Source organism: Panulirus ornatus, chromosome 59 (genome assembly GCF_036320965.1).
Source record: "Panulirus ornatus isolate Po-2019 chromosome 59, ASM3632096v1, whole genome shotgun sequence".
Taxonomy (NCBI): domain Eukaryota; kingdom Metazoa; phylum Arthropoda; class Malacostraca; order Decapoda; family Palinuridae; genus Panulirus; species Panulirus ornatus.
Window position 1 is genome coordinate 3,681,533 of NC_092282.1, and position 71,411 is coordinate 3,752,943.

General features: G+C 44.0%; 8 protein-coding genes across 10 annotated transcripts in view; 1 reads left to right on the forward strand and 7 right to left on the reverse strand.

Moving 5' to 3' along the window:
* The window catches only part of LOC139767345 (U-scoloptoxin(01)-Er1a-like), a 1,713-nt gene extending 463 nt beyond the window's left edge, over positions 1–1,250 (reverse strand). Inside the window, exons 1-2 of the mRNA XM_071696668.1 lie at positions 1,126–1,250; positions 1–8 (exon numbers count right to left, since the gene is read on the reverse strand). The exon at positions 1–8 is cut by the window's left edge and continues 463 nt beyond it. The gene's annotated coding sequence lies outside the window, so the exon portion shown is untranslated. The remainder of the gene's footprint in view (positions 9–1,125) is intronic.
* A 6,537-nt stretch (positions 1,251–7,787) lies between these two features.
* On the reverse strand, positions 7,788–17,561 carry LOC139767109 (U-scoloptoxin(01)-Cw1a-like). Of its 2 annotated transcripts, none has more exons than XM_071696094.1 (3): positions 17,404–17,561; positions 9,197–9,413; positions 7,788–8,570 (listed from the first exon to the last, which is right to left on the reverse strand). In XM_071696094.1, exons 2-3 carry the CDS (start codon positions 9,407–9,409, stop codon positions 8,391–8,393), a joined length of 393 nt encoding a protein of 130 aa, XP_071552195.1. In that variant the 5' UTR covers positions 9,410–9,413; positions 17,404–17,561; the 3' UTR covers positions 7,788–8,390. The 2 variants fall into 2 exon arrangements, with proteins under 2 accessions (XP_071552195.1, XP_071552194.1); XM_071696093.1 differs by lacking the exon at positions 17,404–17,561 and adding an exon at positions 16,158–16,180.
* A 17,606-nt stretch (positions 17,562–35,167) lies between these two features.
* On the forward strand, positions 35,168–36,564 carry LOC139767327 (U-scoloptoxin(01)-Cw1a-like). Its single transcript, XM_071696633.1, has 2 exons — positions 35,168–35,206; positions 36,069–36,564. Exon 2 carries the CDS (start codon positions 36,077–36,079, stop codon positions 36,464–36,466), a length of 390 nt encoding a protein of 129 aa, XP_071552734.1. The 5' UTR covers positions 35,168–35,206; positions 36,069–36,076; the 3' UTR covers positions 36,467–36,564.
* Positions 36,565–37,295: 731 nt separating this feature from the next.
* On the reverse strand, positions 37,296–37,832 carry LOC139767328 (U-scoloptoxin(01)-Cw1a-like). Its single transcript, XM_071696634.1, has one exon. The coding sequence runs from the start codon at positions 37,795–37,797 to the stop codon at positions 37,414–37,416; it is 384 nt and encodes a 127-aa protein (XP_071552735.1). The 5' UTR covers positions 37,798–37,832; the 3' UTR covers positions 37,296–37,413.
* A 4,470-nt stretch (positions 37,833–42,302) lies between these two features.
* On the reverse strand, positions 42,303–43,789 carry LOC139767068 (U-scoloptoxin(01)-Er1a-like). Its single transcript, XM_071696033.1, has 2 exons — positions 43,719–43,789; positions 42,303–42,756 (listed from the first exon to the last, which is right to left on the reverse strand). The coding sequence occupies exon 2, from the start codon at positions 42,746–42,748 to the stop codon at positions 42,371–42,373; it is 378 nt and encodes a 125-aa protein (XP_071552134.1). The 5' UTR covers positions 42,749–42,756; positions 43,719–43,789; the 3' UTR covers positions 42,303–42,370.
* Positions 43,790–49,905: 6,116 nt separating this feature from the next.
* Positions 49,906–51,076, reverse strand: LOC139767318 (U-scoloptoxin(01)-Cw1a-like). The gene is made up of 2 exons (XM_071696597.1): positions 50,963–51,076; positions 49,906–50,370 (listed from the first exon to the last, which is right to left on the reverse strand). The coding sequence occupies exon 2, from the start codon at positions 50,360–50,362 to the stop codon at positions 49,985–49,987; it is 378 nt and encodes a 125-aa protein (XP_071552698.1). The 5' UTR covers positions 50,363–50,370; positions 50,963–51,076; the 3' UTR covers positions 49,906–49,984.
* Positions 51,077–57,535: 6,459 nt separating this feature from the next.
* Positions 57,536–58,250, reverse strand: LOC139767154 (U-scoloptoxin(01)-Cw1a-like). Its single transcript, XM_071696184.1, has 2 exons — positions 58,116–58,250; positions 57,536–57,963 (listed from the first exon to the last, which is right to left on the reverse strand). Exon 2 carries the CDS (start codon positions 57,953–57,955, stop codon positions 57,581–57,583), a length of 375 nt encoding a protein of 124 aa, XP_071552285.1. The 5' UTR covers positions 57,956–57,963; positions 58,116–58,250; the 3' UTR covers positions 57,536–57,580.
* A 5,526-nt stretch (positions 58,251–63,776) lies between these two features.
* Positions 63,777–65,231, reverse strand: LOC139767297 (U-scoloptoxin(01)-Cw1a-like). 2 transcript variants are annotated; one of them, XM_071696506.1, is made up of 2 exons: positions 65,085–65,231; positions 63,777–64,290 (listed from the first exon to the last, which is right to left on the reverse strand). In XM_071696506.1, the coding sequence occupies exon 2, from the start codon at positions 64,280–64,282 to the stop codon at positions 63,905–63,907; it is 378 nt and encodes a 125-aa protein (XP_071552607.1). In that variant the 5' UTR covers positions 64,283–64,290; positions 65,085–65,231; the 3' UTR covers positions 63,777–63,904. The 2 variants fall into 2 exon arrangements, with proteins under 2 accessions (XP_071552607.1, XP_071552605.1); XM_071696504.1 differs by having other exon boundaries at positions 65,074–65,128.
* Positions 65,232–71,411: the final 6,180 nt, after the last annotated feature.

Consider the following 71,411-nt stretch of genomic DNA (forward strand, 5'->3'; position numbering starts at 1 on the left):
ACTGTGGGCTGCAGGAAGAGGGATCAAGTACATCAGTGCTATGGTATGACATCAGAAGGCAAAGGTAGTCCAGCAACGTACAACTCCACTGCCTATATATATATATATATATATATATATATATATATATATATATATATATATATATATATATATATACTATACACACACACACACACACACACACACAAGATAACGGAGAAGCTCTTGATTCCAGTCACGAAAAAATTCTGGTATATTCACAAACATATATCCATAATGATGTAAACTTTGTAGAGGAATTTTTCAGACTGCTGACACAGTAGAACACGATGCGTATTCAGAACGACGGTACTCAGCAGACTTTGACGAAGTGGGTTTCGAAAAAGTAAATAACAACACCGGGAGAAAAATAGATAGAGAATCGGAAGCGTTATCAAACTCAATAACTGTCCTGATGTTGGTAATGGTTTCGGATCTACTTTGCCTCTGAAATCAACTCAGCATTCAGATACTATACAGACAGACAGACATTCTCAGGAACGTGCATACATACCTACACTGATCTCAAAACAAACACCGTCCAACAGACGCAGAGGCAAACAAACCCCACGCGAACGATGAAGGACGAAGAGTGCACGTGATCTGGAGGGATCTGGTAATGGCCACCGCTCCCGTATATGCATAAGCGTTTTCACATTCCCCTGACATACAACCTCGTACCTGCATCCCACAGCGCTTACCATAATGTGACATAAACGCAGATTCTTATGTGATTTGAGATGGCTCTAGTGAATCATCAACCGCAAATCAGTCGACAGCATCGTAAATGCAGATGTGTTAACAGCATCTTCTTTTGTACAAGAGACACGAATTACGTTCTTTATTAATATAATCTATCAATAAAAAAAACCTTAGGTAATGATGCTAAAGGAGCAGCGGGAACAAAGTGTTGCTCTGAAACATCGCAAAACTTGGAAAGTTGACTTTGCGCCATAAAAGACGGAATCAAGGAAGGCAGATGATGGAGGGGTTATTGATGGGCTCCATCTTCTTCCTCCTCCATCCTCCATATCTACCCTTCCATCATCGCCTCGACCTCCTCCCTCCCACGCCACACTGTATGGCTGACTTGTTGCTACTCACTTGGGTGGTGTCAGCGGCTGAACTGATGATGTGTGAGCTCTAAACCCGAACTTATATAGCTGCCTCACTGCCCTCCGGGGGAGGGGGTTACTCGTGTACAGAGAAGGCCGGTGTCCTCTATGGGGCCAAGGTGCTCCCGCCCCCTACAAGCTCCTGTTGACGTAACCTTGGGAACCGTCTCTGCCGGGCACCCTTCTCTCGAAATACCTCCTTCCTTCTGCTTAAAGCTTCATGACGGAGGCGACGTGTAACGGATGCATCATGTTACACTGTTTTCCAGGTCATACGAAATTCCTTTGCATATATATATATATATATATATATATATATATATATATGTGTGTGTGTGTGTGTGTGTGTGTGTGTGTGTGTGTGTGTGTGTGTGTGTGTGTGTGTGTGTGTGTGTGTGTGCGTGTGCTGCCACCTTACTTGACAGTTACCAGGAGTCACGGGTGGTAACACCTGTCTCTCTACAGCCAAGGAGTCCTAGCTCTGGTCTCCTTTAAATGGGAGGAAATCTTGAGTTGTTTGTAAGCGGGATAGTCAGCTGGTCTTGGTAATGCTGACTTACAGTATCAGGTGTTTAAAGTAGGATGTAGGTGGTACAGATGGTACAGATGGGCGGCGAGAGACTAAGTGGTTGGGACGATCGACAGTTAGGCGGTGAGGGTGGATGGCAGTAACTGCAGCATACATACAGCTTCTACAATCATGATACAAGTCAGCACTGCACCACGCCATGAACTCTCCTCCAAAACTCCGTTATTGCCTTTCCGTCGACAGGAGGCGTCATCAGTGTACAGAGAGACTGTGTATTTACCAGCACTGGGAGATGAGTAAGCACACAGTATGTCAGCCTGTACCCTACACTGAACACTCCCACCTGCACACAACTCCCCCCCTACTTACACACCAGACTGACTGTTCATTAGAGGATTCATACCACTTCTAACTGACAGTGGTTGACTGTCTCTTCGTCATCTTGATCAACATCGTGAAGGAACAGGAGAGGTTCAGGCGGCAGTTCCTACCACACCATCATTAACTGAGCCTTTCTTCGAGGTCGTGGGGCGACAGACCGAAGATAACATTGATAGAGAAAATAAAAGAATTATATAAATATTGGCAGGAAACACTGTGACTATGACTGCTGAACAAAGTCCGAGAGACGGGAGGGATTATCGCTGTCTCGCTGAGCTAAAAGAAGTCAAAACTTAAAATACTTCCAAGAATCCTCCAACATAGTGTGAAAGAAGCAGTCTCGTCCTGAATGTACGAGAGACGATGTGCAACCTAACAAACAAGTCGCTTCTAAAAACTTTTGGATCAGAAGATAAATTTGAGGGACGACTACTGTACCATAGCACCACCTTGACCCAGCCAGCCCTCAGTGCCACCGCCCCACTGCAAGAGGATGATCATGGAAGGACAGCGGGAGCAATCGTAATCCGAAAGAAAGCATCGCCATCTGGGAGGTAGCTCGCAAAAAACTTGTGCATGATTTCGTATACGAACTGACCCTACCGAAGGAGACCGTCGTTAGCTATTTCACTGATTGGGGAACAACGCTGCTAGCTGAGAAGGAAATTATTTCAACGAGGAAAAGAAATTAATGAATATGAAAGGAAAATACCACTGGTTTATCATCCCAGAATGATATCTCAAAGAAATCTTTTGAAGGAAGTGAGAGATCTACACTGTGAAGCTTACTTTAACAAACTCAGAATCAGTTCATTTTCACCAGCAATCCGGGCATTTCCAGGTTCATTCTTCGACCTGTGACAGAATGCCCCCTGGATCATGGACCGCTCGCGTTGTATCCATATGTTCCCTTTGCTTAAATGTGATTTGTTGGGCTTAAGAATGCCTTAAGCTACGTCTGCCACAGCATGACTCTTCGGGAATCAAATGGGTTACGTTTCTGACTGTCATTGTTGCCTTTCATCTCCGTCAAGCCAAGGAGACGTGGACGCTGTACAAATCCCAAGGATGTTTGACTGGCGGCTCGGGAGATGCGGCGTTCCTCAAGGACCTTGCATGAGTCCTGTTACCATCATACGTCTTATGAACGTTATAGTACATATCATCAGCAGCTTCAGCAAAGAAACATATTTCAGCAACGTTAAAAAGAGAACGAGGCTCATTCTGAGCATCGCAAGCAGTACTAAACAAGAAGTCTATTCACGATAACACTAAATTTCCTAGCATCAGCGGATGCTCTCGGATGAAGGTCTGGAAACTTAATGTTTGAGAATGTTTTGTACCTCCTGAGTTATCTAAAGGTCCCTCAAGATGCTGAAAGAGTAGATCCTGTCATATTACCATGTGAAAAGACTTGTGGTGTCCGGTCATGTAAACTCTGATGGGGTAATACTAATGAGAAGATGAAAAAGATTCGAATATACTGAGGGTTTAGTGCGGACTACATGCAAACACTAGGTTATCCCAGATCCTCTGTTCGCTGGTTATGTGCAAGGCAATCTCAGCCGGTGGATCTTGGGGTTCGATATTGCACCTCGTTGTCTTCTGATTGTCGATCCGTGTTTTCTACGGTCAGATGCTTATTCTTAAGACCAACTTCACCTGCCCTCGTACTCAATACTCTCTCTAGCCTTCCTACCTCACCATGGGCCTTCTTACTTTCCTCCTGAGGAGGAGTCTTCAGTCACGTCGGGCCTCCCATCAATCGACGTCTTAGTCCATCCAAACCCCTGTGGAGTACCTGATGCTCCTGCTTATCCTCCGAGGCGGCGAGTGAGGGCGCGTTCGTGTTTTGCTGGTGATGTGGATGTATCATTCTGTTACTTCGCAGTGACAAACGAGATCAAATGGGTGTGTGTGTGTGTGTGTGTGTGTGTGTGTGTGTGTGTGTGTGTGTGTGTGTGTGTGTGTGTGTGTGTGTGTGTGTGTGTGTGTTGGTAGAAGCAAAAGCTAGAAACCTTGGAGCGTCCCCACCAGTGATAGGGGGATGTTTGGAACGTCTGACACCAAATACATGCTGTTGGTGGGTGGGAGAGAAGAGATCTAGAAGACAGGAGTAGCAAAGAGCCATATGGAGGACACTCGACGAGTGGAGACTAAGACATACCCTTATCAGAGGAGAAAATTTATCGAGAGAAAGGCCAAATTTGATAACGTGAGGAGAAAGATTTGTAAAATAGCAGAGGCAGAACTCTTGCATCTCTACGACCTGTCCAGTTCACATGAGTTTTTCTCTGTTACAGCATGCGACAGTATTTGTGTTTCTGCGTTTTCATGTCAACATTCAGCATAACGACATACATATCTCTAAACTTCCCGTGCCATAGAGACGTCTCGGTCAACACACTCCGGTACGTTGCATCTCTTTAGTCTCAAGCAAAGTTATATTTACATTTTGCCACAATGAACCACAACGAACGAAAATAACAGCAAATAATAATAATGATACTACTACTACTACTACTACTACTACTACTAATAATAATAATAATAATAATAATAATAATAATAATAATACAAAAATGATCATAAAACATCCTAGTAATGATAAAAGAACATAAAATATCTGAAGCGATTTCAAGTTTCTCTCAATAACATTGCCTTAATGACTTGTTGCAGCGATCCAATAACAAACACTTGGTGCTGACACAATTTTCTGCTGGTGTGAATAAATATTCAAGCGTGCAATTACTCACTGTAGGTTTGACGATTCGAAAATCATCGTAATTCACAGAACTTTTCATCAGTTTGATGTACAAACTCAATTCATGAAGTGAATAAAGCGCAGAGTGAAAAATATTCCTAAGCCGCAAGGAAGCTGTGACGCTGGTCTGGTTTCCCTCATACAAATGAGGCAAGTTGTGTATACACACGTGATGATAACAGGACGGTTACCGACCAGAGAATCACAACAATGACTCGCGTCTGGAATACAAAAGCTTTAATCAAGTCTGGCGTAATGCTGACTCTTGAATCCTACTACACTAAGATGTGTGTAACAGGAAGAAGAGAAGAAGAAAAAGACGACGATGACGACGACGACGACGACGACGAAGAAGAAGAAGAAGAAGAAGAAGAAGAAGAAGAAGAAGAAGAAGAAGAAGAAGAAGAGGAAGAAGAAGAAGAAGAAGAAGAAGAAGAAGAAGAAGAAAGAATCTACAAGCATTAGGAGAAAAGTATTCCAGTAAATTCCCTTCGCCAACGAAGCAAATGCAGTTGCGACACAGATTATATAATACTTGTTAAGTGGGTGGGTTAACTCCGAGTCTTGTCAGTGACTGGCGTCTGCCTGATTACGTTCCAAACACTTGAGTTGAGAAAGCAGGGGAGAAGTGTCAAGATTTGAGAGAGAGAGAGAGAGAGAGAGAGAGAGAGAGAGAGAGAGAGAGAGAGAGAGAGAGAGAGAGAGAGAGAGAGAGAGAGTGGAGAGAGGAGTGCTTGTTTCCAATCACAGTCATCTAAACACATATCCAATGTGTGGTCAGGGAAGGTCAGCACAACACAGCCATCCTTCAGCCTCGCTACCACCACCACCACCACCACCAACACAGTAACCTACTCCAGCCTCCTTCACGAAGCCCTGTATCCCCCTGCCTGCGGGCCCCGCAGCTCCTCCGACAGGAGACAGATGACCTCTTGCACAAGTAGAGCACCATGCACCCTGGGGAAAATTTCAACGGAAGAAAGACTCAAATTTGTGTTCTGGTTCAAGTACGATATGGGATGAGTAGTTCTTTCTGGTAGCGGGTCTGCCTCGCCTTCTGCAGGTGATGGCTCCAGGCCCCACTGATGGAGGTGTCAATATACTGCTATTGTGCACTTATTCTAAAATGTAAGTGGGGAAAAATTACTATTTCTCTTTCGAAGTTTGAGTTTGATATATATATATATATATATATATATATATATATATATATATATATATATATATATATATATATATATATATATATAGTAGAATTGTTAAGAATATGTGAACATTACATTCAAGATAAATAGTGATGGCAAAAGCGAAATGGTGTTAAGGAACCGCTTTATCACAGTGTCGAGTCGAAAGACGCTTGCAAGCAAACACAGGGAGTGGTGTGTGTGTGTGTGTGTGTGAGAGAGAGAGAGAGAGAGAGAGAGAGAGAGAGAGAGAGAGAGAGAGAGAGAGAGAGAGAGAGAGAGAGAGAGAGAGAGAGAGAGAGAGTGGAGGGACAGGGGGATTGTCAGTGAAAAAAGAGCGGCATTTGCGGGAATTGCTCTAGGTCAGAGCAAGAAAATTTGGCGGGAGTGAAATACGCACCAGATCTAACAGTTTTATGGGACATGTTCGACGGAAAATGTCTTGTATCCTGGTATTTTCAATACCCAGAATGCTAATCTTCATCGCCAATATGGAAAATTATACGTAAGTCTCAAATGTTCCAAAACTTACATGTTGGAGTTGCTGAGAGAAGTGAAAATTATACCGATATAGATATCATCAATGATATATATATATATATATATATATATATATATATATATATATATATATATATATATATATATATATATATATATATATATGTGTGTGTGTGTGTGTGTGTGTCGCCTGTTAATATCTCTTGTGGAAAGAAAGAGAAACAGAGACGCAGATACCTGCCATAAGTACTGTTGATGGGCACAGACCTGCTACAAGCACTGACGATGGTTACACGTCTGTACAGAAGTACTGCTGTGGCCATCAACAGTAAATGTGGCAGGTGTGTGGCCATCAACAGTAAATGTGGCAGGTGTGTGGCCATCAACAATAAATGTGGCAGGTGTGTGGCCATCAACAATAAATGTGGCAGGTGTGTGGCCATCAACAGTACTTGTGGCAGGTGTGTGGCCATCAACAGTACTTGTGGCAGGTGTGTGGACATCAACAGTAAATGTGGCAGGTGTGTGGCCATCAACAGTGCCTGTGGTGAGGGTGGCCTGCGGAACAACACCGTGAGGGTTGCAGCTTTACGTAGTTCTGACACCACTTTGTAGATGCATTCCTACCTTATCAATAAACATATTGTACATACACGAATAAACAACTGTTTCTTAAAAGGTTTGCATCCTTCTCCGTTGTGAAGTTGTCACGAAATGTACCATGAGACTACGAAGGTCACTGGAGAGAAGGTAGATGAGATGTTTCAGGTCAGAACATCATCATGACGAAAATAAATGTGTTGTAGTGTTGACCTCCTCGCGAGGTTCACCTTCAGCCGTGACCTGACTCGCGGCTCCAGCAAGTCCGGTTGGGTGATACAAGATGCTGAATCAGGGATGTATGCTGGAATCTTACAGGCGTCCTTGGGTTTTGTCTGAACGAGTTGAGGTGCTCTCTCTCTCTCTCTCTTCTCTCTCTCTCTCTCTCTCTCTCTCTCTCTCTCTCTCTCTCTCTCTCTCTCTCAATAATCTATCAGTGTTACTCCACTCTAATGGTAACGCGAACTCAAACACACACACACACACACACACACACACACACACACACACATATGAACTCATGCACATATATACACATACGCAGACAAAGTCGATCATGCTCACTTTGGTCGTAAAATAAAAGTGTACTGGTGTGACTAATTAAGACGAGTACAACGATTCAGTGGGAATTAGAAGTCGTTGTAGTAACGGGAACGACTTATTGTACAGGTACGAGAAAAAAAATAACGACACAGGACATTCATGTTTATTATTATCCTTTCTAGCAACGTTCACTGAATAGTATTACAATAATATGTGCAGAGACAAGCTGGCTGAAGTCTCCCCCGAGCCACACAAAACACACGCATATGAATGGTTCATTTATCGCTGATGTTCGATACGGATGAAGATCCGTCCTGAACACACGCCGCAGAATCTCTCAAGGTGAACACATGTATTGATCTTCCTTTGAAAAGAGACGTGGGTTAACATGCAAACTACAGTTATACGGCAGGGTAAGCCCTCGAACCCATGGTTACAGCTCGGGCCAAATTCATACTTTTCTCTCTTTTGTGTGACTCAAACTAATGTACCTTCATTTCAATTATCAACTACTTTTTGTTTTTACGTAACTCAGAACTGAGGTTCATTTCATCAAGTTTTGAAAATAAAGGAACCATCCTGACAATGATAAATTTCACTAAATCAGTAAGTAAAAACTTGATTATGAGAACTGATAATGATCCCAAGGAGGTCAGGACCTTCCAAGATATGTATAGATTACTTCTGTTTTACCGGTGACAATACACAACAGGATCTGAGCCAACGGATGGAAGAACACTAAAGGTGAAGTTCTAGTAGTCGGGAAAGGCTGGGGCTTCGGGGATTTTAAAGAAGTCGATATTGGAGATGTCATAGATCTCCTCAGCCAGTTCGCAGGGGTAGGCGTCCTCGGGGTAGGCGCAGGTGAGCGTCTCCTGGTTAAATACCGTCAGGTTACCGCACAGGAACGAGAAGTGAGCAGTCTCCAGCACCTGCAGAGGACCAAGAAGTGAGCAGTCTCGAACTTCGAAGAAAGTCAAGGGTTAGCAGTCTCGAACTCCTGAAAATCAAGAAGTGGCGGTCTCGAACTCCTGATGAATACCATGGGTTAGCAGTCTCGAACACCTGAAGAAAACCATGAGGAGGAAGCCTCTTACAGCAGCCAATCTCGCCTTCGTCTCACGGCAGGAGTGAAACTTGGGTGAGACAAACACGGGGAAACGAAAATTTTTAGCATGCATCGTACTCCACAGTGCTCACCTGGTGACGAGGCCAAAAGTCTTCTTAAACTGATGAGGGGGAAAAAAAACAACAACTTGTTCTCATTACACATGTCACTGTACGACTGAGGAAGTTCTCTCCCACTCCGGGTGTCCAAGAAGCATCACTGGTCGCTGGGATCCATCCTTAGCGTGACCTCAGCGAAATGACAGGCACACGGTGACCTTCCCTCCTGTTGTATTACGCTCGTCTCACACCCTCTACCCCTCCCCAAGTCCCCCACCGCTTTCCTGGACGAGCGTAATGCACGCGATCAGATGGTTAGGTCGTTGATGACAGAGCCTACACACACACACACACACACACACACACACACACACACACACACAATACGTACCACTCCAAACTCGTCGGGTATTGGCTGACACACGTGGAAGATGCGGCACTTGCTGGTGACGTCGGCGTAGTAGCCGAAGGGCCGGCCTTCGCAAGAGAACGCTTCTTGGACGGCGTCGCCCAGGATGCCCAGGAATCCGTCGGGAAGCTGGTAGGCCATCCTGGCGGAGGCGACGGCGACGAGGCACAGGAAAGCGGAGGCCACGACCTTCATGGTGCTTGAAGACGGCAAAGAAAGAAGGGAATAAGGAATACATGATGCTTGACGGAATGCAAGAACTGGAAGAAATAAAGGAAGAGAGAGAGAGAGAGAGAGAGAGAGAGAGAGAGAGAGAGAGAGAGAGAGAGAGAGAGAGAGAGAGAGAGAGAGAGAGAGAGAGAGGAACAAAAGATAGAAAAAGGTGTTAATGATGCATCTTGTTATAAGATCAAGGATAATGATAGAAAATGATGGTAAGAAATAAGTGAAGGAGATCAGAAAAGTTTGTGGCAAAATTATGTAACACAGAGAAACACTGCGATGGAGAAATACGGAGAACAGATAGAGTAAAAAGAGAACAGAGTTAAGGTGAGTGTGAGAGAAATTTCTTTACCTGAAAGAGAGTGAGAATTAGCGATACAAGATCAAAGCCTTCCTAAACACGGCGCTCACAACGCCCGTTAGATGTGCGGCCTTGGAGATGTCATGCTCACACGGATATGAAGGGGGGAAAAAAAGATAATAAGGTTTAATGATTCCTCAGAGTAAATGACATCAATTGAGCCAGTACTCGTCTTTGCTACAATCCTGAGCATTCTGTTCAAACAATGTGCCTGTCTGTGGCAGCAGTTATTAGTATGATGAAAATTCTCAGTAAATCTGTAAGAAAGAAAAATCCACTGTTACTTCCACACGTGATACGTATGTACGATTGTATTGTAAGTGTGAGGATTTTGCGCTGCTGTTACTTACTCCTATCTTATGAATAGATGCAGGAAAACAGTAACAGGTTGCAATATATATATATATATATATATATATATATATATATATATATATATATATATATATATATATATATATATATATATATGTATGTGTGTGTGTGTGCGTGTGTGTGTGTGTGTGTGTGTGTGTGTGTGTGTGTGTGTGTGTGTGCGCGCGCGCACACACACACAACACAATCAGACAACCAGGCAAGACGTGGAGAGTCAACTGAGCGTGATTTGGACAGAAATGGCACTTGCAAAACAGTTTTGTAAAGTGGTCTTTGAAATGAGTCTGGTTGGCCGGTCAATATAAGGTCACGTCATACTAAAAAGTCAGGAGTTGTTGCAAGACTGTAACAAACTAGTCAACTGCCTTGAGGTCGTGCTCGAGCCTCCTGACAACCTCGTCGTCCTTCGAAGTAACTTCTTGGTCACTCGAGTAAATTTGGATCTTCTTTCCACTTTAGTTTTCTCTTCCTACGTCACATAACTTTATTTACAAAGTTCCTTAACACCCCCCCTCTCTCTCTCTCTCTCCCCCTCCCCCAACTAGGCTACTCAATCCTTGCCCTCTGTTCCTCCTTCAATCTATCTCTCCACGGTTAGCCATATCATATTCCCCTACGAATAAAAGACGAGGTTTAGGACCAAACAGTATCAAAGGATCGATGGACAAGGACAGCACGACGCAAGAGCCGTCACAAAACCACACGCTGAGCACGTCACCTCCAGGGACGTCTTCTGTCGTCGCGGCGGACCGTCCATCCCACAGCCACCTTCTGTGTGAAGGGAGTTCGGCGTCGGAAGTAACGGTACGGTTGACCCACGCGGAGATTACGGAAAAGGTGAGGGTGTACTGGTGAAAAGACTGGGCGAATGGGGCCTTACCGTAAAAGGGGTATAGTTGAAGATGGGCGAGGGGGGGGGGGGGGGCGTATGCTTATGGGAAGACGTAACAGGAGGGAGGGAGGGAGGGAGGGAGGGAGGGAGGGAGGGAGGGAGGGAGAGAGAGAGAGAGAGAGAGAGAGAGAGAGAGAGAGAGAGAGAGAGAGAGAGAGAGAGAGAGAGAGAGAGAGAGAGAGAGAGAGAGAGAGAGAGACCTAAGATGGTGGGGGAGATAAGGGAGGGAAGGAGAATAGGCGTATGATTAACGGAGTCATCCTCACAATGCGTCAAGGTCTTGTCGTCTGTTGACACCGGTGCTGTACAGCGTAGGCAGCCATGCGCCACAACCTTAGTCTTCCCCTGAGGCGGACACAGAGACAGGAGATCAGAGTGAGGTGATGAACAGGGGGAATAAAGCCGAAACGAGGGAGGCCCTGGAGACACTTCGTGGAAAGTGGTAAAATAAGTGAAATAAAGAAGAGAAAGAAAACGGTTGACGACACTGAGGTAAGCTCAGGCTTGAAGGGTGGGAAAGTCTTGTCAGGATCTGGCAGGGAACCTGGTGTTCGTCTGTCTGGCATGTGGAGGAAGGAGTGGGTGGAGTAGGTCATGCAGGCTGTCATGAAGTCTCATGACCTAAGCCAAGACAGCTGACCCCTCACACAACCTCTGTGGGGTTGGGGTCAACACGTCCACACCTGTTCGTCTTTCTCATCATTCCTGGTTTTATTTCTCACAGCGAATGTAAAGGGATATTCAAAGAATTTTTTGCCCAGACGTCTTGTGTCTGAACTGTATCATGAACCACCTTCTCCCCACCGTAAAGATAATGATTTAACTCACCGCAGGTAAATCATATCTCTACTGTGAAAGACTTTGAACTAAGTTTGAATGTTAATGAAGACAATCCTTTCGCGTCCACATTGACGTGAGAGTTCCTGGGAAACGAAGATGATAAAGAAGACTGTATTTCCTATTTCACGACAACAGCTCCAGGATACTAGCCACGGGAATATTAACGAGCCACATGGAAGAATACAGAATACAGAACCAACCATGGAATGACACCGCAGGTACGTGTATAAGATTACCATGACTACGAGAAACGAAAAAAAGAAATGCAAATTTTGAAATACAATAAAACAATATATTTATGATAATGCAGTTTGAGTGTTGGGATGTGTCCGTGGTTTTGCTTATCTGTTTAAAGGTATCTGCAGATATGTGTACATTTGTCATATATATATATATATATATATATATATATATATATATATATATATATATATATATATATATATATATATTATCTGCATGTGTTTATATACGTATCTACCTGTACGTGTGCATGGAACTCACATGACTCCATTCATACCTTCGACACTCACCTCACAGTCATGAACAGGTGTCAGGAGAATGATAAAACAAATACTATAATAACCCAGGATAGCCTGTACTTAGAACTTACCTGCATGACTGATAATTTAGTGTGCAATTAAAAGCATATTCCAACATTTCTAATATATGAAGTTACACTGTTAGTTTAAAAATGAGGAGACATATGAACTCACTGACAAGTGCATAATTAATTCTTCAAACAATACTTATGATAAGCACATAGGACTATGAATTACACTTCAGTAAATGAGCACATGAAACATTTGTATTCGTGCAAAGATGTTTTTGCTTTATTCGTATCTATGGCGTCAAAGATAAAGCCGATTCATTTTTCAAGACGAAAAAAAAAAAAGACAAAAAATGTTAAGGCAACAATAACATGACCATAACCAGATTGATTGAACTGTATACTTTCTTGTTTCGTTTTCCCTTCACCGAACGTCTCAATTATGCTTTTAAGTACAGTTACGGGAACGCTTCGCTGCGTAATAGAAAAAAAGTCGAGCTTAAGACGCAATATGGATGTGAGAGAGAGAGAGAGAGAGAGAGAGAGAGAGAGAGAGAGAGAGAGAGAGAGAGAGAGAGAGAGAGAGAGAGAGAGAGAGAGAGAGAGACTACTGCTCGTAGCAAGGACTTTATAACCTGAGAGAGCCATTTCTCCCATGAGCAATTACCCAGAGCTTGATTTCGGAATGTTGTTGCCGATGTCATGTCCGTTGGTTCAGTACTTCATCAGCCGCGTGAACAGCACTGCCAATCTTTTGTATACGCCAAATTGATGACTTCCATTATCTTAGCGTATGCTGAATTTTTCCATTAGCATGTATATGTATACGTATATATATATATATATATATATATATATATATATATATATATATATATATATATATATATATATATATATATACATATATACTGCCAATGAAGTGCCTAAGAAATTCATGTTTAATCCTTTGCATTTGCTGTTGTACATTGAAACAGACGCCAGTTTTGCGTCATCACGTTCAAAAGGTCGTAATCCTACGTGGTAAAAAGTTGTTGGTACGTCAAGAGCTAATCCGTCTCCAAGGCGGCTCGTGAAAGTACGTCACAGATTTCTTGTCGTAGAATTACGACGAAAGAAGACGCCGTACAGCGCCTTGGGATGTTTATTTGCGGAGATTTACACGGAGACTTCAACAAGCAAGTTAAAACCGATCCAACCACCAAGTCCCAATCTCCGCCGACGTGGGACTCTCTCTCTCTCTCTCTCTCTCTCTCTCTCTCTCTCTCTCTCTCTCTCTCTCTCTCTCTCTCTCTCTCTCTCTCTCGTGCCTTGTGGAGTCCCAGACGTTACCTGTAATCTGCGTCATTATCCTCCACTCGTGCGTTGTGAGGGCGGGAGAGCTTCGTCTCGGCTTTCACAGGTGACCAACGTTCGTTTCTCGTTACTCGGCTCTTGTACTCCTGACTTACCACGGGGTCTGAAGCGTCTATACCGGGGTCCAAGATAAAATCCCATCAGATGTTTCGATACGTTACCATACTCTGATGATCTACGTCTTTACGTAAGAATTACGAATTACTGCGATGTTTCATATTAAACATTAATCTATATTCTTTTTTGTAATATTAGTTTCATGATGGTGTATACCATGTTGTTCCAAGAGTCTGTACCATTATATCTTTTTCAGCATTCGACTCGACGCTCGATCATCATTCACCAACTTACTTTGGTTCCACACGCAACATCATTTAGGAACGCTGCTGTGAATGGTGAAACTGATGAAGACAGTGATCATCCTGATAATGGTGAGGATGGTATGTGGAAAACAGTGATGAAAGAAAAGGACGGGGTTGATGGTGATGACTATGATGAAGATAGGGACGGTTATGGCGATAATAATGACAATAATAATAATAATAATACAGAGGGTTGTGACGAAGGTTGTGACGATATCATCAACATCCATGCATGGCATAAATTTGTCTTGGCGTTCCATTTGTTGGAAGAAGAAGAAGAAGAAGAAGAAGAAGAGGAGGAGGAGGAGGAGGAGGAGGAGGAGGAGGAGGAGGAAGTAAAAGAGGAACCATCATCCAAAGTAATCGCTTCACTCTTACACTTTGTTGTAGTGATGGTGAGGACTGTCATGAATATGGTGAGGCGAATAGTAAAGACTGCGACCATATTGGTGAAAATGATGAGGTATTTTGATCACTAATCGTGAAGCTGATTATCCCATGGGTGAAGAATCTGTTTATGAGTTAGGTGTGATTCTTTTCTCTACTGCTCACTGCCTCTAAGTTCTCAGAGTCAGTAAAATCAATAATTTCTTTGAAAAAAATTGATCTAACCCTGAACTACTCGAACACCCACAACTGGTGGTGCTGAAGACCCATGAATGATGTGGACTTTCAGACTGAACACTGAGCTCAAGAATCACCATGCGGAAATTATCTTATATCAAGAGAGAAAATAATTTGAAGTCACTGCTTGTATGTATCAGAACTAACAGTATGGCACAGTCTTTGAAACGTCGACACAGAAGAGGATAAAGCAAACGAAAGGCCTTAAACCACAGTAAACCCACATCAGACTAGGGGCAAAGAACAACACAGCATGACACAAACAAACACAATCACAACATCTGGTGGCGAAACTATCAGCAAACAACATGAATGCGAAAGATACAGGGTAGCAAAACAACCAGATGACATGTCAACAAAGGAAAAGACAAATACCGAATGAACATCACCAAAGCAGAGGTAACTGAGAAAAGACCTCGACGAAGAAGGTCAAGGAAACACAAACGTGACCCTAGCTGACCTTGCGGCGAATTTGGCAACAGCACTGAAAAAAAAACTTGCCATAACCACAACAAACGAACCTGTCACGAAAAAAATAAAATGAATTGGCATGAGGAAGATGCGCGCGACGAGAGTGAAAGTGAGGTTGTGATGACCTGAGGGTGGAGGGGAGGACCTTGAGAAGGTCTTACCACCTCACAAACACTCATCTCTCCCCTTCAACTTAGCTTTCTCCCTGTCCACCACCACCACGCAAATATGATTCATAATTCTGAATGACAATAAGTAACAGATTAAACAGAGAACATTCAAAAGCAACACTGAATAGGTAAAACAGACTGCATTATAATCCATGAGAACAACAGATGTTAAGAGAGATCGATTTAAGCAACGACTGACAACCAATTATATCTTAGCAGATAAGAGAGGATAAAACGTATGACAGATAAACCGGCAGATAAGAGCAGACCATAAGAGATGACAACAGGTAACATCTGATACGGTCAGACATCAGGTAGAGGTGACCAACAACAACAACTACAACAGACGACAACAAAGGACAACATGAGAAAGGGTGAAAAAAAATCCCTGCGTCATGACACATGATTGGAACACTATAGCCTCTCAGTGTAGCCTCCTCACAACAGAGCCCCACTCGCCTATTGCCCTCATTCCTCCAATTGCGCCCATCACTACCTATTTACCATATACTTTCCCCTCATCAAGCCCTGTCAGTCGCTTACCATACACATCCATACCGACCTAATTCACTCTCCGTTTCCCAACCTCCTCTTCCTTCTTTCTCTCTTCCAGGCCCGTCCTCCTCTTGCGCCTGGTTTCCAAAAATGTTCCTCTCTGTTTACAGTCATCACACAAACCCATGCCAACCCCTGTGAAGTACGAGACCAACCAATACTTACTTCATTCACCATTTTTCATTCATGTTTCCGTGATTATTCACAAGTGTTCTGAGGATCTCTTCATTTCCGCTACAAAATTCATCAGTAACTAAATCAACCGTGCGTCATTTATGGTCTTCATTAATCCAACCTGATATAACTCCAGTTAATTACTTCTATTCATTCAGGCTGTGAGGAGATGACAGTGGTAAGCTACCCTGTTTTCCACATGCCACAAAATACACCGAGTGAGTATCTCGACTCCTGTGGCTCGGAGATAGAACAAGACTGAAGACTCGCTGTCCGTGGTCGCGTGTTTTGGTGGCGTGTTCTGGATGGCACAGGACCATGACCATCACTAGTGGGCAGGATGGAGCTCCATGGGTTGATGGGGGGCCGACATCACTAGCAGGAGGGAGCCCATAAAAGCGCCTACCAGATCTGATTCTGGCATCTGACATGACCACAGAGGGCGACGTCATGGCCTTTACTAGAACCGCGAGGCAGGACCGGTAACAGAATACCGGAGGGCGGAGACTCGAACGGAGGTGCGTTATGGGACAAAAAGGTGAGGAAGATGTCCTCCAGCGGCAGTTCATCACGGAACAATAACGTAGGGATCGGATGCGCCAGAGAAAGCTGGTTACGGTACAAAAAAAAAAAAAAAAAAAAACGAATAGAATGGAGACTCCGGCGGCAGTTCATTATGAAATTAGATGTAAATGAGGAAGAAAGACTTTGGCAGAGGTAGATCACGAAACACGAAGTTACAGAATATGTCTTGCCTTGTGCCGCGTGGATGAAGAATCCAATTCCGTCTTCCGGTTTTCCACATAGGAGTCAGCTGTTGTGTGTGGATTCGAGCTAGTTCGGATATATATATATATATATATATATATATATATATATATATATATATATATATATATATATATATATATATATGAGGGTATCTAATTGTCTGTATCTTTATCTTGTCATCCTTTTGTAAATTCATGAATTCATTCATAACTTCCCTTCTCTCTATATCCATTCAAAATTCAAAACTCCTCCTCAAAGCAATTGATGCCGCTTACATACGCAACAACCTCCAACACAGACTGAAGCTAACCAAGCGAGTGAACATGATCGTCATACACTGTGAGAGAGACCGACCGTAATACATACCTAGTGTCATCAATGATAATCATTTTAGCTTGACAACTGGCTGTCATACTCGTAGTTTTCAAAATTATACATGAACTTACTAAACACACGGACCACTAACCTACTGTCCCTTCTGCTGGAAGCGCTTCAGACCCTCTGAACCTGGACTGGACCGCACCCCTGCCTTATATACGTCTGGTGTTGTGGTCGAACCAGCCAAGCCCTCAACAGCTGGAGGCGTAACAGCTGTCCCGGGTGGTGTATGGGAGGCGGCGGCGGCCCGGGCGACAAGCAGAGACGGACGGTAGGCCGTGAATGGCACAGCAATAACGCTGACCCTGAGCTCTACGGCCCGGTTGTGCCTTCACAAGTAACTTTGCTCCAGGCAGGTTACCCTCCACTCTGGCCAAGCCTTTCGCTCTCGAATGCCTCTCTGTCCTTGGGAAGTTGATGGTTCGTTCTTCTTCCCCATCTTGAGGCCGGTGATATTCTACTGCTGGCACCGTCTGTCTTCAGGACAGACTGTGACATTATTATTCTTTCTCTCATATTTCTAACACTGTATATTTCACGAGAGAGAGAGAGCGACAATCATATGAGGGACTCGGCCGAAAGTTTACGGAACAAATTCTTCCGTGAGTGCTTTATGAGCCTTCGGGACAAAAGGCTGGGATAATATGCCTCCCTCGCCCGCCCTCCCGCCGGGAAGGATTTGAGTGGTTCATTCTTGTTGTTCTAGAGAACACAACCCTTCCACAGCCTCACTTTAAAGTTAGACAAAGGAAAAAAAATCCAGTGATGAATAGGCCTCTCTCTCTCTCTCTCTCTCTCTCTCTCTCTCTCTCTCTCTCTCTCTCTCTCTCTCTCTCTCTCTCTCTCTCTCTCTCTAACGGCGTGGAGAACGTGTCAGCAACACAGCAGTGCATCTCAAGGTACTGCACGAAAATAACGGAGAAATCATCGCCATTGAGGAGACTACGATAATACAAGGTAAATATCATTCTAATGGAAGTGACAAAGTTGACGGCTGGGATGAAAGATCAAAGCAGCTATGTTGATCCTAAGGCATATAAAAAGTTATCGAGTGATCCCATCACGCATCTACTTCATAAAGATATGGACGCGTAACATTTGTGTGTGTGTGTGTTGAGCAGACTTCAATCTCAGGGAAGTTATAGCTCGCTACCCATGTCTGAACCCTTACCTGGGTCACACAAACATACATTTGTTATGTTGGCTGAGACGGCACGGGCAGCTGAGGCCCTAATCAAGACCATCCCATTAACGCTATATATATATATATATATATATATATATATATATATATATATATATATATATATATATATATATATATATATATATATTGGAAAGGATCACAATTTGCGCATGATCAAGATATTTGGACAATTACATGCTTACCAAATGGCGTCCTAGCTTCGTCTCTTCGAGGTATATCAACTGACTTATATTTCTCTCTCGTGTCTCCCCTGATGATGTGATTATTACACGAAAGTGCATTTGGGAACTTATGGTGTTTCATTATCCTCGTGGACTAATAGGAATATATACATATATATATATATATATATATATATATATATATATATATATATATATATATATATATATATATATATATATATATATATATATATATATATCCAAATAAGTAATCAGAAATGGGTGAAAAATATCTGCTATAAACTCTTTCCTTCTCCAGAGAGATTCAGCTGATACCTCCACACTCTCCAGTATTATATGGATTTGTGGACCATAATGAGATGAACTGATACGGTCTTCACTGTCTACTCGACTACCTACCTCTACCTGCTGGCCTTATTCCCAGGCATGGGCTGTCATCATTGATGATGGGATAACTTAGCCACTGTCGTGGGCGATGGTGCCTGCCAGCGTTGAGGGGTAAGTGGACGACTGGATTACGAGAGACTGTGTAGCGTTTGTCTTTTTAATGGACGTAGTTAGAATGGAGGGGAAGCATGAGAGAGTAGGAGTTAGCGTGGAATTACGTGGATAGGGAATGGTGATGAAAGTTAGCGTCAGAGGCTCCTGATTAAGGGGACGAGCAGACGATCAAGCGAAGGCTTGTAAAAGAGAAAAGAGAGTCGGGTGATATAGCTGTAACACGGCACGGGCAGATACGACACGTAAGATAATGATGAAATATCAGATAAGGCAAGGAGTAACATGAGTGGGAGGCGCAGGAGGGCGACGGAAGGTTAAAACTCACATGAATATTGCATGACAAACGTAGGAAATGAGTGTGAGAATCACTGAGGAAGTCACTCTACTCTGTGATTATAAAGCGCTGTGTACAGCCCTTCTTCATCTTCTCCTGTCGTGTCTAGGCTCTTTCTTCACCTCTTGTGTTCATGAATCCATCACATATCGTAAGCAGCAGGTATATCACGCATGTACCCGTGTTAGAAGATGTGTCCAGAATAAAGTTTCCTCTTTCCTCTGGTAAGAGGCGCAACAAACCATCAAGCGCTGCATGAGAGACTCTTCCTCTTTCCTTGTAGCTCTCCTTTCACACACATCTGCTCAACACACACGAGAGAACGAAAATTACGACACATGATATCAATACCGTGAACGTCCAACGTACGATGATTGCAACAAAAAAAATAGTAGCACGGATGCAGAAGATGGTAACAACTGCAGAGAATCTTGAAAAAAAAAAATCGAGTTTACTGCACCCACCAGCCAAGACGCATGTTGTTTTAGAAGACTCAAATGTATATTCTTTAGTGTCCTTAACTAGTTCTAGCTGGCTGGCTCTCTCTCTCTCTCTCTCTCTCTCTCTCTCTCTCTCTCTCTCTCTCTCTCTCTCTCTGCTCTTCTGACCTTACAGACACAGTACTACTACTGGTAGGGCATACAAAAAGGGAGCAATTTCAAGCTTTCTGACGCGATCCATTTTACTGCTTCACTGTGCACGTAACATCACCGTCAGACACTCTCTCAAAAGACACACAGATGGTAATATAAACCCTCAGTATTACCATGGCAAGCTGGTGGGAGAAACATACGGAATAATAAGCTAAAAGAACTACATCTAAGCACAAGGAAATGCAACAAACAAGTAAAACTTGTCGAGAGAAGGAAGTGGTTCAGGACAAAAACTTGCTCTTCGCTAAACCTGTTTATCTGGTCCAACGGCTTCCCAGACGTCCGTCCCTTCATTCATTCATACCGATGGACCTGCTGCTGCTGCTGCCGCCCAGGGCCGGGGCCAAATGTGACGTCACGGGCAACGACCACCGCTCCGGAATATTAATGAACTGGATTTTTTAACTCACTTTCTTGCAACCCCTCCTCCTCCTCCTCCTCCTCCTCCTCCTCCTTCTCCTCCTCCTCCCCGGCCGCTCGAATAACTCTTCCCCACCCATCCATCCACCCCAAATCCCCTACTCCATCATGACCTCAGAATTCTCTGCTGCCCCACCTCAAAATGAACACCCCCCACCCCCTTTAACGCTTGTCCATCCTCTTATAGCGGATGGAATAGGGAGGTGAAGAGAAGCTGGAGAGAGAGAGAGAGAGAGAGAGAGAGAGAGAGAGAGAGAGAGAGAGAGAGAGAGAGAGAGAGAGAGAGAGAGAGAGAGAGAGTCAGGACCTTCCAGGGGGTCCCGCAGTCGTGGTCAGCGGCCTGGAACCACCTCGCTAAGCGGAGACGTAAATGGGAGAGAACGGACGCCAGGGAGGAATAGGTGAGCAAACAGATTCTCGAAGGATGCGGAGCCGTGAGACGAGCCGACCTCAGCTGACACCATAATCCCAGGACACCTAATTCACGGAGCTTTAAATCAACAGAGAAGACTGAATTCCCCTTTACTCTGTCACTAGACAAGTGCTCATAAAACGTAATGTATATTCGCAGATGTTAAACATATATATCATGATCATCTTGATCCCTCTTCGATGCAAGAGGAATGTCGTATTCTTAGAGTGTCGAGATAAGAATCTGTCTCTGGGTGTGACCAGTTAGGTACCCGTGGATCAGGTCAGTTAACCGTGGGTGTGGTCAATTATCCGCGGGCGTGTAAGTTGGCCGTGGCTGTAAGCAGTTATCCGTGTGAGTGTGTGTGGTCAGTAAGTTATCCGTGGGTACGGTCAATAAGCCGTGTGTATGGGTGTTTATCCATATGATTACCGCGCGTATCATCGATTAATCGGCATCTGCGTCGACTGTATATCGGTCTCGCTGACTGTTCGACGATGAGGTGGACCTCTCGTCTGAATATTCGACTGTACATGGGTATCGTTAGAGTTAAACTAATGGCGTCCATCATTTGCAGGTTCAGTCGATCATGTACGTGGTTACGGTCGATTACATACGCAGCCTATGTGATTGTACATGGGTATTTTGATCGATTATATCTGGTTGCGCCAATCATACGTGGGCGAGATCGTGGGACAGGTTTTCTCGGAGGACAAAGAATAAATTTTTGAGTCCATCAATAGAGTTACTGATAGACTATGGAAAAAAGTACGAGACCATAATCAGAGGAAATTTAAAGATAGTGATCTATGGCATATAAAGTAGAGTGGCGATATGTACCGCCACATAAATATGAACAAAGCACAAACACACATACAATCTGACAGAACATTAAAAAAAAAACATGCATAGAATACCCCCAAAAAACAAACACGGAGATGAAAGTAAAAGTGACCATTTTTGCCTAAGGTGATGAACGGTCAGGTCCTGTGTGTTTTATCTTTCCTTAATGTTACGCCTTCTTCTATGATTATGCAGCAGCTGTTTCTCACATTTTTTCGCTCTGAAGGATCTGACCATCTACAACTGTTGCAGCTGATCTTAATTTCCTATAAGTTATGAAGCATTCTGGGGGATGATGCTTCCATGATTATACTCTTTTTTGTTGTTGTTGCGGTATCGCTTGGTCGGCAACAGGGAGCTACACACACACATGCTTCACAGCCTGCCACGTTAATGTGGCCAGAACTGGTTTTTGATGGCAGGGCAACGTGATGTGTGGGTCAGATAATGCTGGAGTCCCTTTTCTGCCATTTTCTTTTTTCTTACGGAGTTCTTGGGCAGCAAACAACGCCTCACATCTTCTCTCGTCAAACTACTGACAGCCGCAAACACCATGTCGGGTATGTAAAAGGGTGAACATTTTCCAGGTGATGTCACGCAGCAGGGTGTCTGGTACACCGTTGAATATGGATAAGGGGTCCAGATCTGTCGCTAGTTCCACTCCGACGCTACAGTGTATCTGGATTCTCTCCATGAACGCAGGTTCCGTCTACAAAACATTTCAGACCAAGCTTACCGGCTGTCTGCTTCCAACTGGGACCTTGCAATCGTTCCAGACCTAGCGTTGGCTGTCTACTGCCACCTTGAAAGTGTCCAGCGTCCTCTGGAACTATCAGTCCGACGCTGGTTGGTCCAAGAATCTCTTTTGAAGTGTGACCGAGTCCTTTACACTTTGGGGTTTGACAGCAGCTTTCTTCGGGACCTCTCCTGGAACGTAAGGCGTCTGATCCTCCACACCTGGCAATGGCTGTCTTGGAATTGAACGGTATATGCGAACAAAAGCTCAGCGCCTGAGGCTCGATGGTACATGATTGCATCTTCTGAGATATAATGGACTGGATATGACTTCTGGTACCTGCAGTACAATGACCAGCGACTTCCAACACTCCGGGGGCCAACGGTAGCTTCCTGGAACTTCTTTGGGATATGATTAGAGTACAAGACAACTCGTCTGGAATCCCCTGGAATGTGATAGATGTAACTGATCGGTTACTAACACTGGAAGCATAAATTCAAGAAGAAAAAATACCGGGGTCTCTTGATGCATCAGGAAACAGTGCTAACCGATTGGAGTCCTCTGGAACTTAACAGACGTCATAAGAAACTTCATAGACCAGTTCTGGATGCTCGACACCTCTGGAACATGACCAGCGTAGTCAGAAATTTCGGGGGTGCTGGAGCCATCCGCCTCGAAACCTCCGGATCATGAACGCCATCTTCTGGCAAGGTGACCCCCATATAACTCTTTATCTATTCTCAATTAGAAGTTATTTCTGGTGATTATTTCCAATTTTCTTGATTGCCTTTAGCGAAGCTACTGTGTGACTGGACATCTTTATCAGGCATTCATCTTTTTCACAATTACTGTAAGTAACAGGAAGTTCAAGAGGCCTCGTTTCATAACCAGTCGATGATCCATGCTTAGTTTAGTAGACGGTAAAATCCTCTTAGCTCAATTATGGGACAGTTCCAGTATAGCCCACGCCGAGCGAACACCTTTCTACTCACTGTGGAAGAAAAACATTTTATGTCTGCAGGTCCAGGAGTGTCTGGTGCCCGGAACACTTGGAGGGTCAACAACGTCTGCCGAGCACACAGGTCTCCTCCCTCAGAACTCCCCGGCCAGCGTCGTGGTGTGTTGACTCATGACCACCACCAGCATGGCAATGTTTGCCCGCATTAACCTTAATCCCCGCGGAGCAACGCCTCCTGCCCGTCACGAAGGTGACATTTTTCTTACATGATCAGTTTCATCATCTTCCTCCCAGGGTTCGTCCGGCCATTAGGACATTATGGTGTCATTAAGGCGTCTCTCGCCTGAGCAGCTTAACTACCGTTGAGGAAATAAACGGAGAGCTTTGTAAATCTATGCCAGACAACGTAGTCTTACATCGCGGGGTTTTTTTTTGTGTGTGTGATGAAAGTCATTGTTCGCAGAGCTATTAAGAATTTCAAGTGAGCAAATTTGGCCTGAAGAGGAATGAATATACTGTTTCCGAAAAATAAGGCTACGAGCATATATATATATATATATATATATATATATATATATATATATATATATATATATATATATATATATATATACATATATATACATATATATACATATATATACATATATATATATATATATATATATATATATATATATATATATATATATATATATATATATATATTATCTTCACTTAGATATGCATGCTGACAAATAAGGAAAATTCATAGTCTGCTGAGGTTTTTGCTCCGCGAATGACTTATATGTTTGGTTAACTTGCGAATATGCGATTGTGACGATGTTGGTGGAGTGGGGCTAATATTTCGCGAAGAGGAACTGTGAGAAGGGCTGAGCTATGCATGGGAGAGTGAGAGAGAGAGAGAGAGAGAGGGAGGGGTCATGGCGCAAAACACAGGTTGATGAGATAGGATGTTAGTGAATCAAATTTTGGAATTGTTAGGTGGGAGAGTAAAAGAGAAGGGTGAGCGAAGTTACAGGTGGGTTGTGGATTGTGGAAGAAATGTAAGTGAAAGAAAAACCGAATAATGTTTTCACCTAAGGGGCAGTGAAAACATCAAAGGGATACAGATGCATTAAAGCAGGGATACATAAGGAGGGTTACGGCTATGTAGATGAGGAACGGATACATAATGAAGGACCATTCTGCCTCATCGACCAGAGACTTTTTGAAGATGGTGCCAACGAAGAAAGGAATCTAGTGGCACTAACGATCTCGTTACGGAACACTATGGTAAAGTTTTCTGGTTGTGGACACTCACAGGGAACTGCTGATAAGCAATACTAAGGATAATTTCCTAAGAGTGTATTGTGCGTGCGTTACGCGTGAGTGTATATTGCCAATGTTTCTCAGAAACGCATGAGTGAATACTATGAGCGTGTGTGTGTGTGTGTTTGTGTGTGTGTGTGTGTGTGTGTGTGTGTGTGTGTGTGTGTGTGTGTGTGTGTGTGTGTGTGTGTGTGTTACGCGGGCTCCACTTCGTGACATGCTATTTACGTGGAACTCATTTCCGATTCCAAGGTTCACTTCCTACCCACAGTCTGAGCTCTGTGTGGGCGTGACTAACGCGGTCGGGTTTGGTTACGCAGGCGCCAGGTGGTTTATGGGCCTGACTTGTGGTGCTGTGATACATGAGAGAGAGAGAGAGAGAGAGAGAGAGAGAGAGAGAGAGAGAGAGAGAGAGAGAGAGAGAGAGAGAGAGAGAGAGAGAGAGAGAGAGAGAGAGAATGCTAAGACTCCACATGAAGGCTGTGCCACACCGTAGTCAGCTCCACGATAATGAGAGGCGAGGAGCCAGCAATTATTGCTGGGAAGGTACGTAAAGATGGATGCGGTTGGAGTGTGTGTGTGTGTGTGTGTGTGTGTGTGTGTGTGTGTTGGGGAGGGAGATGGGGGACAGAAAGATTTTGTAGGAATGCCAGTAAAAGGAACGTAGGAGTGTAGAAAGGGATTCGTGACGGATGTGATGATCATATCCCGGTTCAGCGCTGCTGTCTTGCCGAAAACGTTCATGGCATGTAAAGAAAGGACGCGCTCTACTCTGATAGCTGTTTCTGGATAATGTACGTGGGTTGTGTGTGTCGAAATAGAAAACTGATTTATCATAACCAGAACTTAAAAGAAAAGAAAGAAAGAAAGAGGTCGTGGTAGTAGTGATCAGTCTAATTAATGAAAAATACTGAAGCAATTCCCAATAATTTCATACGATCTTTGTTTCGATGGTAAATGTCATCTCTCAAAAATATGGAGATACCTAGCTTGAAGGACCTAAGAAATGGTTCATAAAGCCCCACTTTCCTATCATACTTCATGTCGAAGTCGTCATTATTGCTGCCCTTGGGTTATGTGGTTTATAACATCCTTCCTGCCATCAGGTAAGCAAATTGGAGATAATCTCTCCCGCTGGGAACGACTGACGCAAACAAAACTGGCATAATGTTACACACCGAGAACCCACACCCGCGGTGACTCCTCCTCCGGGAGGAGAGGATGACGCGACCCTGATGCTGCAGACCCGGGGATATGTTCAGTGTCACTTGATGACAACATGTGGGGGCAAAATCCTTTTGGGGTAAATCGAGAATATTTCACGAGGAAAGAATTGTGGGTCTATCTTGTTGACGTAGGAGGTGACTTGTAGGATTTGGCTTTGCCTACAGGATCTACTTAGCTTGCTAAATCTGTCAAGGATTTGAGCAAGGCTATAGCTATATAGCCTATGAGGTATACATGGAGCACATGCGACCTGTTTCTGCTAGACGACCTGCCCGACTTTATCTGGTCTGGCAGTCCCGCAAGACCTGCCATGTATGTAGGAACAGCCTTGCTTTTAAGACCTGCCTGGCCTGTAAAACCTGTTAGCCACATTAAACCTGGCTGGCTTGCAGAACACCCCGGAAGACATGGGAGGACTGAACCAGCGACCACCGTCATTACCGCTGACGGATGGGGAGATTATAATCGTCGCTGGCGTTGTCAGCGTCACTGATGGGGGAGCCTTGAAGAGGGCTGACGAAAGGGTTGAGGACTCGTTTCTTGAGAGGTCGAGGAGGGATTATGGTAGTGGGAGGAGGGAGGGCGGGAGGAGATCAGGTTGTGAGAGTAGATGACTGGGTTGGCACTATGGCGGGGAGGGAATGTGAGAGGAGAGGGCGGGAATCCATGACCGAGATACTGAAGTTGGGAGATGCAACAGGAAAGGAGGAAGTCCGGAGGAGGCGAAGTGGACGTCAGGGGGAAGAGGAGAGGAAGTACCTGGGGAAGGAGTGCTTCCTGGACGAGGTTAGAAAGTACGTGAGGAAGTACACAGAGAGTGGGAGTGGGGAAGGGTGAGGGGAACAGGAGGCCTCCCTCCTTCCGTGCTCATAAATAATGAGTCTCGAGAGTACCTTGAGCCACGAGTTTATTCCCCAGGTGGCCTTCCGAAAGCGGCCTCAGAGTGAAAGGGATGACGTCGTCCCGCTCACCGATTTCTTAATTTCCAAATTTGAGTAAGGCAGCAGAAAGGAGCCCGCAGCGAAACCTTCAGCGGAACAAACTTTTTCGCACCAGTGACAGAAGTCGATTTTGCTTTCAATCACTCACATGTTTTGCGCTTTTTAGCAAAGACACATATTAACGATAGAGTACTTTTCTGATCAATACTTCCCTTAATACGAGACATCAGTAGAGTGCCCTATAAAGATAAGGCATGAAGTTAGATAACGCTGATCCTACCGAAGAAATGACATCGGTACGAGGATTGAAATTTCGTGAAGGCATTCAGTGTGGCTTCAGAAGCAACGTATTACGTGTCGTGTGGTGAAGGGGTTGAATTCTCATCATGAACCGAGACCTTTGATTTACTATATCTTCAGACACTTGAAGTACTGTTAGCACTGTCCACAAGAAGACAAATATTTTCCACACCTTTCTCTCGAGTCACCAGCTTGAATAGATTTCTTCCTCCCAAGCTTCTCCATCTGACCAGTGATTATAGTACCCACCATTGTTTGCATTATGTTTGTATTCCTCGATGTGTGTTCATACCCACTCCTCTCGTATTCTTAGTGACCTAATGCAAACACCAGTGAAGGGAAATTAAATTTCCCTGAATAATCTGCTGGCGATTACAAAACACAGGCAACTAAGTCGTCTGCAGACACACCTCGAATCCTCCCCAAATCTTTCGACTTCTGATCACAAGCACTTCGACTCCCCAGTATGCTCAGTTTAACTTCTACACATGGGCACTTCGACTTCCTCACAGGGGCACTTTGACTCCTCAAATGGGGCAGTTCGACGCCTCATCTGGGGCACTTTGACTCCTCAACAAGAGCACTATATATATATATATATATATATATATATATATATATATATATATATATATATATATATATATATATATATACACACCCAAGAGTGTGTATGTGTGCGTGTGTCAAGGATCGTTTACAAGGAAAGTTCAACAGCCTTGTGGCAGACCCTCAACAAATGTGACATTAATTCTGTTGTTACATTTGTCTGATGGTCAAGACTGTCCCCTTAGCCTGGCCAAGTCATGTACGTTTCTCCACCTTTAGAATTAAATCATTTCTTAGAGTCTAGTATATTTTTTCATGTTTTCCTCTGTGTGATGAAATACTTCTCATCTCTCTCAATACTTTACTGTTATTCAGGCTTAAGATGAAATTATGCATCAAATTTTTGTCATGGAGCTAACTTTCGTACCGTTCATATATTCAACCTTTCAGCACAAATGTTTATGTGTAGAATGTTTCCTTCACTGTTAAAGAACCGCTATTTAATCCCTGGTGAAGGAGGAAGCACCGGATTAGTATTTTTACTCCTTTCCACCGGAGGTATAACGCCCTGCGAATAATTTTGGAAAGATGGAGGAAGAGGACGAGAGAAACGAGAATGGGAGAAAAAAAGACACTAAGGGATACTAAGTAAAGAGGAAGACGAGGAGAACAGAACATGAAAGAGACGAGAATGTAAGAAACGGGGGAAAAATAATGATCGGGTCAGAAACCCAACTCCCTCAGTCTCAACATTTGCTGAGAAAATGCCAATTACTCCGCCAGTGCAGACGTAAACACAGACCAAGCAGCAGTCTAATGCCTACCTTTCCCCCTGCATCCTTCACGGTAACCTCTCCCTCACAGCCAACACTCCAACCCCGATCCATCTCTAACTCCCTCCACCAAACAACCCCTTCCCTTATCCTCCCCACCTCTCGGCCCCCATTCTCCACCACTCCCTCTCTCCTTAAGCGACCCCTACGGTGGGTATTAAAACGTTCCATCATCCATTCTTGCCGCGTCACCCTTGCGACTGACACATGACGCTGAGAAGAGAAACAGAGAGAGAGAGAGAAATGCGTTAACTTTACCTCTTACTCTAATTTGCTTGTCTTCAGCTGCATAATCATAAAGATTTCTGTGACTATGTTTCTAATCTTCATTTCTCTACACTATATTTACATTTGACGGAGAGGGAAAAACGGAGAAAAAAAAAAAAATCGGTACCGTGAGGACAGAGATACAGGCTAATCGGCAAAGGCTGGAACATTATCCATGACTCCTAATACACACCTCACGTTTTTTGTGGTAAGAGTGCAGGTGGCGGGAACCACCACCACACCTGAGGGTGTCGGGACGAAAGGTTGCACCGTGGGATGACCTGACCTAACCTAACCATGAAGGACAGGGACGGCATGGGAGAAGGTCTTGGATGGGTCAGTCTCTTGCATGGGTGAAAATATCTTTCGGATACATGATCATGTATTTTCTATTCTTTTTTTCTATTCATTTCTCAAAAAAATTGTATGTACATAACCTCCTGTGTGTGTGTGTGTGTGTGTGTGTGTGTGTGTGTGTGTGTGTGTGTGTGCCTCCTCTGACCCCACAATCCCGGCTCCTACCTTGCACGTGTTCCTCTCCCTCCCTCACTACTCTAACTCTCTCTATCGAACACGTACCAACCACTTCCTTCCTCCCACCAACTCTCTCCTACATGGTCTAGCCCCCCGTAAGACCCCTACCTTCTGAAAAATGAAAAAGAAAAAAACTTCCTTCTCTTCCACTACTCATAGCCTTTCCCTCCTCATCCAACCGACCATACACATTCCGTCTCGTCCCCACAAACATACACTCACTCCCTGAGACGGATGTGTTACCTTGAACCAGACGCCGAGTATGGAAGACCGAGAGGAACTGCTGCTGCCGCCGCCGGCCTCAAAACGATGTAGTAATTCCTCCAAATTGTCTTTGCCCCTCGAAGGTGTGCTGTGCACTTTATCTTTTCACAGTCTTTATGAATATACAAAACACACACACACACACACACACACACACACACACTTACACGGATCTATGAATAACTTTCAGACAAACGAAGAGTCAGTCATTAAGGAGACGGTACGATATTCACAAGACATAATAGCTGTCCACTTTGCAGTGATGTACTGAAAACAGTAATATGTAAATCTCGGGAAAATGATCGCATGAATGGAAGTCAGCGACCCAGCTTTGTCAACGGGTAGTCGAGGTGGTAAACCGCCATGACAGACTGGAGTCAAGGATGATGATGGGTCGCCAAGGGACAACGTGTATGGTAAGCCAAGCAACAGGTCAGGCCCGAGTGCTGCACTGTGACCTCCCGTACGCATTGGCTATCCTGCCGACGTCCTCCTTGGTCAAGCTTCCCTTACCACTCATATGTCTCCTATCTGTCTATCTATCTATCAATCTTTCAGGCTGAGGGCTGAGTCACAGAGGGGTTGACCCCACTCGTTGGCCACAGCTCTCACAGATGACCCCTACAGGTGATTCTCGTGGACAGAAAACGGATAAGGTATAACGAAAATGATCCAATGATTTTGTCAGGCAAATAATTCCATATATACTATATAATCTCACGCAAAAATCTACAAAAAAAAAGAAAAGCTATTATCTTACATGCATATCCTTGTAATGCATTAGCTACAGAATTTCAAAGACACTCTGAAGGAATGAAAAGGATAACCTTATAACTGGGTTACACTAATGCAGTCCTTTCTCACTGATCCATGTCTAACACGATGAAATCGTATATCAAAATTTTGTCAAAAAATAAGGCTTACCTCATTTCTATTCCTTCATTAGTGGGAGATTAGTTATTCAGTTCTTATATTCGTGCCCTGGCTGAATGCAATTTTACCCACTTTCTACACAGTGCCTTGCCGGGGAACGAGTTACCCATTTTCTACACAGTGCCTTGCCGGGGAACGAGTTACCCATTTTCTACATAGTTTCCTTGCTTGAGGACGAATCAGATATATTCTACACTACTCGTAGCTTGATGGATGACGAGCTACCTGTTTTCTATTCTCGTGTCGGCTGTCGACTAGGCTCTGACCTCTCACCCCAAGGTCGAGCCGTGTCTTATGAAATTTAATGACAAGAAAAAAATAAAGTTGAAGGTGAGCAGGTTGCCTACTGGGAGGACCTCAACGAAAGTGCGGATCAGGCTGGTTGAAGAGATCTATGTGCATTTGAGCCTTGAACACGTTTTCGAAAATATGAGATGAAAAGTTTCATTCACACACTGACGTCGGTAGTGATCCATGTCCCCCACCTGACGGGTGCAGGTGTGAAATTTCCTGTTTATCTGCTGGTCGATCCATTGACCTGTGATCTGAACCCGAGGTCATATGCCGGGTGTGAGTGAAGACGGCCCGTCGCCCGTGAAAACGTCTTTCTCTGAAGGATTCTGACAGGTGATGGTAGGATAGCGGTGATGGTGGTTGTGGTTGTGGTGATGGTGGTTGTGGTTGTGGTAGTGGTGATTGTGGCAGTGGCGATGATGGTTGCAGCAGTGGTGATGGTGGCTGCAGTAGTGGTGATGGCGGTTGTGGGTGTGGTAAATGTGGAATAATGGTGGTTATCATAGTGGTTATGATGTAGGTTGTGATGATTATGATGGATGTATTGTGTGTGTGTGTGTGTGTGTGTGTGTGTTTTCTCCTGGTCTGTGTGTCTACACTTCCACTCAGGTCTATACCGTTGTTTATGCGCATAAAATGAATACCAGTAACTGTAGTCTCCCCCCCCCCCCCCCTCTCTTTACCTACCTACCTACCTACCTATGCTGTCACCCACACCCACATAATACGTACAACTGAGCCTCTAACAACACCTTAGAATTGGAAAGTTCCCCTGTCCTTCACCTACGGTGCAGTCTCACCTGTCTTTCCCAACATGGCACATATATTTTCTTGGATCTTTTTCTTTGCCTACCTTTCACTCACTTTTGTGACCTCTCCCTCGGTGCCTCATTCTTCTTCTGTTCCACAGTTAAGTTTCTTTGTCATTTCTCCTTTAGCACAGTTGCCTCTAATCTTATGTTACCCCATTTCCCCCATCTTTTTCCACTCTAATTTTCTACATCTTATGTTTTCCTTGACAATTCATTTACCCTCCCTCTCAGTTCCTCTTCCATCTTTCCCACATTCTCTTCCACCCCTATCTATCCTTTCTTCTCACCACCACTCTCTCTCTCTCTCTCTCTCTCTCTCTCTCTCTCTCTCTCTCTCTCTCTCTCTCTCTCTCTCTCTCTCTCGTAGAGACAGACCATCAAAGGAAAACTTCATTACTTGTGTCACGACGTTCGCTACTTTTTTGAAATCTTAAATGCTTGCATGCAACGGAGGAGTTAAGAAGAACCATCGCTAAATTCAGGTCTGCACAAGGCACAATCACAACTAGAATAAAAAAAAAAAAAAAAATTAAATCACAAAAGAAATTGTTAATAAGATTTTTACAAATTCAGACAGGCGATTAATATGAAAGTGAACACGAGATGGTGCATGACTATGAATACTTATCAAAACCTAGACTAAGGGACCGTTTATGAAACAACTGGAAAAAAAAAATATATATAAATATCTTCCGAGCATTTCCTTTTCACCATGTATGTTTGATGAGTATTTTACGACACTTAAGCTGCGGGATCGTATTCACAGTCTGACACCAACCACTCCAGGATCGGAGTAATTGGGTACCTTAGAGTATATCATATAGTTACAGTCAAGATTGGCTAATCAGCTCTGGTAATGGAGAGCTGCGAAGCGAGCCCTGGCTAGGGCCAGACTAGGCTGAAGGTCATCAGGGCAAATCAAATTACCAAGACAATCATTTAGTCATAATACATATCTTATTAAACTAGACATGATAGGAACAGGAATATGTCCCTTAACGTCTTACAGAAAATGAACCTAGCATTTAGTGAGCTGTGGAAGGGGTTTAGGCAAAGTCCGCACACAAGAACTGCTTGACATAAGAACCAAAGGAACCAGCCATTTGCTGACATTCATATCCTGAAAAAAATCTCTAAGTTTACTGTCTGAAACTCAAACAAGAGAGAAACACTCGTTTCTTAGACTTACAACCTGTAGTTAGTTGCTCTACGTAAGTGAGGGCAAACGCATCCTTCGCCATAACTCCATGCATTACATAAGTATATACCTGAAAAAAAAACTTAACGTGGCATCCCATCGTCCAAATCACCCTAATACTATCCAACCCCCAATCAACGCACCATCACATCTCTCTGCCTCAGCAACCTGTTTATCTCGACCTACAATTCCTTTGTATACCTTGTAAGCGCGTGACTTCCTGAAATAGCTACACACATTCTTTCAGTTACTCGCAGTTTCTCTCTCTCTCTCTCTCTCTCTCTCTCTCTCTCTCTCTCTCTCTCTCTATATATATATATATATATATATATATATATATATATATATATATATATATATATATATACTAAAACACCATGTGACAATATTCAATCTTTCTCACACGCAGCAGCAGCAAAAGCCGAGAGCAAAAGAGAGGTTACGGGTGACTGCAGATGACACCAATCACTAGAGGTTCTCTATCAACAATAAGAGTCGATTTAGCTGTAGCTGGAGGAGTCGATGTTTTACAGGATCTCTGCGTCCAGGATGGAGAGGTATCCGCCGGAGAACTGCTATCAGATTGAGTGGGCGCGCGGCGCGGTCGCAGGGAGTCAGGAGGGTGGCGACGACCTCCTCCTTGTTGGGGTGCTGAAGGAGAGGAATATTAGGAACCAGAAGAACTCAATTTCTGTCCAACACGCCATACTACACCCATACCTTGCATCGTGAGTCGTCGGCATTCACCTGCTGTATTCGTGCACTGACGAACTTCGCAGTAATTTGTTCCCTCACGACTGCGTAGTATCTGCAGGTCAGCCCACCAGTCGGCTTCCTGTACCAGCAAGTATCTCCGTACCCCCACCATCAAGTACCTTCACCTGTCATTTGACTCCCTTAACATCAGGAATGCCACATCATGACAGCTACACAGCGTTATACGACCATCTATAATACTATCCACTGTACGTAAAAACCCACAGATCATCAACAAACTGTCTCTGTAAATTTCCCCCCAAATTAGCATCTTCTGGACAGACATAAAGCTTAACATTTACAAAATCTATTGTTCTTCAGTGGATGCACATCAATTGCTTTTAGCACAGAACTTTTCTTTAAAGACCGACTGTCCACACACACACACACACACACTGATCATCACCAACCCTTCAACGAGCGAGCTTTCTAATGGTAATTCACGGAACAGTGTGAACCATACGGCTGTGCCTTGGAAGTTACCAGTGGTATATCTGGGCAGGTTTGGAGTCTCCAGAGAGACCACTGGGCTGGGCCGGAATTCTTGAACTCCCACACTCACTTACCTTTTCCTTGACGGTGTCTGGTGAAGGGGTAATGACACATTTCCTCAGGCTCCACTGACAAGCCTTTTTTAGCATTTTTCTTGGTCATTACCACACCTCATTGATAATAAAAAGAAGAAAATTAAAGACAAAATTCATTGAATTCGTATTGCATATTTTTTTCTCCGTCGTCTTGAATGCCTACCAAAACCACGGGATTAATGCAATAAGAAAAGCAGCACTTGACGGCTGAAAACACCAGGACGGGGCTGACATGCATGTAATCCACTGGTACGTTTTGGACCTTCCCAACTTCCTTTTTAGCACTTGTCTACCAATGTTCGTTTTCTTTTATTAGTTTACCCTGCAGTTCCTTCACAACCATCGTTTAACTAAGATGGTTCATCATCAGAAAGTAACAAACACAGTTATCTTTATCGAATTCACTTTTGAATTCGTATTCCAGCAGGCTACTGTAACAGAGAACGATATGCAGGTAGGAACACGCCAAGTCACCCTTGTCACCTTGAGGTAACCTTTTTCAGTGAATGTTATGCCTATGATCTCCTCAGTAACAGATGATCCACAAAATTCGCTGAGGTAAAAAAAAAAAAAAAAAAACTTTGTTCGTCGCTTACCACTGGACCAGATCAGAGCTCTGTACGAAAGTCGCAAAACGAACTCTTTCATAAAATACTCCTTTCACATTTCACCTGTGATCACCAACCTCTGATGCATAAACACCCCCCCCTCAACTATGGCCTCGAGGACAGGTACAGCCCAAGGACAACCAGTGGCCGAGACGGGCACCTGGACAAGGGTTTAAAAGCGGGCGTCAGGGCAGGTATGGGCATCACATCTCCCCCGTCTCTTGAAACGTGAGCAGCTTGGGGTAAAGCGCGGCCTCAACTCGTGCCTGCCCCTCTCTATACAGTCTATACACTTACAGTGCTACAACCCTTCCTAGTCCCCTGGCACTTGCATTATTCCATAGGCACGAGAAGTAGCAGATATTGTTGCGCAGGAGTGTGGGGGTGGCTGGTTCGCTTATGACGAGCTGCCTGCGGCAGTTTCTGTGTGTGTGCGGGACACTCGTTCGTGTCTCAACACATAACTGATGGTAAACTTAAAAAGATGGATCTGAACGTCTTCAGGACGGCGGGGCTGGTAAAACCGAGTTCTGTGTACGAGAATCGTTTACAGAACTGATTCTCACCGTGCGTTCTGCTGGATCTGCGAGATATAATCAAGGCAAAGTACTCCAGGCGATGTGACGAGATTATGCCAAAAGGAAGAAGGGCTAGCGCGTAGCGCTCTCCGCTGGAATATGCAGTGCTACGAACGAGTCGTGCGACTTACATGTCGTCAAGTGTTATGTGTGAGAAGGAGACCAGAGTTTGTTGGGCTGTTGACAGAATGCCAACAGCCCACGTGTGCGTGAGGAAGAGAAGACAGCAACTTGGACCAGTGGAGTGAAACTTGACAACCATTGAAGTGTTGACATTATATTACATATATATATATATATATATATATATATATATATATATATATATATATATATATATATATATATATATATATATATATAGAGAGAGAGAGAGAGAGAGAGAGAGAGAGAGAGAGAGAGAGATTCTGATTATATATACACTGCCTTCTTTGTCTATTTTTCTGCTAAACATGATTTACTGGCTCTCATTACAAACTCTGTGCTATACTTCTTATGGTTTTCTCCGGCAGCCTCCAAGATGAAGGTCATCGCAGCCCTCTTGTGCCTCGCCGCCGTCGCCTCCGCCAGGATGGCCTACCAGTTCTCCGACGGCTACCTCGACATCTTGGGCGCAGAGCCCGTCCCAAACTTCGACTGCGGTGGCCGCGCCTACGGCTACTACGCGGACATCCCGACTAACTGCCGAGTTTTCCACGTCTGCTTGCCCGTTGCTGACGACCTCGGCGAGATCGTTGAGACCGCCCAGTTCTCCTTCGTGTGTGGCAACCAGACGGTGTTCAGCCAGGAGTCCCTCGTCTGCTCCCATCCCGAGGCGGCCTTCCCCTGCGACCAGGCCGAGACGCTCTACGACGTCTCCAACGCCGACTTCGGCAGGATCCCCGAAGATTTCACCATTCAAAGGAAATAAGTAATGGAAAGACCGAATATGAATATGACTGAGAGTTATGATATCTGTGATATCATTCTATGTGGTGAGTGTCAAGCAATAAAACAGTTCGCAAGAAATACGATTCTTTTCATATTCCTTTTTCTCCACACAAAGATGAATACGCAACACACATACGCACATGTACGCAAACATGCATAATCATGCAAAAAACATATACATACACTCGAGGATACCGCACAAACAGCACATGACAAAAACAAGAAAAATTAAAACATCGTAACCCTTTAGCCTCGATAACACGATAAATCCTGAGACAGCAAGATGTCGCAAGCTGCGATAACGGGGATTTCTTCACGGTTTTCACCAAAACAGTCTGAAGGTCCGACGTGGCTCGCAAGCTCTCTACAAAACTGGAAGTGACCACCAAGGGTCTCGCATGGTGCTGCTCTCAGGCAGTGGCAGGGGCGAGTTCCTCACATATGAACTGACTGAAGGCCCTCAGCACCATCCCCCACAGAAGACTGAGAGGCTACGCAGAGCTCACGACTGTTATCAGAGGACGGTGTTTTAATGTAATCAGACAGTTACGTAAAATGGGAAGGAGTACAGAACGAACGGTCATATCTCATGGGTACTTTTTCCAAAGTGAGTGGAATTCTTCTGGGGGTCAGCTGCCGAGGTCACTTATTCACAGGTGCACCATTCCTCGTAGACAGTAATAAGAGCCTAGCCATTTGCTTACTTCAGGTACATGACCTAAGCCCCACACTTTCTCGCCGACTTTGAGAATGTTTTAGTGTCTGAGGTTGGTGGAAGGCGAATTGCAGTACTCAGCGCGTAGTCATGTAACTAATTATGAAGACAACAACCTTCAGGCAAACACGTTTTATTTTGCGAAATTAAGGCCTGGTACAGTAAAAAGAGAGAGATCTGCTTCATCGTGATACAGAAAACTGTCTAATATTCTAGTTCTTGGTTTCGTGTTCTTGGGTCACGCCGAAGATGGCGTTTGAAGAATCGTAGATGGTGTCGGCCTGGTCGCAGGGGAAGGCTTCCTCGGGATGGGTACAGGCGAGGGAGTCCTGGCTGAACACCGTCTGGTTGCCGCACACGAAGGAGAACTGGGCGGTGTCCACGATCTCTCCGTAGAAGCCGGCGATGGGTAGGCAGACGTGGTACACCCGACAGTCAGTGGGGATGTCGGCGTAGTAGCCGTAGGCGCGGCCACCGCAGTCGAAGCTCTGCGCGGGTTCCGTCCCCAGGATGGAGAGGTAGCCGTCGGAGAACTGGTAGGCCATCCTGGCGGAAGCGACGGCGGCGAGGCACAACAGGGCTGCGACGACCTTCATGTTGGCTGAGCAAGTCCCTGTCAAACATGTCAGAAATGACAGAGGGCTCCTGATATGTACGAAGGCTCTGAATGATAAGAACAGATCTATTTCTTGTACTGTCTTTAGCTATAGTTGGACACCGGAAAGTCTTGTAAGATATCTTCACTTTATCATGACATAAACCGTAAAGCCAAGGTTTCAAGGTCTAATGCAGAATGATGCAGACAAAATTATTCATGTAATATATCCTAAGATAAATAAATCATTCAAAGATATATTCATTATCTGTTTATCAAGACAAACATTCCTAACATCCTAATGTCTATCGAATTCTTATCCTTAAACATATGGTACACACGGAAAAAATGCACACACACACACCCCAAGCAAATCCTATCAATCTGTCTTCTTGTCCTGTTCAAAAAATCCTTCATATACCAATAGCCCTTTTTATCATACAGACCTGCGTATCAAAAAAATATATATCATTCATCAGTAAAGCTTTATTCCTTCAGCCCAGGCTCTGTGCTCGTAGGCAAACTTTATATTGCAACTCTACGTCCAAACCTAAACTCAATCTCAGTGAAGTGAGTGCCACGACTGTCTCAGCTGAGGAAGCACTGCAAGTGCTACGACTACCATTGTCAAGTGGCACAACAGTTATGATGATAAAACTAAATGCATGAAGCCGCCTCCCCTCGATCGTCTATAGGCAGGAGGTGAGGTTCAAGTGAGTGTGATGGACTACCTCCCTTCCTTTTTCTCTCTCTCACACACACACAAGTTTTACTCACAGATGTGGCGTCTGACGAGGAACTGATGGTTGCATCGGTTCGGGAATATTTATATAGTGAACTTCTAATTACTGTGTGATCTTCGCAGTGTGGTTTGTAAATTCCGTTGCTGGGAAGGTCTATAGGCTCCACTGGGTCCTATGTAACAGGTACGAAGACCATGAACAGTGGTTACTTTGAGGTTAGGCAGATAGTTGCAGTCGAGTTGTTTGGTTATTTAAGACGCGGATCTAGTTGAGAATCAGTTTTCCTTGGTACCTTTGATCTGACTGGCACTGTGGACGACATTCCAAACCAAGTCTTATAAGTCCGGTTGAGAGTCTTATTAAAACAGAGGTCACAGTACATATTATGAACGATGGTTTACTTTTCCAGTTCTCGAGGCTTTCCTCTCACCTTCCTCTTTCCGAGCAATTATTTCCCTTGTTAGCGCATTGCGAGAATTACCTTTAGTAGTGTGAAGCGAACATGATCAGCAGCAAAACGCATTTCTCAACAAAGTGGTCCTTCTTGTCATTCCTCAGTTCTTATGACTTCAAGAACACCTGGAATTGGTCAATTTCGATGGCTAGTCTGAGAGGACTGCAACTAAAAATCACTGCCTCATACCTTTGAAGAGGGATTTAACAAAAATGAGACCAATTCCTTGATATTTATGTAATTCACGTTTTAAGTTTTTCGTTAATGTAACTGATATAAATATATATATATATATATATATATATATATATATATATATATATATATATATATATATATATAAACAGCTCATTTAGGATATATATTATCAACATCAACTGGCGAGTCACTGTTACACACACCCACACACACACGCACCAACAGTTAGTATCCTCCCATATGGCTCACCATAACACTGATGTTGTACGGGATAACCATATTTACTTAATGACCCAGACATCCATGCCACACACACACACCGAAAAAAACATATACGCTTATGGCTAATGATGCAATGAATCATTGTCAGATGTTAAGGCTGGAGATCTCTCACGCCCACTCGACCACTCAGCATACAAGTGAAGGATCCCGGTATGGGGAGGTAATAGATCCCAGGGACGCGAAACCCTCTCTCATTACCTGGCGGAAAAGAGGTATTCATGACAACATTAGAAACGGTCAATTTGTAATCATACAATGATGACGGCCATGATCATACCGGTATTTGTTGGAGGGTGGTTGTAGTGGTAGTGATGGTGGTGGAGAATGGTGGTGAGAGTGGTGGAGAATGTAAAGAGATTGCGGTGGTGAAAGTATGTTGATAGGAGGGTGGTTGTGGTGGACGTTGATGGTGATGATGGCGGCGGTGTTGGCGATGGTAATCCTGATGGTGATGGTGACAGCGGGGATGGGAAAGATGGTAATGGTTGTTGGTGATGACTTAAGCATTCTGATGACTTAGTTAACTACAGATTGTACCGCTTTAATCCGGCAATATTGGGAACAGGCCACCGCTGGACCACAGAACTCTTGTTATGCGAGCGTCCTCACGCCCAATCAGTTTTCTGATTAACGTAAGAGCACTGGAATGTTCTGCCGTTTTTTACGACAGCTATCTGAGTTAGCCTCAAACCTCTCAAGTCCCAGCATGGCGTTATTAGTCAATGCTGAGTGTTAATATGGCGTTATTCGTTCCTTTTTCTAAGTGTTGAAATAGCATTATTAGTCTCCGTTGAGTTTTAATGAGAGAGACACACATCGAATGTCCTGGTGCTTCTTTGGTTACTGTCATTACACTTATGAATGCCAAAACAAAGGAATACAAAAACAGATGACACGCCATCAAGCTGACTGTCAGGATCTTGAACCATGTAAGTGTAGATGATTTTTACATCATGTAAGTATTGTAGTGACTTTTTATATGATATATTTTTCACATGGAAGACTGACTTTAGCACGCCGATGACTGGTGCGTGATGACATGTTATTCCCACGACGACAATGGCGGGTATTACACATGACCTTGCGACCTCTGGGGTCAAGCTACACTTGAGAACCTCCCAAAAGTTATGACGTGGATCAGGTTACATGCAAGGCTGGGTCGGGAGTCTGAAGTACAGATCCCAGCGTGTCTTCATGTGTGAGGGGGTACACCACGATCACAATTCCCCTCCAACTCTTCCAAGTATTTCATTTCAGAGGTTCATAGACGGGTTTCATATCCCTAAAATTCATTATGGATTCGCCGACTTTTTTCATAATTCTGGTTGACAGGATCAGTTCATTGCCTTGCTTCAAGTTTCTTTACGTTCCTCATGTAATCGTTGTCCGTCTTTATATTCTTAATTTACTAAGAAATTATTGCCATTCATATCTCGTGGGTCCATAGTTATCTTCCACCGTAACTCTTGCTGTACTAACATAGCCTGATAAGCTTACTGCAGTTCCTCGAGGTTCTTTGATAAAGTGTGCATGATTATTCCATGGTCGTCATGATAAGCTGTGATACTTCCTTCTGACACTGACTCCTCTTCTCTTACGGAGACACGGGGAGGCTGCTGGACAAGATACAAAGGAACTTAACGAAGAAGTGCGAGAAGCGGGTGAAATGAGTCATTACATGAGCTTGGAAGTACACTCTCTGCTGACAACTCAGGAAAAGAAGGGAGCTGGAGATGTGATATGTACCTTTGAACGCCTTGGCGGCTCCGGGGATGTTAATATAGACAATCAGAAAGGAAACCATCACTAAAGGACATAAGACGAAGCTAGGCAAGTGAAGTGTCAGGAAGGGAACGAGGATACGTTCCATGAACACAGTAGTGAACAAATGGTTAGATCAAGTTTAACTAAAAGCGATCACACCTACATAGCCGGAACACCAAAATGCACTCTGACCTTTAGTTATACAGCACCAGGATACGCACGTAACCAACAGGCGCAGGATACATCTTGTACCACGTTCGCAGCACCAGCGTGAACTCCTTGCCCAGTCACAGCATCAGAGCACAACACCATGTCACACCTTTACGAAAACCAGTAGGACGCATCGTCACCTATAGCACCAGGTTACATAACCCCAGACCCTATTCTCTGCCCCTTAACTTCTATGGGCGTAGTGGGAGGAGGTGGTGGAGAAGGAGGAGGAGGAGGAGGAGGAGGAGGAGGAGGAGGAGGAGGAGGAGGAGGAGGAAGGAAATCACGCCTCTTCCCAGCCTTGTAACGGAGTCAACACGTAATGACACATGGTGAGCATCACTATGATGTGACGCATCTATAGTCCTGTTAGAGGTTCAGCCTGAAGGTCGATGAAGAAATGACGGAGTGCTGTTGGTGTATGATCTTCGTACGGATAATGGCTGGGTAGTGTGTGTGTATGACTTTTAAGGGTAGGGTAAAAATATCACACTAATTGAAGCGTATCTACCGCTACCAGTTACGCTGATTGTGGGAATATGATCGTAACAAACGCAGTGTATCTACTTACAGGAAAAGATTATTATCATGTAGCCATCTACCAGCTTTTAATCTTCCTATAAATAAGGATGGTCCTTTGAGATCTGTGATCGAGTAAGTGGCGATGTTGTCACCTGAAATGTGATCCTCACGGCATAATAAGTGAGAACATTTAACTATGTGGTATGTTTACTCTGAATATGTCCGTTCCAGCATCTCTTTTATGCTGTCTAGTATTCACGGACCAAGAACACTCATGATCTGAGAAAAATACGTTAAATTACAGTAAAGGGGAGTGGAAATGGGACATGGACTTGAAAATATGATTTTATTACAATTGGTGGGTATATTACAGCAAGCAGCAGGCCGGAGTTCGTTACATATTACAAATTGTCCTCGGGGATCTTTCCGAAGTCGGCGTTGGAGAGATCGTAAAGCGTCTCGGCCTGGTCACAGGGGAAGGCCTCCTCGGGATGGGCGCAGGTGAGGGACTCCTGGCTGAACACCGTCTGGTTGCCACAGAAGAAGGAGAACTGGGCGGTCTCCAAAATCTCTCCTAGCTCATCAGTGATGGGCAGGCAGACATGGAACACCTGGCAGTTAGTGCCGACGTCCGCGTAGTAGCCGTAGGCGCGGCCGCTACAGTCGAAGGTTTGCGCGGGTTCTGCTCCCAGAATGTCGAGGTAGCCGTCAGAGAACTGGTATGCCATCCTGGCGGAGGCGACGGCGGCGAGGCACAACAGGGCGGCGACAACCTTCATGTTGGTTCCTGAGGAGAGAGTAGACAAGGAACGCTTCAGTATGATAAAATCACATGTCTTCCATCTGTGGAGACCGTGGAAATCACTGGCGCATTTTCATCCCCTATTCGCTGTCTTGAATCAAGCGACTACTTTAACAGTTAGGGATACAACAATCTGGACAATACACACTGGCTTCATCTAACATCTACTATACAGTGGAGGACATGATTCTCAACCAGTGAAGAACAAGACTTGCAGTCAAAATGCTGCCTTTGAGGATACCTGTATTCTTTTATCCTACAAGGAAAACATTTTCTAAGGCAATACGTCGGATATGCTGAGTTTGTGTGGGGGATACACCTCATTCACTCTACGCTTTAAAAAATTGTACACATTCCTAGATGAATGCACATGGACTGATACAGAGGAATACCTCCAACACATGTGTAAGAAACACATGACATTAATTTTCTCTACCGTAATGACAGACGAACCAATTCCTGCTTGATAGGCACGGACAATCTTCACACACACAGACACACACACACACACACACACACATTAAGATACAAGCAGTAAAGACGGAATGGCAACCTAACACCCAAAAACTCTCTGTCCGGCGCTATCATCTTCTTTGTTGAAGCGCTTTCAGTAAGGAAGTTCTTAGAACATAAATGCTACTAATGCTCATGATAGTCACGAAGACTTGCAAAAAATACATTTTGCTTTGTGTGGTAGTAGCTGTGAGGACAAATACTCATTCAAACAACCAGACTAGTTACAAAAAGCTGCCCTCAGCGAGGCAAGGGTCACCACAGTTAACAACCACAGAGCTGTTGCTACGGACACCACGGACACCTGTACTTTCATCAAGTTAACAGAAACTTGCTTCCAATCACGGCACTTTGGTTTACTACGATCCCTTGAGCACAGGCCTGAGGCAGTGGGTGTAAGGCCCAGCGCCCCCGGGCACGGGGGAACTACTCACTGGGAAACAAGCTGCGATGAACTGATACAGCAAAAGGTCTCAGCGGGTCTTTTATACCTCTGGCAGGCTCATCCACGGCCACCCTTCCTGTCATTACGAACATCCCTTCGTGTGACTCCTGCTTTTTATCACTTACAAGCAGAGGTCACAGATGGTCACGAAGGGCTCCTTCGACTCGTCGCTTCCAACCGCTTCGTTCTCGTACATCGCTGAATATCTGTCATTAGAGAGGAGGACTATTGTGGACTTTCCGCTTTTCCGAAGACGTATGGCAAGAAAGGAGGGGAAAAGACTTGGTGAGGCAGACAGACGCCTTTCCTCCCTCCCTCCGCTCCACCATCAACATGACCTCGGCCGTGAGTAGTAGCGACTGGAAGCAGTACAGAATCTCGATGAGCAGGTGGCTCCCATGCCCTCAGCTTGGTCTCCTGCGACGCCTGGAGACCATTGATAGCAGGAGGGATGTGCTGTTAACATCTCTTACTCATCTGGCATATCCTAGACGGCAGATGACCAAGGAAGGCATCATCCATGGAGGATTATACTAGGGTTGATTGGCCTCTAAAGTAGAACTAAAAGTGGAGTTAATCGAGTCAATGATATTGTTGATGTGTCATCTCGTAAGCAGGGAGAGAGAGGTTCTTCCCTAAAAGAGTTAACCTACGACAGGAACGGTGGATGAGGCAAGAACAAAAAGGAGGGGGGTGGGTGAAGGACAAGTAAGACGAGCAAGTCTTTGATACAAAAGGCCGCACTAAACAATGGAGGTTAAAAATTTCAACGACTTAGTCAACGGGGAAGAAGGGCTAGGACACAACATGAACCAACAGGATGGTGAGTCCGGGGAACGTATGTTGGATGATATAGTGTCGTATATGTGCGAGGGAGAGGATCCAAGGATTACGCAAGAGCTGGGAAAACAGATATATATATATATATATATATATATATATATATATATATATATATATATATATATATATATATATATATATATATATATAAACTCGTCCAAGCGGCTTTACAGCAAGAATAAGAACAGGATGTATCTTGACCTTAAGAACAGTCTCAGGGGGATCATGCGACGAAGAGGTCCTGATTTCGTGGAGACCAGACGCATTCTAGACAGGGAAAACGTTTGGAACTTCTATATTCCTGTAAAGCTTATTGTCGCTACATTCGTAATTTTGGTCGGCAATGTGGTGTTATAGGTTCAGTGAGCAACAGAAGAGAATCTGTCAGTGTGAGGTCACAGTCTGAGATCCTCTTTAACTTCACAGTCGGGTTGCTTGACTGAGAAACCCAGGATGATAATGTGATGGAGATTTAACAAAAGCTGGCACAGAAAGGAGACAAGAAGGGTCACAGGTCACACCTTGAGGGAACTAATGTGTTGAGGTCATAACACGAACTGAATATATGATCGTATAAGAAAACAGGTTCGCCGGGAGAGCGTGTGGGAAGAATATAAAGATATTTGAGGCAAAGGAAAACATAGCATGAGGTAGGAAGAAACCATGAGGGTGGATCTGCAGCTGTTCAGAGCGTGGAAGAGGGAGGAAGTGCCACCTGCACTAAGGGTATGAGGTGGGAGGTTCATGTATGCAGCCCATATGGAATCAGACCAGGATTCATTCAGAGGACTATCTCTCGGCCTACACAGACGTGCAGACACTAAAGTTATGCAGGCATGCATGCTTACATAGTATGCGCAGACGGTTACGTACATACATACCAAAGTGTGGTAATGTGGCCTCAGGATCTATCTCGTGGCCTTCATCACACTGGGAAAAAGTATAAATGTTTTCGCAATCTGTACAGTTTGTTTTAACCAATTAGATGTGTGTTGGTCGACGAGAATGCAGTTGTGATTAAGTGTTTTTGCTTCAGAATTACATTTCACGTTATGAGAGTTCTGCTTGTGCGAGGGATAACGGTTTGTGCGGCTTCTTGGTAGAGAAACCCACATCAGTGAACCTACCTACCACCAGCGACATGGTTCTGCCTAAAGCCAGAGATGGTGCTCACCGCACGCCTTCTCTCTCTCTCTCTCTCTCTCTCTCTCTCTCTCTCTCTCTCTCTCTCTCTCTCTCTCTCTCCCGCTACGGTCGTTCAAAAAGTCGATCCTGATTTCAGCTGGAATTGTCTGTAACCAAATATAAAGTTTTCTTTTGAATGCTTCGGTGGTTCTTCCGGTGAAAGTTTCTTATTTCCACTAACAGTACTTTCAATAGTCTTTCAATTAATCGTACAGGGAGGGCTCTAGCATATTTTTGCAGAGTTAATAAAACATTTTTCTCCCTTGTTGAGAGGTCTGAAATTCATTGTGCTGTCCTTTATCCCTTCAGTCTGCCGTCAAGCGTAGATGATCATATTTTCTTCCTTTCTTTCTGGGCTCTAAAGTTTGAGTTCTTTGAGCCTCTCATAGTAGGTTCCATTACCTTGATCCTGCACGTCAGATGCTTCTGAACTCTCTCCAACACCATAAATTCCATATGTCTTTTGCATTACTCTTTTCCTGGTGGCCATGCGACATAGCAGTATTCAATTCTGTTTCTTAAGACATCCTTGAAACACTTCCATTAAGTTATCTGTCTCCCGTGGTGAAAGTTGACATCATCATACCACTCATTACTCGCCTTGATAATGCTATCTTCAATACGCTCTCTGAATTCCAGTTTCTTGCTTAAGAAGACTCCAACATCTTTGATATTTGCTTCGGTTTAAGTCACTTTCATTGTTCGTCCTTTATACCGTGTCATCAATAGATTGTTGTTAGTTTCGTGATTCTTTTCTTTTATTGTTCGATAAATTGCAACTAGTTCTCATCTACCCATTTGTAGGACCGTATCTGGGTCGTTTTGTATCTCCTTATGATGAACTTTTTTAATGCTGCGATTTTGTTCACTTTACCTCACGATTTTACTTTGTGAAACTTCTTTGTCGATATATGACATCATTATCATAAGAAAAAAATATGTTTTAATGTATATATATATATATATATATATATATATATATATATATATATATATATATATATATTTTCTTTTTTTTTTTTTCATACTATTCGCTATTTCCCGCGATAGCGAGGTAGCGTTAAGAACAGAGGACTGGGCCTTTGAGGGAATATCCTCACCTGGACCTCTCCTCTGTTCCTTCTTTTGGAAAAAAAAAAAAAAAACGAGAGGGGAGGATTTCCAGCCCCCCGCTCCCTTCCCTTTTAGTCGCCTTCTACGACACGCAGGAAATACGTGGGAAGTATTCTTTCTCCCCTATCCCCAGGGAATATATATATATATATATATATATATATATATATATATATATATATATATATATATATATATATATATATATATATATATATATATATATATATCACTGGGAACAAACACGACAATCCTGAGCGCTTTCGTGTATTACCACATCTTACAAGGACACGTTACAGACTGCTGTGTGTAACTTTTGTCCTCTGAAGGTTTTAATACACGAAAGCGCTCGGGATTCTCGTGTGTCCTCTTCCTAGCGGTGCCTCTGCATTTACGAAGTTACTTATTTCCTTAGATTTTTTGCATATATATATATATATATATATATATATATATATATATATATATATATATATATATATATATATATATATTTTTTTTTTTCTTTTTATTATACTTTGTCGCTGTCTCCCGCGTTTGCGAGGTAGCGCAAGGAAACAGACGAAAGAAATGGCCAACCCCCCCCCCCCCCATACACATGTATATACATACGTCCACACACGCAAATATACATACCTACACAGCTTTCCATGGTTTACCCCAGACGCTTCACATGCCCTGATTCAATCCACTGATTCAATCCAATCCACATATATATATATATATATAGATATATATATATATATATATATATATATATATATATATATATATATATATATATATATATATATATATATATGGGAGCGGGGGGCTGGAAATCCTCCCCTCTCATTTTTTTTTAAATTCTCCAAAAGAAGGAACAGAGAAGGGGGCCATATGAGGATATTCCCTCAAAGGCCCAGTCCTCTGTTCTTAACGCTACCTCGCTAATGCGGGAAATGGCGAATAGTATGAAAAAAAAAAAAAAAAAAAATATATATATATATATATATATATATATATATATATATATATATATATATTGAAAGTTCAAACTCTTGCCACACTCGTGAGGACTATTGAATTGTAACCTTCTACCTCAGTGAGCCAACCTCAAGAGTTAGAGGTAATTATGGAGTCTTCCCTCCCCACACACCCGTCCCATGCAGTCACGATCTCTGGCTCATCATAACCATCCTCCTCCTCCTCCTCCCTGTTTTATTCTTACGCTTTTTTTAACCTATCAATGTTGAAGGTTTCCTTTGTCTTTTTGTATTTTGACTTTTTACTGTCATCATTCCTTCTCTGAGTCTGTGCCTTTTCTTCTGTTTCTTTCTAGTTCTCTCTCTTTTTCAGCTTTTATCCCTACCCTTCTTCCTTCATCATCTCATTCTTCCTCTTAGATTTCCCTCTACTTTTCTATATTTCCGTCTTTTTGTTTAAACTTCTGATGCAGCCTTTCTTCCTTTCCCTCTGAATTTTTCTATCTTCAGTCTCGGCCCTATAGAACCTCTGGATTATGACACATGATCTTTCATTCTAATTACCTTCAACATTCCCCTCCCTCCGACGCCCGGCCTTAACCCAAGACAGGCCGCTGATGTAGTGATGCCATGATGATACACCCACCCACTTCCACCACTGCCTCATTTCCCATCACCGTCGCCTCCTGATGGATCCAGGTGCCAATACGACACAAGTCAGACGGGGGGATGACATGATGCATCCCCTCCACCTCCAATCACCGTGTCACCTCCTGGCAGAGCCTTGCCTCGATGGGTGATCGCTACACACACAAGACACATCCTCTCCCGCCGAGGAATGGCTGGCGAGGTGCCAGGTTTGCTAAGGAGGTCACGCGTCTCCCGTAGTTGTTGCTGGTCATCGTCTTACGCCTTAAAGACAACGACACACCGTCATGGTTCACGCTGGGTTCTTATGATGACAGATGAGGAACCGAGGCATTATTTTGTTTGTCTTGTTTTCATATCATTATTATTATTTTCTCCATTAAATGTTTGAGATTTTTACGATTTTTGTGATCGCCGTTTCCCGTGTCAGCGATGTGGGGCCAAACGAAGGAAGAACTGAAGACATGTTCTTGATGATCAGTACTATTTGTGACCCACACAGGGAGCGGTGCTGCTATCAGCCGGTTTGAACTTGTATCTGCTTTTCTTTCTATGAGGGATGACATCCGCACAAACCGTGCATTTACCTAACATTATGATCCGGCAAATGAATACTTTTAGCATAGCATTAAGAACGAGAGATTAATGTTTCAATGCTTATACTGTATAACAGTTTCTTCAGCGTCCGGCAACGACCAGCGTTACCAGACGTACGCTTGCAGACAGAACGCATACACATGTGGTCTGGTCGAGGATACGAACAAACACACACACACACATTAACATAAAGTACGGTCCTCATTCTACAAAGGCTTCTAGTTTTGTTAGATATCCCAGCCATCCTCGTACAAATATTAGAAATCATTCCCTTTAATGTGAGGTGTAATGATACTGCTTACGATTCTCACACACAGAAAGTTTTTTTTTTTCAAGATTTCGTTGAAAAGGAAAGGTTTCAGAGTACCTGGTGAGCGAACGGCACAGTATATGTCTCCTCATCCCAACACCAGAACAAGAGGTGTTGAACGATTCACACGTTTCCTGCAGTCTCTAGTTTAGTTTCAGAGTGATCAAAACCAACAAAACTGCCATTAACTAACGGTAGTATGACATTTTCTACCCCTCAGATTTTTTTTATCACTGCACAAAATATTCAGTTTGGAAATTCTGACTATCATTGAAACAGATTTTTAAATAAATGTTTTTACTTCAACCCACATTGTTAAAAAATATATATATACAAACTTAAAGCTAGTTGATGGAAAGATAGGAGACAAGAAACTTTACATAAAACCAACATCTGATAAGATTTTGTTAGTTCAGATAATCAAAATTCATGAAATTATCATACCAAAGCATGAATTCGTCAAGTGAACCCATGAGGGATGTTTTGGGTTGGACAGGTTAGAAGACAATGAAATGTCGATAAAAATGCTACTTTATTACATGAAATGTACAGGAGTTATGTGAGATTCGATTCTTTTTTTTTTTTTCTTACAGTCTAGAGGATCTCTTCGGGGATCCTGCCGAAGTCGGCGTTGGAGATGTCGTAGAGCGTCTCGGCCTGGTCGCAGGGGAAGGACTCCTCAGGATGGGCGCAGCTGAGGGACTCCTGGCTGAACACAGTCTGGTTGCCACACACGAAGGAGAACTGGGCGGTCTCAATGATCTCGCCGAGGTCGTCAGCGATGGGGAGGCAGACGTGGAACACCTGGCAGTTAGTCGGGACGTCCGCGTAGTAGCCGTAGGCGCGGCCGCCGCAGTCGAAGTTTGGTAGGGGCTCTGCGCCCAAGATGGAGAGGTAGCCGTCGGAGAATTGGTAGGCCATCCTGGCGGAGGCGACGGCGGCGAGGCACAACAGGGCTGCGACGACCTTCATGATGATGCCTGGAGGAGGTGCAGAAAACTACATTGAAAAGGATTAAGCACCAAGCACCCACTTACTTCGCTGGCAATACGCGCATCGCAATGTCGTTGACGTATGACTTGTCATTTCGGTAGACTCAGCTAAAGCACACTAGAGAGTGTAGCTTCCCGTTCAGGCATTAAGTCATTCAGGTCCGACGGAACGTCTCTTCCCTTGTATTATGACAGGAGAAGCCGTGGCTGTCTGGAATAATCCCTCATCACCAAAAGGGCGTGATGGAAATGTTCGTAATTTCTTTTTTTTACAGCAACAGGCACATCGCAGGAAAACGTAGTGGGGGAAAATATTCTTGATAAGTATTTGCATGGGAACACATACAAACGTTTACACCAACACACAAACATACATAAATATATATACGAACATAAATATATATATATACGAGTTAAAGCTTATGTGTACGACCCTCGCACACCTGTTCCCTCTACCAGCAACCTCCGTAGCAACATCAACCACGAGCTTTCACTGACTGAATATGAGGAGGCGCTGGTGAGAGGCACAGACTTGTGTGCGGGGTCTGAAGGCTACACAATCCCAGTTAGGATTACTTACTCTCTCGGTAGAGGTCCGGGATGAACTGATGGCAGGAGAGGTCGCGGCTCGGCTTTTATACCTCCCGTTGCCTGGACCTTGGACATCCCTTCTGTCATTAAGATCTTCCCTTCACGGCTCTGTTGCAAGGACAGTCTTGAAAGGTTCCTCAGGGTATGAAAGCAGCGGCGTTCGTTCTCCTTCATCCTCTCTGTCCTTCCATCCCTCGAAGGCATATATGTATATATATATACATACATATATATATATATATATATATATATATATATATATATATATATATATATATATATATATATATATATATATATATGAGAATGTGCATTCTAATTTACACTTTCACACGAGGGCACACACGAGCCTACGTGGTGTAGTGGTTAGCGGTGTGAACCACCAAACTAACGGGGACCGAGTCAGAGTCCCAGACATAGCGGCCGCCTCACAGCTAACACAACTGTTACAACCTTCCCCTCTGGCGTTGGTCGGTTATTGGTTATTCCATCTTCTATCTTTTTTTTTTGTGTGTGTGTCCGAGGAGAAGCTGGGAAAGTTTATTATGATAAAACATCAATATTCTTCTATTATGATGAACGCAGACCTTGTTTTCTAGACGTGAAGAAATGTCTTCCATTTTCTGGAGATTTACGTACATTTATCACGTCTCTCACCGGAGATAACATTAGGAAAATCCATGCCGATGATAACGAATATTAACCTCGGTATTACATTTATGCTGAAAACAGTAGGGAAATATATGCTGACGGTTGAAAGACTGGTCTAGTGTTTAAAACTAACAAATTAGGGTAATTTCCAAGTAATCATCAAATGCCAAAGTAGGAACAAACCCCACGCAGAACACATCAGAAGTGTGTTAGAGATACCACACATCCACCTCGCTGAATCTCACGTATCCGAACTGGGACTGCCACGTACAAACCTCATCGATGCCACGTATCCACCTCGTTAATGTCACGTGCCTGTGGGTAATCAAACGCTTCTGACTCTACGATGCCAAGTAACTGTCGGGCGAAAGCCACGTACACCACGACCTGCTGACCCTAGCCCACCTTAAGACTGTCAGCATTTCATAAATAATTTCATTGGCAACATGTCCTCCTGCTGCTCATGATGCAACTTACTCTTCTTCACTGGTGATCTGAACCTTCCAAGGAGACGTGAAAAACTATATATGAATATATATAGTGTCAAACAGACAGACACAGTTTCATGTAGTAATCCATACATGTCTCATTCATGGACAGCATTACTCTCTAGGGCTCCGCATATCTCAAGTCGTGTCTCTTGATTTCTCAAAAGCTTCTGATGAATTACGGCATACGTCGCTGATTTCTACATTTCCCATCTTCGTCCTTTCTTCCTCTGTAAACTAATTTCCAAGGGTTTTAATATTATCTGTCCATTTCTGTAGGTGTTGATGGATCAACCTCTCCTTTATAATCTCTCAACAGAATTAATATCCTCGCCGTTCTCTTTTAAACTCTCATTCTTTCTTACTGATCTATTCTCAATAAAATCTCCCGGTTTTTCCACATTCACCGAGTACCACCTTGGCTCATTTGCGCTTTCTGTTTCCTCACCTTACGTCAACTGTTTCCCTCATTCAACACCTGTATAACAATTTCCCCCAAAGGGTGATGGATGCAAGTTACCCAAACTCATAACCAAATTCATCATTTCTTCCCGAAATTGCTCTTCGTTATTCCACTGGAGGATTCTCTCGCCCAACCTTTCGACCCTGTCAATATCAATGGCACTAACTTAGCCTCTGGTAGTTCTCAAGACACGATATTTCATATACAACTACGCCTGCATCCCAAGCCTCTGTGGATGCCTTGTGAATTTCTCCACAGTGTGTTTGCCCAAGGTGGACAGAATGTTGCATATAATCCTCACTAAAGTACTGTTCTATCTCTCATACAAACATATATATATATATATATATATATATATATATATATATATATATATATATATATATATATATATATATGTATATATGTATATATATATATATATATATATATATATATATATATATATATATATATATATATATATATATATATATATATATTATAATCATAAGAAAACGCGAGAGACGGACCACAGGTACGGTGTGAAAATAATTTACATGCGTTGTTAAGATAAAGAGACAACGTATAGCGGTAACCAGCAGTATCCCCTGAGTCTGTAGTATTTAGGTAACGGTCGGCCCTTCCTTGATCATATTCAGAGTCACGTTAAACGAAGGAGGAAGGTCGTCTATCTGATCACTTGTGTGAGAGAAGGAGGAATTCAATTACCAAAATATATACACGAATATCTTTTTTCTTCCTCTGTTGCACGGACAGCCTCTGTGTTATTAATCTTCTCATGACTCACAATTCTGAGTATCAATTACCTTGTGACGTTTCAGTACGAAGGCTCTTGATTTTCAGGTACCAATTATCAAAACGTGTTATAGCCAGAGGAATTATCATGTTACAGACTCATACGATATGATGGATATAACATGTAATCACATCTTCATCCACGTAGATGTACATCTTCCACACTGCTGCAAGGTGGTGAGGAGTGAAGATGAAGGGGGGTCACCTCTACTCATCCACATCATTTAGTCCGTTTTTGAAGGCCCTGAACAGCATGACAAACGTGCAAGCTTGAAATTCGAAAGGTACGAAAAGATGGTATCTTTAAGGCGGAATATAGTCCGAAGGGAATTACGTCTCTCATCTCATCGAAAAAAAGAATGAATACACGAATAAAAGAATAAAAAAGATAAAAATAATAATAGAAACGAAATTTGCTTCTCGTCATTCCTTTGTTTTTTCAGAGGTGTCGAGTATTTGGCTGTCGTCCTCAGCAAGATTTACTCGCTGGAAAAGAAAAAAAAAAAATCCTCTCCCTAAGAACCTCTTGGTCATAGACACGATGGTCTGACGTGGCTCTCGGCAAGGCCAACCAACGTGACTACTGTTTGTACGTGTTCCCCCGACTGTAAACCCAAGTCTCTCGTTGTGCATCGTGCTTTATCATCTAACTGTAGACATTCTCCCCAAGATAGGCGGGGTGGGGGGTTGAGGCTGCCAGAGTTTACGTTCTTGGTTAAGACCAAGATTGTGTAAAGTAGGTGTTGCCTGCAATTCACACTCCAGCACACCCAGAGGTGGCTCTCCGGTTGCTTATGGCCACTGGAAGTCATATTGATTCCAGCTTTTGATAATATATATATATATATATATATATATATATATATATATATATATATATATATATATATATATATATATATATATATGCAATTTCTCCTATGCATATACGGATGAAAAGTGCAAGGGTTAAAGATAGGCGACCTTACCCCCGGGTGGTATGAGGTGTTCTGTGTAGGGACCTAACAAGTGAATGTTAAAGCGCGCGCGCGCGCGTGTGTGTGTGTGTGTTCATGGTGAGTTGAAGTCTTGCGTTAACCATTCAGCTGTCAATTCTAGCCTTCCTTACTCATGGGTAATTTTGAAAGGATGTTCCATGAGGTCTCATGAATCTTCAGGTAGGAAATGTTCAATTCATCTGTTATTATTCTGTACATTCAACCATATTTTCATAAGAAAGGGGACTGGGTATCCACTGATGTCCCATCGCAACATTTTGGTAACGTACTTGTTTTGGGACGTTATCTTAAGCTTGCGTTAGAGTCTCCTATGTCGTTGTATCATGATAAGGATAACATGACGTGGTTATTCTTATCACTGGTATAAGGTAATTAAGACGGTAATGACCTGTCTGACAAAATCCGTTTTGATTCTTTTGTCTCAGCCAATATATACATCTATCTGTCTAGGTATCTGCATATATATCAACCATTTTCTTCACCATTTTCTCTTAAATGATACACTTAAATACAAGACTTGTAAAAACCACAATAACATTTCGTGGTGGAATATCCAGCCATCACTTCTGTGGACCTGCCCTAAATTCCTCGTAAGGAAGCCATCATTTACGCATAATATGCACATCCGACAAGGAAAGATTACTCTAATGGAAAAAGTGTTAAATTACACTATATAAACATTATGTATATGATCGCACGGTTATATAATGGATACCATCATAAGTGGCTATATCCTCCCTTCCACTAACAAGAAATGTACCGTATGTCAGATGAAGCCACAGATCTGCAACCTCATGATACTTGATATACCTGGAATATCTAACGTCTCTGCCTAATACATTCCCATATTCACAATGCTTTGAACGCTACACAACATCTCTAAATCTAAGTATTTCTCTATTGCCAGTCTGCTAATCTTCATATATACAATATGATTATCGCTGTCACTAAAACGTTTCTAACCACCTTCCGTCCTGTAGGGTCAACAGAGAAAAAAACAAAACTGAAATAGCAAGTGATGTCATCTGAAGGTTCTCAAGCGGTTGTAAATGACCTCACAAATCCACACCATAAAACAAAATATATTCAAGGCTGAAATGAAAGGGGAAAAATAAAGTCTCCCAAGGACACGTGAAAGGTATTTTTCTTCTCTTTTATGTGTATGTGTGCGTGTGTGTGTGTGTGTGTGTGTGTGTGTGTGTGTGTGTGTGTGTGTGTGTGTGTGTGTGTTATACACCCTTGTGGAAGAAAGATCAAAGAGAAGAAAGTGCACGTGTCATTGAATGACTCGGTTCCAGATAGCTGCGACCTAATGCCTCGCTGCTTTAAGACAGTTTCGAACCACATGTTTTTCTTTGGTTCATGAAAGCTTCGAACCGTCATCTTTCTGCTTTAAGATAAGTTTCGAGCCATCGTTTCTTTCCCTTGTGATAGCTTCAAAGAACCGTCTCTGCCTCAAGACTGATTACGTATAATGAAAGTGATATCAATACGATTCTTTACAGACAATGAAATGTTAACTCTCACTATATGTTGCTACTGATACTATTATCTATATTATATGTTGTTACCGATACTATTATCTATAAGGATGGATACGATCAGAACGGCATGGCAACGAGCATGGACCTTTCCCAACCATTCCGTCTTTCTATCTCGCCCTCAGAATAAAACCACAGTGATCCGATTACCACCACTCTGACTCGCCACCACCACCACCACCACCACCACTCTCAAACCTCACATAAACACACTGCTGACCCTCATCTACGTCATCCTTAACACAAACCATCAGTGGATAATTCTTGAGCAATTCCTTCAGAATAATTCCGAGACCATATACACTCTCACTGGAGAATTTCTGCCCGGTGGCGGTAGCATTCTGGAGACCCGCTAGATGAACAGGTACATGTTGGTTGGTGAGGGATATGCAGCCTCCCATATTCACATACTTAACTCCCTCCCCGATAGCAGATACCGATCCCAGGCTAACTATCTGACCCTGTTAGCCTCATTTAGCTCCTGAATCAATAGAATACTTTATACGAAGTCGTCATCTGGAGAACATCATGTTGCACAGTACAGTTATTGGTACAAAAGGCCACTGGTTATCTTTATCTTGATCAGTATATACCACCGTCCTTGTAACACCCTCGTGTCGCCTCCCCTCACAACTCGCACATCATGTACTAACTCTGCTGGAAAGGTGACATTACCTGAGGCAAAAGCTAATTAGCTGCATTGGCTAAGGTTCAGTTTGTTAGCAGATCCCCTTCTTCTCCCAGAGTAACAGATAAAACACCCGCAGAAGGATCCACTTGTTCTGCTGAGATATGTCATCTTAACTACAATAGAGAAAAATGTAGAATGATTCTACTGCCCCACTGGAGCCGGTACATTAGATGATCTACGACTAAAATCTTGTAGAACAGTGTACTTATACCCCTATGTGTTAGTTGCACTGACAAAGCTTGAGCTGTACCAAAGGCATAACATCTTAATATGATCATTCCTATCAATTATACAGGTCGAACTAAGCTAACACATATGTAGTGCATTTCCTTCGACCAGCTGCACTACCTGATCTACCACATATACCAGCAATATAATACGGATTCGCCACCATTACTAATACCAGGTTCCCCTCCTTCAACTGATCCCACGCTCCCCTCCCATCAATTAATCCCAGATCCCCGTCCATTAAATGATCTCAGGGTCCCCTCGATTAAATAATCTCAAGTTCCCCTTCAGTAAATGATCTCAGATTCATCTCCATTAACTGATCCCAAACTCCTTTCAAGTGACCTCAAACACAAACCACATCAATAACTTGTATCATCAGCTGTTAATCTCATGTTCCGAAAGCTAGAACTGCGTACGTACATTACAAATAAAGAGATTCCAAAGGTAATTCATCTGCAACATCAGTATCACTTTACAGTAATCCCGAGAGAGAGAGAGAGAGAGAGAGAGAGAGAGAGAGAGAGAGAGAGAGAGAGAGAGAGAGAGAGAGAGAGAGAGAGAGAGAGAGAATATCTACGAAGGTCAGTATTCTGTGGCACTACGTAAGGTTAGTATCACGGAGTACAACGTCAGGAAAGCCTCTGTCCACAAAATATCTTTAGGGTAGGGAAAATGCTGAACAGGTAAAGCTTATACTTTTATTGTAGTCGTTTTAGAACGTTTAGGTCACATATTCCAAGACCGCTTTAAAGGTCCCTTCCAGGAACTGTGCCGAAGTCGGCGTTGGAGGAGTTGTAAAGCGCCTCGGCCCGTTCGCAGGGGAATGCCTGGTCTGTGTGGGCGCAAGTGAGGGTCTCCTGGCTAAACGTCGTCTGGTTACCGCAGAAGAAGGAGAAATGGGCGGTCTCTGCGACCTCTCCCTCATCATCAGTGATGGGCAGGCAGACGTGGAACACCTGGCAGTCGGTACTCACGTCTGCGTAGTAGCCGTAGGCGCGGCCGTTGCAGCTGAAGGTTCGCAAGGGCTCTGCGCCCAAGACTTGCAGGAAGCCGTCGGAGAACTGGTAGGCGAAATTGGCGGAGGCGACGGCCACGAGGAACAACAGGGCTGCGACCTTCATGATGGTTGCTGTGGAAGGATATGGACACGACGAACTAACAGACGAACCAATGGATCATATGAACACAGAGCAAGGCTATGGAGACGGACAGAGTCACCGATACTTCAAAAACTCTCACACAGATGACAGATAAAGGAGCACACTCTCCACTTCTACTTACCTAAGGGAAACAATTTTTTTTTCTTGAGAGAAAGAGACTAGAGCGAGAACGAGAGAGAGTTTCAGCTGTTTGGGTGTGATGGCTGAAGGGTCGGTGTCGGAAAACCGCTTCCGGACTACTCGCTGGTTTCCTGTGGGAGATGAACTGATTGAGTGCGAGGTCGCCTTGGGGCTTTTATACCTGTGGTTAAGGCGTCCACGGCCAGCCGCCAACCGCCCGGCTATTAAGATCAACCCCTCCCTGAGTCATCTGGTTTTTGCCAGAAAGAACAAAACTCAGGGGGTTAGGGCTAACCGGGGCCCGCGACTTCCGCTTCGTTTCTCCTCATTTCTCTGAACAGTTGACGAAAAACCGACGTTAAAAGAAAGAACACAAATGACTCCATAAATCATGGATAAAGGAGTGAATTTCACGACCTATTTCAACATTCTGTATCAAGATTTTTTGGATAGCGCTGAAAAATCATAAGCACATAATAAGCAGATTACAGACCCCGGTTCCCCTAAGATTTGATGCACATCCGTTTAACTGATTAATGTATCAATATGCGATTACAAGAGCCATATATTACGTACAATATCAATTTAGGATATTAGATTACAAACTCACGACCATATGATAAGAAATTTCATTGGGTTGTACAGTGTGTATAGTTGCTTCTTGTTACTCAGTTAACTGAGATCACGTATCAAATAAGGCAACTTTGTTTTTACTCATTTCAACTCAGAAGTATAATCAATGACGTCATGAACAGGTTACTCTCCAGGCTACATATTATGGATTCATTGTTTGTTGGTAATGAAGATAACGGTGCTGTCTATGTGGATCACGCTATTGCTGTGCCTCCTGACTCCCTCACCGATGGTGTCACTGTTGCCTGCACTGACGTCTTAAGATGCCGGCGCTGATCGTCATTAATGTGTGTATACTGATGTTTTGGTCTATGTTTGAAATAACTAAAGCAATATTTTCGCCAGTAACATAGCATTAACACTGCGACTTTCATTAGTTTAAAACCAATGTGATTTATACCTCACTACCTTAAGGACCCGTGTTAACTTGCCCATGAATAATTAAAGTGATTAGTTAACGTACGTGATTGTATCTGTTGGCAGCCCAACTTGAGAACGAACGGACCGAACGGCATCTGTTGTCTGCCTAATGTGTGAGCCCGACGCTACAAAAGTGGGCAGAGTTTTTTGTCTTCGCCTTTTGACATTGTTCATTCTCCGAGGACTTTCTCCACCCATCCTCCTCTGCCTGACACCACGCTCCATGCTATACTCTCTGCCATCCACCCATCAATGCAACCACACTCCCTGCCATCCACCCCTGCAACCACACTCAGTGCCATCCACCCCTGCAACCACACCCAGTGCCATCCAACCCTGCAACCACACTCAGTGCCATCCACCCCTGCAACCACACTCAGTGCCATCCACCCCTGCCACTTCACTCAATACTTTACAGGAGATGTGCCAGAGGGACCAGTCTTGGGGTCGATTCTCTCTCTTGTACGCATTTACGAAGCTGATAACAGGCGTCGGCGTAAGATATCAAAGTTCGTGGACAGTTCTAAGCTGGAATATTAGACTACGATAGACACTGACCTTCAGCAATTGCAATTTGTCATGGATGGAATGATAGACAGGCGCTTACATATGGCAAATGATTAGGGTGTTCAAATTTAAGTCAATGAAACTAATTCTCAGAGAGAGAGAGAGAGAGAGAGAGAGAGAGAGAGAGAGAGAGAGAGAGAGAGAGAGAGAGAGAGAGAGAGAGAGATGGGGGGGGGGGGGGGGGCAGTGATGCCTGAAGACTTAATGAAGCAGGCTTTCGACTCCTTTCTGACTAGCTGAAGGGTGGAGAAAGAACCAATCCAGATATGTGGGTAATACTTCAGACTGAGGCAAATGAAACCTCTGTCTACAGAGGTTTCATTTGCCCTCGTCTGAAGTACTCCTAACATGAAATAGCTGCTTACAAGGAAAAATTATGAAAGCACGTACACAACTCCCCCCAGACTTGTGGGAAGCAGTCCCTCTGATGTTGACAATGTTGAGTTATCAGGACAGAGCAGAGGATATGGTGATGCTCGTCATGTTTATGTCACTGCTGGGTCGAACTGAATAAAGGATGAGTTTCTAGACAGACATAGACGAAATAGATCCGTGATCAGAGCTAGATAGGGGGCACACACTCTTAGATCTCGCAGAGGTATACCGTCCGGGCCATATGGCTTTCATCCCCTGGGAAAGTGTTCAGAGAACAATGCGTCAGGAAGATATAGACGATGGCATAGGTCCAGCGGTAGATGATGGGCAGAGGTCTAGATGCAGTACCATACAATGTAGTAAGAGGAGATTAAGCCTTGTACCGAAAGGAGAGGCTTTAGCAGCTGGAGAAATAGCTATGGATTGACTGGGTCGGAAGAAAAACGGAAAGGCTGCATTAAAGTTACTAGAGACGTTTTTGGTTAAGTAGCGCTATAAAAAAAAAAAAAAAAAAAAAAAATCTGGCCATTAGATGAAGTCAACTCTTTTTTTTCACATTGGACGAAGAAGAGCTTATACAGTTTCCCAATAGACATGAAAGCAGTCTTATTCAAGGGAAAGGGAGAGTTTCATGGCCCAGTGCGTTCTGTCCTTGGTGCGACAGGCACCAGAGTAGGAGCGATCAGACCATGACTGGAAGGAGAAAGATGTGGTAGAAAAAGAGACGTAAGAATCTACCGTCATTTGATTCGAATACGTCCGCTATCTCATATCATTCAAGTGAATTCCTTACATCAACTACATGATCACGACAGTACGACCTTTTACGGGCCAGGTAAAAAGGTCAGGCCATCATACCTGATGGTTGCGCCGTCGTACTCAAGGAATTCGCTTATCACTACACATACCCTGTTTCATGCTGTCCTTGAATATTAGCCGCTCTGGTCCAGGACATCCCCCGATCTATCCACCTCAACCTCACCTTCGCCCATCAATGCTAACCCTCAAGACCGCGTCCTAAACAGTTCAAATCTCTATCATTCCCACACGCTCCCATCCAACCCTTGACTTTCATAGCCCGGGGGAGCAGAGGGTCCACAGTAGCGACAAGCGTCGTCGACCTTGAGTATGGTATTTCCTGATTATGTAATGTGACTCTCTTGGTGCATCTTAACGCTCCCTTGTCTCAATCGTTCACTGCCGCTTCCTCGGCACTCGGTACTGGCGTGTCAGATACATGACCGTTTTAAAGATGACACCCATTCACGGGTGGTCTCAGCCTCGTCGCCTGTGCTACGGAGGGCAGACGATGCTTCGCGTCTTTGTTTTACTGGGTACACCATGCACGTACCTCCGCGACTCCGGCAAGCTGGAGGAACGTTCCCACGGGGAGTGTGGTGAGGACGACTTGGCCTCATGATATGGAGGTTTCTCCCCATCAGAACATTTTCTCCCTAACTGTGAAAGTGTTTGTCCCGTCTGTTTAACTCTGGAGTGTACCTTGTGGCCGTCTCTCGCTTCATCATTTACGTTGTGCCTTTTTTTCTGCTTCTATTTCTCTCTCTTTCTCGTTTCCTCCTTCACGTGAGAGTCGCAATGTGCATGACCGCGCATTACCGTAACCTCATGTTCCACATCTGCATATACCGACACACAACTACCATCCTCAAACAGGTAAGAAAACAAGATCTTAAAATTTTCGCTCTTTTCCAGACAGAACCAACAGAGCGTCGCCGTAATGGACAACACGTATTTCTGGCTGTGTTTTACCACCTGCAGTTCTTTTCCATCCTCATGAAGGTAAAAGGAGAATTAAACATATCTGTCCCATTTTTACGATAAATCCCATAAAGGGAAATCTCTCTTTCATACTTGTTCGCCGTTTCCCAAGATAGCGAGGTAGCACCAAAAACCGATGAAGGAATGGCCTCACTCGCCCTTACCCACTCTCTAGTTATCAAGTATAATACAACGAAACCTGAGAATATACTGAGAAAGATAGAAAATGGCATGCGGACTCCTGTTAATGATCATAATTCTGTATCTTACTATAGCAATAACGAAGCAATGAGTGGATGACTTAAGGCTCATCATCATCAGTCTTCAAGTACAAAGGCAAATGAAAGTAAAATTCTGACTATTGTGTTGTACTATAGCGCAAGACGTGCGTGGAGTTTGAGTCACTGAGGAGGAGTGAGTGAAAGTTGACCTTGGAGTGACTCACTGACCGGTGGATCGACCTTGGCGAGTCACTGAGGAGGAGCGGACTGAGGTTGACCCTAGTGAAAGTCAATGAGGTGAAACAAGTACAGAGGTTGGTCTCAGCGACAGTTACTGAGGAGGAACGGGGAGTGAGTGGTGGTTTTGACCTTGTGGAGAGTCACTGAGGAGGAGTGAGTGGTGGTTTTGACCTTGTGGAGAGTCACTGAGGAGGAGTGAGTGGTGGTTTTGACCTTGTGGAGAGTCACTGAGGAGGAGTGAGTGGTGGTTTTGACCTTGTGGAGAGTCACTGGGGAGGAGTGAGTGGTGGTTTTGACCTTGGGGCGAGTCACTGGGGAGTGAGTGGAGTCCTTCCCCTGTGATGAAGAAGCTGACGCACTTGTCGACGTTTCTAACCTCAAGACATGGGGGATGAAGCCCCAGCACACGTCTCTCTGGCAGAAGGCGAGGCCGCCACCAGCAGCCACCTGGCAGATCTCCCCAGCTCGTGGGACTGAGGCAGGCCAGGTACTTGTCCGTCGCGTTACGTCACGGTCGTAAGCATATGAACGAGCATGACGCAACTGGCTGTTGAGCAATTCTGAATAATCTTGACTCCAGTGAGGAAAGCCATCGTGACGCACTGCGGCGTGCTAGGTGGGTGGATAGGTAGGTAGGTAGGTAGGTAGACAGGACGTTAGGTACCCTTGTGGGAACAGAGAAAACGATTCGTTGTGAACAAACCTCCACCTCTCGATAAGTTCCGTATATGTTCCAGAGTACAGTATATATAGGCAAATCCTTCTTCATTTACAGGTAACAACTTCGTTTTCTTTTTATACATGTATCGATTCATCAGACGTTACCTGAATCTATCACTAACTGAAACTGTTGATAAACTACCGTATCTAACCGTCGTTAACCGTTTTGAAAACGTTCAAGAGGAAAAAAAACATTTACCTGGGCACCCCAACTTTGGAACAAGTTTGTTAACCTGACTGTTGGAATATATATATATATATATATATATATATATATATATATATATATATATATATATATATATATATATGTGTGTGTGTGTGTGTGTGTGTGTGTGTGTGTGTGTGTGTGTGTGTGTGTGTAGTCTAGGCTTTAGCAAAACAAGAGATCACATGGGTGGGTAGAGGGGGGTGAAAATGAGTGAACTTGGAGATGCTTGTGTAATGATACGAGGAGACCGAGCGAAGATAGGCAAAAGGTGATGCATCTGCAAAAGTCGAAAGCGTTAGAAAATTAAAGCTTAGAAGTTCTAACCCGTATATATATATATATATATATATATATATATATATATATATATATATATATATATATATATATATATCAAATGTGTTTGTTTGTTTGTGTTGTGTGTGTGTGTGTGTGTGTGTGTGTGTGTGTGTGTGTGTGTGTAAATAAGTATCGAGGGGTCATTAAGAAACTGGAGTAATTCAACATTGAAAATCTGTTTTATTGCTACCGACCTAGACTCATTGTAACATTTACAGAGATATCACAGATATCGTGAAATAGTAGCATATTATTATTAATCGTAAAATTTGAAGACGGTAGAATCTAAAGGATCTCTTCGGGGATCCTGCCGAAGTCGGCGTTGGAGATGTCGTAGAGCGTCTCGGCCTGGTCGCAGGGGAAGGACTCCTCGGGATGGGCGCAGCTGAGGGACTCCTGGCTGAACACAGTCTGGTTGCCACAGAAGAAGGAGAACTGGGCGGTCTCAACGATCTCGCCGAGGTCGTCAGCGATGGGGAGGCAGACGTGGAAAACTCGGCAGTTAGTCGGGACGTCCGCGTAGTAGCCGTAGGCGCGGCCGCCGCAGTCGAAGGTTTGCTGGGGCTCTCCTCCCAGGACTTCGAAGTAGCCGTCGGAGAACTGGTAGGCCATCCTGGCGGAGGCGACGGCAGCGAGGCACAAGAGGGTGGCGACGACCTTCATGATGATGTCTGACGGAAGAGAATCTTAGTGTGAAATTAGCTAAGAAATTCTACAGAGAGAGAGAGAAAAAAAAAATTGCATAGCTGAACCTCTGTGCGCAGAGCACCCCATGCTGGAGAGGGTATCATCCATACAATAGACCGTCCTTGAGTCACGTCTAACACTGCAAGACTGGCAGCAGGCGTTGAGTTGAGGATGACTGAAGATGTTTGCTCTGGTGAATTAATTGTCTGGACGAACAGCTGCTGAACTTTGCTTAAGTAATCTTTGTCTGCAGCAGCTGCATAAGGAATTTTAAATGCCTTTGTAATCTAAGAAATATAAGAGAAAATGTGCAACAGTTATTTCATATGTCTTTAGTATGTCAGCAGATTTCCCCCTTCAAGTATGAATCCATATTAGTATGTCTCACTCTTACGTATTTCTCTGGATTTATCAAAGAATGAGTGATAGCAGTCCTTTGTACCTGCGTATGACCGGCGTAGAATCTGTCGCACGAAAAGTCGTCAGTGTCACACTAGCTTGCTCCTCACTACAGTCGCGTCCCCAACACATATGGTCTTCACCAAGCGAGCGTCACATAATGTCGTTCTATCAGCACAAAGCACTTTCATATCTTTCTCAACACTTCCCTTAATATCCCCCTAGTCACACCTGAGAAGAGTCTAGTCATTTTTCTTATTAGCAATCGTAGTCACGTGGTTCGGTAATTTGCCTGTCACGTGGTTCAGTAATTTGCTAACAGCCAGTCAGGAAGAGAGGAAGGGTTGTGAGAGTTGCAGCACTCGCACCTTGTACTCACTTCTCTGGCGTCCCGGAGTGAACTGATGCTAGGAAGGGTCGGGTCGCGCCTTATATACCCTTCACCGATCGTCATCAAGTATGGCGTCATCTTCCTAGCGTACCCCGCACAAGGTTCTTGGGCGGCTTGCCCGGGCAAGGGAAGAGGAGTCTCAGCTCAGGGAAATGGCAAGAGAAAAAGCAGGAATGTGAGGGAGGAGGCGCTCATGCGGGGTGGAGGTTACAGAGAGAAGCAGATAAGGCGGCATATGGAAGAGAATCTTCTTACAGGACCGTTAGGACCGGCATTACACTTTGTACACTTGGGGAAAAAACTTAAAAATGCCACATACCCTCAGTCTCACTTATGATCTATACATGTTATAAAAAAAAAATATTCCTTCGTGAGTAAATATTTTGGTTCTTTGCCGAGACCAAACGCTGCCTTTACCTCCGGATTTCCCTACCCATCTATCCCCCCCCCCCCACTCCCTCCCCCAAGTCCCCGCCCATGACCCATCCCCCTTTGAGCATTCCTCGCAACGTCTCCCATCCATATACTCCCTCCCCTCCCCACACCGACGAGGCGAGGACGTTCGTGGCTTACGGTTGAGCCCTGTGGTGGCATAGCCTAATATTATGTCTCATGTGGTCATGAGTAAGGGAAGATGCAACGGAGATGGGCGCATTTGTCCCTTACCGCGAGCAGCTCCTGTCCCCTTCCCAGTCTGGTATGATGCAAGAGAAATTCCCTTGAGGGTGATGACGCCCGTTGTACTTGACTTTTACTGCTTCATCTTGAACTCTGACTCATCTCACTACACCGAGACAAGCAAGCAAGCTCACTTCTCCCAGCAGCAGCACCAGCGACTGTCCAGCAGTCATCGTATTGTCATGTCGTGGAGACCGAGCGTTTAAGACCATCAGACTCCACCAGGTCGTAGGTGACAGGGGACTTAGGCACCGGGTGTACCGGCGCGACGTTACATGGGGATATGGCTGAAGCGCCAGTGTGTTAGGAGCGCCATACTACGTACATATGGTGTGTGTTATTAGTAAGTTGGTGTTGGCACAACAGACATGGCGACCGTCGTGTTCGACAGAACACAGGCAAAACACATCCATATCAAAGGCCATTTCGGGAGCAACAAACAGGCAAAAAAAGTGTAAGAAGCAGGCAGCAATCGGGGGACCGCAGATGTCTGTAGACCTAAACTCTCAAATGGGAGGAAGGTTATATGAAGAGGGAAAGACCCTCTGACCCCACATCCCTACCATGTCAAGAAGTCACGTTGAACAAGGCTCTCCCAGCACAACCATTAACAGTAGCAAACTCTACTCCTCTCCTGTTGCACGGAGATGCTTTCCGGTCGTGCTAAGACGAACTGTGGAGGAGCAGAGAAAGGAGGAGGAGGAGGAGGAGCACTTAGGAGGGGAGAGGAAATCTATAAAGGGTTGAAGATGGGAGGATGTAGGGTAAGATGATGAAGGGAAACATCCATGAGGAGTTAGACGGATGAGAAGACTCGCAGGAAATTGGAATGAGCAGGAGAATGCAGGAGGTGAGACAAGTAACAGCGATAAATGGCAATTAGTAAGATTATGGTTAAGTACAGCAACACAGGAGGAGAGAGATAGAGAATAGCCAACTGGGATGTGGGAAGAAAAGAGTAAAAAGAAAAAGAAGAGGTGGAGATCTCGCCATCAAAATCTTTATGATTTTAAAACGTTTCTTTGACAAAGGTCAACCCGGATTTATCGCAGGAAATTCCACCTGTTCCAGTATCATCAGCTATACGAAGATGATAATCTGTTTCCAACTGGTATACCAGTATATTTCTATATTTGTATATCTATTCAGTAGATGACTTTGTATAACTATAATACTTCAAAAGCAATATTATATATATATATATATATATATATATATATATATATATATATATATATATATATATATATATATATATATATATATATATATATATATATTCAATGAAGATAACCACAACTCTAAAAAAGAAATCTAATCAAAGAACTCAGTCGTTTTCTGAATTTCACAGAAAGAGAGGTTGTCCTCTTTACGCTCCCATTCTCCCAAATGTTCCCAGGTGTCGTTACCTCAAACACCTACGGAGATTGCGAGCGTCTGGCAGTATGGTCGTGTGGGATCCTATGCCACAACTCTCATCCTCAGCTTGCATGGAAGTTGGCTATTATCATTATCATTTTTTTGGAGGAAGTAAATACCTAGCAGGTACAGTTAAGTCTTGAAAATTATGTGGAATTGTATATATATATATTGTGAATCATTTACATTACGACTGAAATAACCTCCGGTGATTACAACCTCAAACTAACGTTGCCGTCAGACGGCGTGACCGAAAATTAATGATATTGGAGAAAAAACAAAATTGAATCCTCAAGTTATTTACTGTTCTCAGATTCACTATACTTCTGCGAGCGACGCTGCTCACTATCACTACTTGGGTAAAGATGTTATGTAGGAATATCTGTCATCGTCTTAGCTCTATATCAATCTTGTTGGTGTACTGCAATACCCAGTTACAAAAAATTTTGTTTGACTTTGTTTTGCGTCTTTGTTTGAGTGTGTGTGTGTGTGGAGAGAGAGAGAGAGAGGGAGAGAGAGAGAGAGAGAGAGAGAGAGAGAGAGAGAGAGAGAGAGAGAGAGAGAGAGAGAGAGAGAGAGAACTAGTTTTCTTCTACTCCCACGTGTTTCCCCATAAAACGCATCATCTTTTGTGTTGCTTGTCCTTGTTGGTGATGTTATACCCCAGGATTCTGAAAGTGTGTGTGTGTGTGTGTGTGTGTGTGTGTGTGTGTGTGTGTGTGTGTGTGTGTGTGTGTCTGTGATCACGATCATACTTGAGTTTTCCACGTAAGCAGATGCAATCAACTTGTTTCGGTCAGGAAGAGAGAGAGAGAGAGAGAGAGAGAGAGAGAGAGAGAGAGAGAGAGAGAGAGAGAGAGAGAGAGAGAGAGAGAGAGAGAGAGAGAGAGGGGGGGGGGGGGCATGGGGTTCTTTAATATCCTAACTAGAGGAGCTGACCTCACTCCTGTTCCAGGAGAGGGGCAAGGCTAGGCTCGCCGTGTTCCTCCCCCCACCGCCTCTAACCTCTTCTTCTTTTTTCTTTTTTTTGTCTTTTTTTCCCTTGTGACGCGTTGGTCATCAAAGGTCATCTTCCGTTACTGCCTCACGCCGCCGCCGCAGCGAATACTAAGGTTGGTGATGACACCTCGGAGCCCCGTGGAAGGGTAGCGGGACGGGCGTGGGAAGGGAACGGTGGAGAAGGCACCGGAGTGCTGAAGCGCAAAATGAGAAAGGTTAGGGAAATCCTACGACGGACGGACGCACGAATCAAGGATATGAAAAGACGGTTTATGGAAATTCGTGAAGGAGAGAAGAGATAAATGGGGAAGTAAGAGGTTGTTGTACAGGACAGGCGAAGATAATGGATAAGAACAGAAGACGGAAAGGAAATAAACTGTAGGAATGTGACCCAAGACAGAGATGAAGAAGGGGTAAGAGACAGATGGAAAGAAATCCTCTTGGAAAATGAATATGAAATTGAAGGAAACAGAAAGGTGGGAAAGAAGGCATCTGTACAGGAATGAAGGCCTATGGTAGAGACAAATATTGAGGTGAGTAAGATCTGGGTAACAGATTAGGAGAATGTGTGATGAGACTGGGAGCCGTGTACATGAAAATGTGAGTATTGACCAACAATAACCCCGAATGACAAAAATGGACACAAAAGAAAAGAAAAAAAATATAATGGTAAACTGAAAGAAAAAGACACATCATGAATGGTAACACTTCACCCCGCGTGTGATAGAGTTCACTGTACAGTTGATGAGAAGACCAGAGACCAAAAATAAAAGATACGAAAATGAAAAGACTGACTGGCGAGCATGACTGTGTAAACGAGAGAGAAAATGACCAGAGCAACTGTGTGATGGTGATATGAAGACGAATATATGAAGATAATTGCCAGCTAGAATGGTCATGATGAAATGACTTACTGAGGTTGCTGATGGTGTCCTGCATCAGTGATGGTGAGAGCGATAATGAGGATGAAGGTGACGACAATGGTGATAACGTCGACGGGTATGGTTGTGTCACCATGCGTGTCAGTGGCAGAGTGACAGTGAAACAATGAAAATGATCCTGAGAATATGAAAAAGAAAATGAAAATTTTGACCATGTGTGAAAATAATCAAGACAATTACACCTGTTCTGAGAATGATGAAAGAAAATGATTGTCTGAATCACACTGAGGACGATGAGAGGCCGGTGAAAATTAATTTGCGACACGCAGATTAAAACTGGTTGAAGAAGGATGAAGGTGAGTTAATGGATGATACTGTGAAAGAGAGTGATCATGACGAACAGGCAAGAATCACGACAAGTAATGTGGATACTCTGAATGATAAAAGAGGACTGAAATGCTGGCCATGATAACCAGATGAAAATGATGGTGAATATGAAGATGAGATGATGATGGTGAACGATTGTGAAGACGATGGCATTTAAAGCAACAATACTGAGAATGAAAACGATCGGAAATATCTGATAACAATGCAAATATAATATCAATGAACCGGAGGAGACTGTGAGAATCGTGGAGAATACTGAGAATAATGCCTTCGATCAGCTGATGGTGTTCAGAGATGACGAGACGTGATGGTGATGAGGGAGACATCAGCGAAGACGACTGTGAGGGGTTAATTGTGACAATGCCTCAGGGGGAACGGTAACGGCGAGGAGGACCCAGGTTGGCGTAACGACTAACGCATCTCCCCAGCGTACCTCGGAGCGTAACGACTAACGCATCCCCCCAGCGTCCCTCGGAGTCGCTACGTCATAGTGTAAACAGCAGAGCCCGGCGCATACAGAAACAGTTGGGAAGTACACAACCGACGCCTTGCCAAGGTCAACCGCGAGACCCTGAAGACGATCGTGTGGGAACCACTACGCGATCACAGGACTATTTACATTCCGGTAATTTACCCGTCTGAATTGACCTCCGCTACACAGCAGTTTATCCTTGCTCATTGGCACATTACCTTGAGAAGGGAAACATGTAGTTAACATGGATGTGCGTGACGGCTTTACCATACTAATTAATGCTCATCTGTGCCCTCCCTTCCTCTTCCCAGGACAGGTTAGATTCCTCTCAAAGTCGCAAATGCAAGAGGCTCCGGGACACCTCAAAAACTCTCCCTGGGGTTTTCAGAGGTGATGATGATGATAGTTGTGGAAGGTGAGACTGTATACAGCGGTGGTAAGTGAGTGAGTGAGAGAGTAGGATGGAGGCGGATTACCTAGTGTCGTGGATACAGTTTGACACCGCTGAGGTAGATTAATGGCATAAGGTAGGCGGAGGAGGTTGCTGCGTCGATCCGGCGATTTAGAGGAGGGAGGCGACAGCGAAGGAGGAACACACATGGTGGTTAAGGAACATCCGGGTTCTACTACCACGTGCTGCGACGCAGGGCTGTACGATTGATGGTGGTGGTTGTGGTGGTGAGAGGGCGGAGGCGGCGGCGTAGAGAACAGAAGGATGGGGAGGGGATTACGATGGGGGGGGGGGGGAGAGAGGTATAGGCAGAAGTACAGGCAGGAGGAGGAGAGGGAAGAAGAGCCTCTCTGTTGCTAGGCTGATGATCGAGCGATGCCGGCCGTGTGGCGGTGATGATAATGATACGGTGTGGTACCTGCGCTGTGCCCACCACACATTTTACGCTGGGTGGGTAGTACGCCAGAGTTATACGCCTTTGTGTTGGTCATGGGATGGAGGATAAGGGGGAAGCTGGTGTTGGTGTTAACAGTGATCACAAGCGTAGATATGTGGTAGTAACAACTCTTACGTTTTTCCTGTCGATGATTATATCTTAACGTCTTATTACTTCACAGAGTGAAGTGCCATTCCACTGAGAATTTGTATTGTTTATCTTTTCGTGTCTCTCTCTCTCTCTCTCTCTCTCTCTCTCTCTCTCTCTCTCTCTCTCTCTCTCTCTCTCTCTCATTTTCACTGTCACTTCGACTGTCAATTCAGTGACCCCCGTAATAACTACGTCCACGTGCAGACGCCTACGTAGCCATGCACACAAGAATACGGATAAAGAGAGGGCCACGAGGGTACGGAGAGCCCCTCCCCGCCACACCACCTGCTGCTGGAGGCCAGAGGTCGCTGCGGAGGCCAGAGTAGAGAGGCGAATCTTCGTCTTCCCTCCCCTGTGGATACCAGAGACTCCAGTCTGGCTACGGTTATGCAACGCCTCACCACCACCACCACAGGTATGCTGGTTATCCGTCAACTTTATA

What these genes read in the sequence shown, in the direction of transcription:
- LOC139767109 (XM_071696093.1), bottom strand. An exon ending in TACCCGACGAGTTTGGAGTG is followed by an intron (nt 8,571 to 9,196) that starts GTACGTATTGTG and finishes GGTCCTCTGCAG; the next exon opens with GTGCTGGAGACTGCTCACTT.
- LOC139767327 (XM_071696633.1), top strand. Translation starts at nt 36,077, where the DNA reads ATGAAGGTCATCGCAGCCCTCTTGTGCCTCGCCGCCGTCGCCTCCGCC.
- LOC139767328 (XM_071696634.1), bottom strand. Translation starts at nt 37,797, where the DNA reads ATGAAGGTCGTCGCAGCCCTGTTGTGCCTCGCCGCCGTCGCTTCCGCC.
- LOC139767068 (XM_071696033.1), bottom strand. Translation starts at nt 42,748, where the DNA reads ATGAAGGTTGTCGCCGCCCTGTTGTGCCTCGCCGCCGTCGCCTCCGCC.
- LOC139767318 (XM_071696597.1), bottom strand. Translation starts at nt 50,362, where the DNA reads ATGAAGGTCGTCGCAGCCCTGTTGTGCCTCGCCGCCGTCGCCTCCGCC.
- LOC139767154 (XM_071696184.1), bottom strand. Translation starts at nt 57,955, where the DNA reads ATGAAGGTCGCAGCCCTGTTGTTCCTCGTGGCCGTCGCCTCCGCCAAT.
- LOC139767297 (XM_071696506.1), bottom strand. Translation starts at nt 64,282, where the DNA reads ATGAAGGTCGTCGCCACCCTCTTGTGCCTCGCTGCCGTCGCCTCCGCC.